The sequence below is a fragment of the Theropithecus gelada genome, chromosome 16 (assembly GCF_003255815.1).
Source record: "Theropithecus gelada isolate Dixy chromosome 16, Tgel_1.0, whole genome shotgun sequence".
Lineage (NCBI taxonomy): Eukaryota > Metazoa > Chordata > Mammalia > Primates > Cercopithecidae > Theropithecus > Theropithecus gelada.
In genome coordinates, this window is record NC_037684.1 from 38548819 (window position 1) to 38620907 (window position 72089).

At 42.2% G+C, this 72089-nt stretch overlaps 1 protein-coding gene and 1 pseudogene across 4 annotated transcripts; one reads left to right on the top strand and one right to left on the bottom strand.

Moving 5' to 3' along the window:
- Nucleotides 1-4547: 4547 nt before the first annotated feature.
- On the bottom strand, nucleotides 4548-53627 carry GNA13 (G protein subunit alpha 13). Of its 3 annotated transcripts, XM_025362392.1 has the most exons (5): nucleotides 53159-53342; nucleotides 53060-53083; nucleotides 50271-50497; nucleotides 14248-14298; nucleotides 9481-10053 (listed from the first exon to the last, which is right to left on the bottom strand). In XM_025362392.1, the coding sequence occupies exons 1-5, from the start codon at nucleotides 53340-53342 to the stop codon at nucleotides 9481-9483; spliced, it is 1059 nt and encodes a 352-aa protein (XP_025218177.1). The 3 variants fall into 3 exon arrangements, with proteins under 3 accessions (XP_025218176.1, XP_025218178.1, XP_025218177.1); XM_025362391.1 differs by having other exon boundaries at nucleotides 4548-10053; nucleotides 53060-53627; XM_025362393.1 differs by lacking the exons at nucleotides 53060-53083; nucleotides 53159-53342 and adding an exon at nucleotides 52342-52524 and having other exon boundaries at nucleotides 4548-10053.
- A 14807-nt stretch (nucleotides 53628-68434) lies between these two features.
- LOC112610323 lies at nucleotides 68435-70449 on the top strand (annotated as a pseudogene). Its single transcript, XR_003116310.1, has 2 exons — nucleotides 68435-68536; nucleotides 68663-70449. The product of XR_003116310.1 is annotated as a tropomyosin alpha-3 chain-like (transcript).
- The last annotated feature ends 1640 nt before the right edge of the window (nucleotides 70450-72089 follow it).

Genomic DNA, 72089 nt, shown 5'->3' on the forward strand with positions numbered 1-72089 from the left:
GGTGGCGCGTGCCTGTAATCCCAGCTACTGGGGAGGCTGAGGTGACAGAATCGCCTGAACCCAGGAGGCGGAGATTGCAGTGAGCCAAGACCGAGCCACTGCACTCCAGCCTAATGACAGAGTAAGACTCCGTCTCAAAAAAAAAAAAAAAAGAAAAGAAAAAGAAAGAAAGAAAAAGGTTGATGCTGGGTCCTGAATGCTGTGGATGCCATGCAGGGAGTTTGAACACTCTTCTGTCTCATGCACTACAGAAAAGAATAATGTCCGGTATTCCCCTGTTGGATTAACGCTTCTTATTTCCCTTAAGTTGGGCATCCAGCTCTTCATCTGGAATGTATTTCCTTTTTATATCGATGTGTGGCATCTTCCCCCAGACTATAACCTGCTACAAATGCAAGGGTTGCCCGCAGAAAATTAGCCTTCATCTATAATTTCATTAATAGAGCCAATCTGTGGGTGCTGTGAGGTTCATTTTTTCTTTCTTTCTTTCAAGATGGAGTCTTGCTCCATCGCCCAGGCTGGAGTGCAGTGGCGATCTCGGCTCACTGCAGCCTCCACCTCCCAGGCTCAAGCGATTCTCCTGCCTCAGCTTCCTGAGTAGCTGGGACTACAGGCACATGCCACCACGCCTAGCTAATTTTTGTGTTTTTAGTAGAGATGGTGTTTCACCATGTTGGCCAGGCTCGTCTCAAACCCTTGACTTCAGGTGATCCACCCGCCACGGCCTTCCAAAGTGCTGGGATTACAGGTGTGAGCTACCAGCGCCCAGGGAGGTTGATTCTTTCAGAATAAAATTTCAACTAAGTCTGATGGTAAAATCAGCTAGTTAATCCCACGAAACTTACAAGAACTGGGGATTTTCCACATAGAATAACAGGAAAGTAAAACGAAACAGCGACTTTTTCTCCCCTCAAGGTCAGCAGTGCTTGGCCTTCAGTTCATCTTATGTTCCTTCTCCCTTTCACGAGTTGGCAGGGGCAGAAAATCAAGCGTGTCTAAAGCTGCAGTGTAGGTCATTACGGCTAAAGCTGCAGTGTAGGTCATTACGGAAGAATCATCAACTTGATAGCTTCTGTTTTCCTACCACGAACCTTCATGGGGAAAAGAAAAATCAACATACTCCTCCACTCAGTATAAATGTTAATTCTGGACACAACTTCCCTCAGTATTCTTGTGGCAAACAGAGAAGCTGAACACAGCTTCCTTGAATGGCTAATTTGTATCACATACTTGTTTGAGCCTTTTGTTTTCTTGGTGTACTTCAAAGAAAAAGGAACACTGTGAAACATTCTGGCACAGCATTTGCATGGATACCCCTTACTCCAACCACAATACCGTATTTCAGAGGCCCCACTAATTTCTGAGGAAAAATTACAGTGTGTACTTTTATTTAATTAATTTATTTATTTAGAGCTGGAGTCTTGCTCTGTTGCCCAGGCTGGAGTGCAGTGGCACAATCTTGGCTCAATGCAACCTCCCCATCCCGGGTTAAAGTGATTCTCCTGCTTCAGCCTCCCGAGTTGCTGGGACTATAGGCGCGTGCCACCACACCCAGCTAATTTTTGTAGTTTTAGTAGAGATGGGGTTTCACTGTTAGCCAGGCTGGTCTCGAATTCCTGACATCAGGTGACCGCCTAGGCCTCCCAAAGTGCTGGGATTACAGGCGTGAGCCACCGCTCCTGGCCTTTAGTTTTAATTTTTTTTGAGATGGAGTTTTGCTTTGTCGCCCAGGCTGGAGTGCAGTAGCACGATCTTGGCTCATTGAAACCTCTGCTTCCCAGATACAAGCAATTCTCCTGCCTCAGCCTCCCAAGTAGCTGGCATTACAGGCACCCGCCACAGGTCCGGCTAATTTTTGTATTTTTAGTAGAGACATTGTTTTACCATGTTGGCTAGGCTGGTCTCAAACTCCTGACCTCAAGCGATCTGCCCACCTTAGCCTCCCAAAGTGCTGGGATTACAGGCGTGAACCACCACGCCTGGCCTATAGCGTGTATTTTAAAACACTGCCCTAGGCCATCTGTTTTTTGAGAATTTGCCAAATTTCCCAAGTCACCAAAACAGACCTCTGGCTTAACCTGTAAACCTTGAGTTTCCTACGTTCTCAGGACCGAAAAGTCTCCCTTTTCTTTTCTAACAACCCACTCTGTGGGCAATGAAACAGGTCATTCTGGGAGAGCATCCTGTACTGACACGACATCCCACGGTGCCAGTTAACCGGGATTGTGCCCACTTTGCTACACGAGTTTGTATTCTTTCTTTTTACACAGATAAATATCCCCTTGTTCCAACAATAGCATAAAAAAGGGTGTTTTTGTTTTTTAAATGACCTCTTGGTTTGTTTGGGGATTCAAATGCTCAAGTGAGTCTAGTTTCAATTTTTAAAGATCTTAAATCTCTCCCAGAAAGACTTCAATGACCTGTTTCCAAAGTCACAGATTTTTAGATATTAATAGTTAGACTCAAAGTCCAAATTTTCTATTCCAGTTTCTCTTGAGATCAACATAAATTTCATGTTAGAGGTGGGAACCTGGAAAATAATTTTTATTTGCCGGAGAGGTTGGAGCCAGAGCAGCCAGGAGTACAGTCATTAATTTCCTCACACCTGCTTTGCAACACCAAGAGAAAGCCCTTCATTCTGTTTAGGGGAAGAAAAGTACAAGCACAGCTTTATCTATCTGTCTGTCTGTCTACTTAGAGACAAAGTCTGGATCTATCACCCGGGCTGGAGTGCAGTGGCCCGATGTTGGGTCACTGCAACCTCCACAGCCTCCCGAGTAGCTGGGGGACTACAAGCTCATGCCACCATGCCCACCTAATTTTTGTAAAGACGGGATTTCACCATGTTGCCCAGGCTGGTCTCAAACTCGTGAGCTCAAGTGATCTACCAGCCTCGGCCTCCCAAAGTGCTGGGATTACAGGCGTGAGCCACCGAGCCCAGCCATAGCTTTCAATACACGCCAGTTAAGAAAAGGTGTAAACATGCCAAAAGTGATTTGACAACTGCTAACTTAGCAGAAAGTGTAGAGGGAAAAGATGAGTAGCAACCACAGAAGGTGCACTTGATACGATTTGATGAGAATACTTTTATCTCTGTGGCTCCCAAACCCACAACCCAGTCTTTTTTTTTTTTTTTTTTTTTTTTTGATACAGAGTCTTGCTCTGTCGCCCAGGCTGGAGTGCAGTGGCCGGATCTCAGCTCACTGCAAGCTCCGCCTCCTGGGTTTATGCCATTCTCCTGCCTCAGCCTCCCGAGTAGCTGGGACTACAGGCGCCCGCCACCGCGCCCAGCTAGTTTTTTGTATTTTTTAGTAGAGACGGGGTTTCACCATGTTAGTCAGGATGGTCTCGATCTCCTGACTTCGTGATCCGCCTGTCTCGGCCTCCCAAAGTGCCAGGATTACAGGCTTGAGCCACCACGCCTGGCCCAACCCAGTCTAATCAAGTGAAAAACGCCAAATTTCAACAGAGGGAGATTCTACAAAACACCTGACCAGTACTCCTAAAAACTGCCAAAGTCCTCACGCCTGTCATCTCAGCAATTTGGGAGACCGAGGCAGGCAAATCGCTTGAGCTCAGGAGTTCGAGACCAGCCTGGGCAACACGGCGAAACTCTGTCTCTACTAAAAACACAAAAAGTAGCTGGGTGTGGTGGCGTGCACCTGTAATCCCAGCTACTTGGGTGGCTGAGGCAAGAGAATCACTTGAACCTCGGAGGCAGAGGCGGCAGTGAGCTGAGATCGGGCCACTGCACTCCAGCCTGGGTGACAGAGGAGTGAGACCCTGTATCAAAAAGAAAAAACAAAAATAAAAAACACCTGCCAAAGTAATCAAAAACAGAAAGTCTGAGAAACAGGAGTCTGTTAATTACCAAGAAGAGCTGAAGGAGACATGACAAGTAAATGTAACGTCGTGTGCTGGATGGATCCTGGAATACAAGTAAGACATTAGGGGAAAACTAAGGAAATAAGAACAAAGTATGGGCTTCAGTTAATAATGTTATCAGTATTGGTTCATTAATTATAACAAATGTACCAAAGTAATGCAAGACGGTAACTACGGGAACTATTATAAGGGGTGTGGAGTATAGGGGAACTCTGCACTGTCTTCAAATTGTTCTGTAAATAATAATCTAATGTAAAGTTTATTTTTTAAAAAAAAGATGAGTGGTCAATGTTGGTTTGTCTCCAAACGTTAATTACAACAGACGTAACAGAATTATTAATACTGTCGCAGCTGGATGAACTGAGCTCAGGTACACCCTAATACAGTTTCAGCGGCCATAAGAGCAGAGAAAACAAGTGGTTTCTCTTCCCCTATTCCCTTGTCAAAATATATTAAGTGGCTGAGAACTTCCTTGGAAGAAGTCCACATCTCCATTTCTAGTAAGAAGTTTCTAGACTAATATTCAAGCCAAGTGGTGCTGGGATTCTGCTGAAGTAGATTTCTGTGCCGTAACTCGGTCTCTAGATGAAACTTTTGCTTTCAAACTTTTAGCATCTGCTTTACGCTTTACAATTACCAAACTGTTAAATAACATCATAGTATTGAATCATTTACAAATGTTTATTAAATGTAATTTTTACAAAGCAAATATTAATAGCAAGAGGCAAATGTTTTGCAAAATATGTACAAAAGTAAAAAGCTGTCATGAACTAGCAACTCATTTTATAAAATCAAACCATTCTTTCCACTTTTAGACCTCCTTTAGAAATAATTTATTGCCCATCCTGAACTAAAGCACTGACAAAAAAATTTACAATTATCAGATAATGTGCTTAGTTCCTGGAAAGTTATAAAAAGACATATGTTTAAAAAAAAAAAAACAAAACAAACCCCTAAGCCACAAGTATTTTATAGAGCTAATACAAATCATGTTTAGTTAGGTACAGTATCTATGGGGTTATTACAAAATATACTTTCTAAGGCTTCTTGTGGTCAATGAGCTCTCAGCAGAGTAGTTTAGAAAAGCCATTTCAAACATTTTGCGGTTCTGCCTTCAAGTAAGAGGTAAAAGGTAAATGGCACAGTTTGTTGCACTGTTGCATATACTTTGCAAGGATTAATCTCTACCCCTTTCTTTCCTAGTACCATCAAATAGGCATGATTAAGGACAAATTTATCATTTACTATGGTAAGAAATATTATAAACAAGCTTTCTTAATACAAACCAAAGTCACATACCAAGTAAGTAGTATATGACTTTCAGTAATATTCACTGACTGAAAATTCATGCACAGTGAGTCCCAGCACACGCTAATCCATCTGTAAACTTCCATCATCAACAGCAGATTTGAATAAGTCACAAAACTCTCCTTATCAAGCCACAAAATACTGCCGTATCATTCATGCTTTCAAAACAATGTTCCATATAAGCTCTCGCATTTGAAACCAGATGGTTAGACCTGAACGCTGCAAGAGTGAACATAACTTAAATGCTAACTATACATTCAAGTACAGACATAAAATGCTAGTGGTACAAACACTGTACTCCAAATAATGCTGTTAATCACCTACCAGCCTAAGGCTAGTATCTACTTGATGGAACCTGAAAAAGCCATAAAGTCCAACTTGTTTAAAATGTTCAGACTTAGACTTACACTTCAAACTCTAGTATACATTTACTAAGCCCTAACCTCGTACCATTAAAAAATGGGCATGTGCTATATTTGAGACATGCAGACACACCCGCACCCACCCAATCTCTCCCCTCCTGTTTACTAGACTGAAAAGCCACCCTGTATCCTATCCTCAAAAACAAACAAACAAACAAAATCAGTGCTTTTAGTCAAGCAGCACAACACAAGGATGGATCATCTGTGATTAACAGAAGTGAACACCTTGAAATGATGGCAGAGAGACAAACTAAGTACTAAGATTTCTAAGTGAAAAAGACATGAGCAAAACTTCTGGTCTTAATTCCTCAAATAAAACTAAAATAAATGAAATGGTAACAGAGTGACTTTCTCTAAATTTATTAGGGAGTTTGTTACAAACGTTTGGGCTTTACAGGCATGATTTCATGGATTCAAACAAGAAATTAACACTGATATTTAGCCTTCTCATGATATACACAGAAATAACATTGCTACAAACTGCAATGGAGAGAATCTTGTTTCAAATGGCTTGGTTTGGGGTTTTGTCTAAATGTATCATTATATAATGAAAGCACCAATTTGAGGGTTTCTCAAATAGTGATTTGAATTTTAGGACATAACAGTATAACATGGTAACTTTACTCTTCGTATATAAATAAGGCATAATCGGATGTGTAATAATGCTGAAAATACATTTTATCAAAAGCATAAATACAAGTATTTGGGTACACATTGAAAGTTAGGACTTACCAATTTCTTCTCACAAAAAACGATAAGGGCATATGGTATCTGTTGAATCTAAATCAGCACTTCTAATCATTTCTGGTATTAAGGTGATCTTATTTCCTTCTACTTTAAACCAACCACTGCCACCAATTGAATAAGGATTTCCCTAAACAGCCTCAATTTGAGAGACTAACCAGAAGACCTTCTCTATGCAAATTACATGCCAATACACCTTAAAATAAGACAAAGTGAATGATTTGTTTCATTCTACATTTGCTTTCTTTGGTTGCAGAGCAATCCAGTGCCCTTTCTAGATAATAAAACTGCAATGAAGATTTCAGTTTAATATTTGGCAGACAGCAACTATGGAGGTTATTAAAAATATTAAAGGGGCAGAGGCATGCTTTAAATTACTCACATTTTCAGAAAACATTTGACAAAACCCTTTATAAAAGTTATGGTCTAAATTTGTTTTATAAGGCAACTGTGTACACATTTCTTCAAGGTCAATGAAGACACTTGTGTGGTATTTCTTCAGAATTAAATGAGAAGGCATTCAGATTTAAGAACAGAATGTAATACAGGATTAGGCACATTTTATTCCAAATCATAACCATAAAGATTTAGAAAATCAAATACATCAAAGAACTTTATATCCAAATTACTTTTTTAGAGACTGGGGTAAGTTGGCATAGTGAAAATTATGAGCACCTTTTCAATTCTGTTCACTAAATTTCACCTCTCTCTCCCTATAGTGGTATTTCAAAAGGATTCTATTTTCATGATATAGGTATAAGACTCCTTTCAAATGGTTTGAAAATAAAACATATAAAAAAAATGTGGACTAAAGCCTTTAGATTGAACTTAAAGTTCTACTGACTGTCAAAACAAGCCCAAGTTGAATATAAGTAATTCACTGCCTCAAAATATAGTCTAGATTTTAAAAGAATGTTGATTCTGAGACATTACATGCAGCAGGGAAGAAAACTGCAAATGCCCAAAATAACACGCTATCTATTTGGTGTTTTAACACTTCTTGGTGGTAAGTCAAAAGGGGGAAACTTGGTGATTTCTGCTTTGTCTGGCAATATCTATGGTTCATATCACAGATCTTAATTATGACTTCAGTAAGATGAAGTGTCCTCTTTCTATAGGGATCTAACTTGAGCCCTCACCGGAGTCAAATGTTTTGGCCATTCAATTTGCTAAATGTATGGGTAAACTCTCCACTGAACAGTCCAAATGTTACTGTGCACACATTCCGATATTCATCAGCACTGCCGTTATGTTAACTTTGTGAATTTCAACAATGTATTCTTTTTGGCAAGAAGCACTAGATGTAGAACTATTCAAACATGCATGAATGATACCATGAACACCTGCATCACGGTGCCAGGCTACGTATGTGTAGCTCATGTATTACCATGGCATGAAAACACTGGAAGTTATATGGATACAATGATAGTGGAAGTTCAAATGTGAGAAAAGTCAGGTATGTCAAGAACAATCCCTGGTTAGTTTACTGAAGAGCCCCACTCTCGTATCAGACATCAAGACAGAACAGCCACTGACTTAGAAAGGCTGGGTGATCCATAACGACCAATCTTTCAAGGACCAATAAAATACCTGAGTACACAGTCAGCTATACAGTAAAACGACAGATATCACAGTCTTAAAATTTTCAGGAAAAGTAGAAAAGCTGTCAGACTTTTCAAGCTGTTGCCAGCCTTGGACTTCTGTTTCTCTGATCTAACTGTAACACTACATACAGCCTACAAGATAGTATTTCAGTACTGCAAAGCAGCCATTCTGATGAGTTCACTATGAATGTATCTGCAATCACAAAGCTACTTCATCGACACATTTTAATTTGGTAAGCAGTGGCGGGGGGGGGGGGGGTCAATGTAATCATCTTCAGGTGCGAACTAAAAAAATTCCTACTTATCCTTAGAAGCATCCTTAAAACATTTAAAATATACCTCAAAAAAGCTGGACTTTCATAAACAACAATTATACAAATGTATACATACTGTATCTTTTAGAGACACACCAAGAATGAACAGGAATCTCAAATAATGCCTTCTTGAATAGTTTGACAGAAAAATACTGCCCTTGGCAAGCTCCAAATAAACAAAACAATCCCACAAATGCCACAGTGTGGAGCTGATGGGACTGGACAGGACAGCAAAAGATAGATGTTTGTGATGATACACAATGATTTCCTACAGTAAGGACTGGTCTTTACTGACCAACTGAGATAGGGCTTAAAAGTCAACTATATGACATTCTGGAACAGGTTAAGTTTATTTAGAAAGTTCTGTTACCAAGTTGCTTGCAGTTTTTAGTTGCTGCTATGGCCAGAATGTTTCACATGTGGTACATTAAACTACATGATAATTAAATATGAGAAAGGCAAATTCTATTTCACTCATTACGTTTGACCAAAACACGGTAAATAGCATTTGCTTGCCTTTTGCTCTCTCGTACCACCTGTGAATTCTTCATCAGCATCAGACCAAAGACCTTATGTAAACTTGAAAACACGAAGAACATTACCTTCAGAAACACAGAAATCTAAAAGCAAAACAGCTGTTGTGTACACAAGCAATTAAAACATGAAGGCTAAACCTTCTATGAATCTACAGAATGCCATTTCTTAGACCAAACTTTTTTCTAATAGCCCTTACAAAATGGGAGGTCACCACAGAGTTAGGCAACAAGTGGCACTGCTGTGTGTAAGGCGGACAGAAGATACCTTACTTGCTTTGGAACTGAATATTCCTAACCTCATCCCTACAAGTATTTAAGGACACCTTTGATACTTGGCACTGCAGGAGAATTCAGTTTGAAAAGTAGAATAATTTAAAGCCTGAAATATGCCTAGTCTGAGGTCAGCTGGGAAGTTTTAACCGGACTTGAATAGAAGCCATGGTGAAACAGATCAAAGCCTGCATTACAGCAAATCTTGGCGATGTGTCACTCAACAGCTTTCAGCCACAAACCAAAGGCCGCAGAAAAAGTACTAAGATTTTCAAGAAGTTAAACATAGAATTAAGATTGTTCTAATTCTGGTTGTAAACTGCTATTTTAAAAAAACAAAACAAACAGAAAACATCAAAAACACAAAAAGATATTAAAACAGCAAGTCTTTTGTACATCACTGTAGCATAAGCTGCTTGAGGTTGTCATGCAGAATAGTATCCTTCACATCACGGAAAACAAGGCGGATGTTCTCCGTATTGATAGCAGTGGTGAAGTGGTGGTATAAGGGCTTCTGCTGCTGGTCCCGGCGTTTGTTCCGGAAACATTCCACCAGGAATTTTTGGACGTCTCTTAAGCAGTGGGGATCCCCTTCAAATTCTAGGAAATAGTCTTTGATGCTCACAATTTGCACCTTCTCCTCAAGCAAGTCTGTCTTGTTTAAGAACAGAATTATGGAGACATTGCTGAAAACCCGGTTATTGACGATTGTTTCAAAAATGTTCAGAGACTCTGTAAGGCGATTGGTCAGTCGATCTTCCATAAGCACCTGGTCAAATTCACTTGAGGAAACAAGGAAAAGTATTGATGTGACACTGTCGAAACACTCAAACCAACGTTTCCTTTCTGATCTCTGACCACCTACGTCAACCATTTTGAAAGGAACATTTTTAATTTCAAAGTCATATTCATGAATGCCTTTGGTGGGTCTTCTGGCAAGCAGAATATCTTGTTGTGATGGAATATAATCCTGGAAAAGGAAAAATTGTTTTATACTCAGCAATCCAGAAGTAATTCGAATTTTTAATGGACTACTAACTGGACTAGTGAATAGATATGCAACAAAATGACCTTTTAAATGACATTTTCAGATAGATTATGCTTACTATAAAATGTTAAGACTAGTCAGACATGGTGGCTCATGCCTATAATCCCAGCACTTTGGGAGGCTGAGGCAGGAGGACCACTTGAAGCCAGGAGTTTGAGAGTACACTGAGCAATAGAGCAAGACCCCATTTGTGCTCCCCGTAAAAAAGCCAAGATACATTAAAATGTTAGCAGGATGGGTTCAAAATTTACTACAAATGGCCAGAATCTACTTGTTTTCATCCTTGCAATACTACTCCAAATTTAAGCTGAAGTCTTATCAATTGTTCTCACTCGCCCTCACTGCTATACATCTACCTGCAATTTTACTCCCCACTATTAGCCACTCTTGGTTCTAGCCAGAGTGATCTTCCTGTCTGTATATCCACCTTCTCCACACTGCTCGTTGCTCATCTATTAAAAGCCATGGGGGTTGGGTTCGGTGGCTCACACCTGTAATCCCAGCACTTTGGGAGGCTGAGACAGGCGGATCACGAGGTCAGGAGATCGAGACTATCCTGGCTAACACAGTGAAACCCCGTCTCGACCAAAAATACAAAAAAAATTAACCAGGTGTGGTGGCGGGCACCTGTAGTCCCAGCTACTTGGGAGGCTGCGGCAGGAGAGTGGTGTGAACCCGGGAGGTGGAGCTTGCAGTGAGCCTGAGCTGAGATCACGCCACTGCACTCCAGCCTGAGTGACAGAGTGAGACTTCGTCTAAAAAAAAAAAAAAAAAAAAAAGCCATAGGATCTGATTCCAGTGCCAATTCACAAGGATCACTCCCTAGTTCCAAGTTCTGCCCACCTCTCTCTAACCTATTCTAAAAGTTCCTTTACTGTGCAACCCCACTCACGACTTAGAACTTCTATGTTTTCACTGCTGCTGTATTACGTGTGAAAAACCCTTTCTCGGCCGGGCGCGGTGGCTCAAGCCTGTAATCCCAGCACTTTGCGAGGCCGAGGCGGGTGGATCACGAGGTCAGGAGATCGAGACTATCCTGGCTAACATGGTGAAACCCCGTCTCTACTAAAAATACAAAAAATTAGCCGGGCACGGTGGCGGGCGCCTGTAGTCCCAGCTACCTGGGAGGCTGAGGCGGGAGAATGGCGTGAACCCGGGAGGCGGAGCTTGCAGTGAGCCGAGATCACGCCACTGCACTCCAGCCTGGGAGACACAGTGAGACTCCNTGCATATCCACCTTCTCCACACTGCTCCTTGCTCCTCTATTAAAAGCAATGAGATCTGAATCCAATGCCAATTCACAAGGATCACTTCCCAGTTCCAAGTTCTGCCCACCTCTCTCTAACCTATTCTAAAAGTTCCTTAACTGTGCAACCCCACTTATGACTTAGAACTTCTACATTTTCACTGCTGCTGTATTACGTGTGAAAAACCCTTTCTCTCCTATAATTAACTATGTTCCAGCTTTCTTACTTATTGACCCAAGAACTCAAACTAGTCACTTACTCTGAGTGCCAGCACCTCTGTCTGTGAAATGGAGGTGATCACACTTGGCCTGTCTACCTGGGAGGGAGGGCTGTTGCAAGGATCAAATGAGCTCTTCTCTACACTCTTGGTCAGTGAACTGTAAGACCCCGAACAAACAGAAGCTGCTGGTCACACAAGTCACCGGCTACTCTGTGATGGCACACTTCCTTATGCAATGTAACTGGTTCTTCCTTCTTAGTCTAGCAGTTTTCCAAAACTACAACACAGCTTTCTGGTAATACATGAGCAGGACAGCTAATATTTATCATCAAGGTCAAAATATTTTAAAAATCAAGGCAGGATTTAAAACAATGCTGACCGTTATTCACAATGCTGCATTTTATGCCTTTCTGAATAGTGTAATATGATTTTGAAATTTCATTACAACAAGAATACTCACTGTCTCAAAATACTGCAATGGAATTAAGAACATATATATACATACTTTTTTGAGATGGAGACTTGCTCTGTTGCCCAGGCTGGAGTGCAGCTCACTGCAACCTCCACCTCTTGGGTTCAAGCGATTCTCCTGCCTCAGCCTCCCGAGTAGCTGGGACTATAGGCGTGCACCACCACGGCCGGCTAATTTTTTGTATTTTTAGTAAAGATGGGGTTTTACCATTTTGGCCAGGCTGGTCTCGAACTCCTGACCTCAAGTGATTTGGGACGCCTTGGCCTCCCAAAGTGCTGGGATTACAGGCGTGAGCCACTGCGCCCAGCCAGAATCAAGAATTTTTAAAAAGTAGGCGGGTTCTTAGCTACTGGCAACCAACAGCCATTCATTAAATAACCCTAGGACTCAAGTGTTAGCTTTTCCATGTTTTCTTCTAGCTTTTGTTCACATACACGCCTACTTTACTTATAATCAGCATATGCACACAATGTTCAGCCTACCTCTACGTTTTTGCTTAATATTTTGTGAACTGCTCCATATGCTGATACAGTCATACCTCATTTTACAAGACAATCACATAGACCAAATGCATTCATGTGTTGTACTTCACATGAACATTCCCCTACTAGTGGTCATTAAGGTTGTTTCCAATTTTTAGCCATAATGAACAGAAATACTGCAATTAAAATACTCAAGCACATTCTTTTTTCTTTTTTTCTTTTTTTTTTTTTTTGAGACGGAGCCTCGCTCTGTCGCCCAGGCTGGAGCGCAGTGGTGATCTCGGCTCACTGCAAGCTCTGCCTCCAGGGTTCACACCATTCTCCTGCCTCAGCCTCCCGAATAGCCAGGACTACAGGCGCCTGCCACCACGCCCGGCTAATTTTTTGTATTTTTAGTAGAGATGGGGTTTCACCGTGTTAGCCAGGATAGTCTCGATCTCCTGACCTCATGATCCACCCGTCTCGGCCTCCCAAAGTGCTGGGATTACAGGCGTGAGCCACCACGCCCAGCCTATTTTTAATTTTGGACTATTTCCTAAGATTAAAATAATCAGGGATACGATTATAAGATTAAAGGTTACAAACATTTTAATGACTCTGGATACTTAACACCCAACTGCTTTCTAGAAGGCAATACCAATTTACAGCATACACCTACACCAGCTCCTTCAGAAACATGCTGGCCCTGAGCTTTGATAAAAATGTAATTCCATAAAAATAAAAAGTTCTCTATTATTGTCTCTATTAAAGCTAACAATCTAGTTGGCAATCTAAAGGCTGCTTCACATGAAGCACAGAACTTCATGTAATCAAGTGCTAAATAGTCTGGCAGAGCAGAGTATGTTGATGAGGACACACTCATACCAGCTGTGTGAAGAAGAAGACATTTGCCTTATGAGGAGGCAAATGAAGCTGCACTACATTTAGAGAGTAACAGATGACTCTAAGGCAATGATCTTCAAAATTTTCCTAAACAGCAGAAACCTTTCTCCCAGTGAACTCTTCTGTGTACGTCCAATACGGAGGTCAAACAAGCGGCGCTGCTCTGCCTGCAGTGGGCCCCGCTGGCCACAGCGCCAGCTTAGAGCTGCCGGCTCCGAGGAATATCTACAGGAAAATGACAAACTCTCTTTCCAAGGGCGACTCCTCCTACCTCGTGGAGTCTCTTCAGCAGGCCTTCAGAATCTAGCCCTCCTGCTCCCTAACTCAACACAAAGGGGGCATGAATTCGAAAATGTCATTTGTCAAAAGATTTGGAAATCAGTCAGCCCACTGTGTTCTATTTCTGTTTACAAACAAAACACCCAAAGACACTAAAGTATAATAGACAATGCACAATATCATTTTCAAACATAAACTTCTTTCTCTAAACAGTTTTAGTTCCAAGAAATAGCAGATAAAGCATTCCTCAAGAAAATGGTAGAGACCTGGACAGTTAGAGGGAGAAAAAAGTGTCATGATTAAACAATATAAATATTTTCATTTTGAAAAAATAAAAATCATTCAATTTTCTGAGCTACCAATCACTCTAAATAAAGCAGGGAAGAATGAGAATGCCATCACTTAAAAAAAAAAAAAAAGAGAGAGAGAGAGAGAAATAGTTTAATACATAATTTTTCTAAATTTCCTAACATCGATATCCTGACTTCTGCTTTCAAACGGCACTAAACATAAACATTCAGTTTAAACACTTACTGGTTCTCCAAGTTTATCCAAGTTATCCAGGAAATATTTTACAGATTCACCCTAAAAACAAGAAGAAAACAAATAGTTATTAGGGCTTAAAAATGGAAGATCTTGTTACAACAGTTTATATTATACTGTCTGGTTGTATACTTAACCCAAACAGACTTTGTTTAGTCACCAATTTCAGACAGCTAACCTTCCTAAAAACATATAAAACGTCTGTTCTGTCACAGAATGCTAAATCTGCAAAGGCAGGCTGATTTCACAAATGCTTTATAGCATCAATATCCCAAGTGATCATCTATTTGGACAGAATTACACGCATGCTTTTTGCTATAACTATGTATCCACAGCGAAGACATATAATTAGAAAACTGCTTTTGAGATAAAACATAAATTTAAAACTGAAATTTAAGTGACAGTCTTTTTGTCTACATTTTCTAGCTAAAGTGAGTAAGTTAGTAGTGATGGTAGTTATCTTCAGAGACAAACCAAATCAGAGATGAGGTGAGAATACTATACAAAATCCCCCAGTCACAGGCAGGGACAGAAGTGCCTTGCTCAGGAAGGTCCTGGATAGTGCTGCTGGCTTCACATCTCCAATACATCTTCTACCAAGTGGCCTATCCTCTCTGAGCCCAGTTTTCTCTACGAAACCTCCAAGCAATTTCAAACATCTAAACTATATGAGAATACATTCCTAACATGAAAACGCTTGACCAGAGGACACAGAAAACAGGGGAACTATTTTGGGAAAGAAGGGCTCTGTGTCCGAGTCTCCTAGTCCTCACCCGCTGCGTTTCCTTTCTCGCGGGATTCTACAGCTGCAGCATCGCCCCTGCCTGAAGCTACTTCCAAGTGTTCCTGAAAGCAGCACCTCATTTAGTATGCCTGGGAATCATAAGATCTCCTCACACTGCAGGCTCTGGTTTAGTAGGTCTAGGTGGGACCCCAGTTTCTGCGATTCGAGTGCTTTGGACCATACTTTTGAGTAACAAGACTTGAAAGTAGCAGTTATGTAATTTTTTGGTCTCAAGATCCCACAATATGATTCGGCAGTGTTCGGCAATGGCACTGCTAGGTATATACCCAAATGAAAGGAAATGAGGATATGGAGGAGAGAAATATCTGTACTCCCATGTTTACTGCAGCACTCTTCACAACAGCCACGATTTGGAAGCAGCCTAAGTGTCCATCAAAAGATGAATGGAATAAAGAAAATGTGATACATATACACAATGGAGTACTACTCAGCTATAAAAAAGAATGAGATTCAGTCATTTGCAACAACATGCATGGAACTGTAGGTCATTACGTTAAGTGAAGTAAGACAGGCACGGAAAGACAAACATTGCATGTTCTCACTTATTTGCGGGAGCTAAAAATCAAAGCAATTGAACCCATGGAGATAGAGAGAAGGACGGTTACCAAAGGCTGGGAAGGGCAGCAGGGGTTGGGGTGGCAGGAGGTGGGGACGGCTAATAGGTACAAAAGATAGTTAAAGTGAGTGAACATGGCCCAGTATTTGATAGTACAACAGGGTGACTATAGTCACTAATAATTTAAGTGTACATTTAGAAATAACTAAAAGAGTATAATTGGATTGTTGGTAACATAAAGAGTAAGTGCCTGAAGGGATAGATACCCTATACTTCCATGATGTGACTATTATGCATTGCATGCCTGTATCAAAACAGCTCATGTACGCCAGAAATACATGAATCTATTATGTGCCCACCAAAATTAAAAACAGAAAAATTTAAAAAATAAAAATGGAGGCCATGGAAACATGATGATGTCTCTGGATTCAGTGAGCTCAACAGCTTCTTATCACTTCTTTTTGTCTGTTTTGTGTCCTCATTCAAATTTTATACGAAGCTCAGTACTAGGCAACTAGTTTCCTCTCCTCCTACCTTCCTAAAGTGTCTGGCAGATAAAATATGAATTACTGGGAGAAAGTTACCCTTCAATAATTTTTTCCTAACAATTTCAGAAGTGATCAAAGTCTTCTTGTTGTCTAACATTAATGTTAAGGAAAAGATGTGAATTTCAGTCCTTTCTCTAACAAAGAGTGATCTGGCCACGTCTCTAAACTTCTTCAGGCCTCCGTTTCCCCCAGAGTTACATGAAGAAGTTCAGTGGTTCAATGGATAACCAACCACTTAAGTTCTGCCCTGTGCAACAATTTCAGTTAGTTCCACTGATTTAAAGTTAAGTTCTCCTTTCCTCATATGCCATGTGGCTGCTAATCCTAAATCTGCTTTTGTTGTGACTCATTCAAGTGATGTTGCTTCCACATTCTTTGCTAATAAGTAAACGATTTAAGGTAGTGGGCAAGAATATTATGGGTTTAAGACTCACTTTTCGCTGGTTATAACTTGAGACTTGAGACTTTTCCCAGTTCATTTTATGTTACTGAAGGGAATTTTTGTTTTTGTTTTTTATTTTGAGACAAGGTCTCAATCTGTTGCCCAGGCTGGGGTGCAATGGTACGATCTTGGCTCACTACAACCTCCGCCTCCCGGGTTCAAACCCTTCTCCTGCTTTAGCCTCTGGGGTAGCTGGGATTACAGGTGTGTGCCTCCACACCCAGCTAATTTGTTGGCCAGGTTGGTCTTGAACTCCTAACCTCAGGTGATCCACCCGTTTCGGCCTCCCAAAGTGCTGGGATTACAGGCATAAGCTACCATGAGTGGCCTGGGAATTTTAAAAATAAACTTTCAAAGAAATTTCATTTCACAGTTAACACTTTAAAAACTTAAGATGTTTTATTTTGCCTTTAGTTCTTTTTTCTCTGTTCAGCACACTACAGGTAACTTTCTAGGTTACTGCAGTAAGGCTGAAAAGTATAAAGTAGCATGGCACTCTGAAAAGTGTTCCAATATTTCTTTAGCCTTGTGGATATTTCAGCTCCATTTAAATGGCATAGCAGCCAGTGGACCTGGGTTCTAGCCACAAGATAGACTTTTTTATTGACAAAGTCAACGAACAATATTAGGTGAGCTTCAGTTACCCTTTGAGTATTAGAAGTCTATGAGGTTCCATGAACCATATTTCACGTAAGTTTTACAAAGTAGTGTCTAAGCTGGAATGGCCTCAATGTTGCCCCCACTTCACAAGAATAATTTGTTATAAACATTCTTTGCTTGTAAAGACAAAATGGGTCAGGAGTCCTAAGCCTGAAGGTAACAGAAAAGCTAAGAAAAAAAGTTAAAAATAATTTCTATTAAACAAATTCATAGTCATAGAGAGGCTTAGCAGCTTATCGACCCAGTTACGGAACAGGTGACATTTGTATTCAACGCTCTCTTCTGCACAGCTAAAATATATAAAGGAAAGGATTCAGAATGCACTTCTTTAAAAGGATATGGAATTTAAGCTGGATAGCCAAAAAACACACAAGAAGAACTGATCTCCTGTTTCAGAACATACTCTAAAACACCACTGGTTTTATGTCAATAAGAAAACAGCAACTCTGCTTATAGAAAATAGGTAAAGAGGAGAGTCTTAGCAAAGTCTGATCCATGCCTGAAGAATATAACAGGAAGTTTATAGAGACGGGTATCAAATATAGATTTTCTAATAAAAAGAAGGTAAACATACTCTAGAAAGCCATTTGGCAATATGTATTAAGATCTTCCAAATGATCCTCAACACAGCACCACTGAAAAAGTATACACAACTACAGCAGTGCTAGTGAAGTACTATTACGGCAGAAGGAAGAGCTGGTTGAGAGCAAATGGATTGCTCCTTGTATTTCTCTAGATTCTGGACCAGGGGTCTGTCCACAAACTATATAGCTGAAGGCCAAATCCAGCCCAATGCCTGTTTTTGTATGGCTCATTTTTAAATGGTTGGGGAAAAAAATTAAAAGACTATTTCATGACATGTAAAACTGATATGAAATTCAAACTTCAATATCCATAAATAAAAATGTATTGGAACACAGCCACGCTCACCTGTTGGTATATTGTCTATGGGAACTTCCAGGTTCCAACAGCAGAGGTGAGGGGTGGAGACTGAGGCAGTGTGGCGCTCTCATCACTTTGCACCACTGCTTGGTGCACCACAAACTGCACTGACAGTTAGAACTTGAAAATGTTGCAAGTGTCACCAGTATTGCCACACCATGACATTAAAAAAAAAATAGTAGTAAATACACATCCATCCAAATAAAAGGAAGGCCCTGAACACCACACTTTTAAGGCACACCGGGATGTAAATAATTTTGCTATCAAATTCCAAGGTAAAGCATTATTTATTATGCAATGACACCATAGCTATGCTAGAAGAATACAACGTATGCCAACATTTACAGACTAAGCTTTCTTCAATCCTCCTCATCCACAGAAAAGCAACGGTCATAAAACAAAAACAAAACACACACAAAATTTGAAAACAGAACAGCTTATTGTTGCAGAATTTCTTCACCAAAACAAAAAATGAAATGAGACTGCAACCAAAGTGTTTTCAAAGTTTTTGTTAGACAAGCAAGGAATGCCATTTGCCAAGTGAGTTAGTAACTCATGTTTGATTGTAACAGCTGAAGAAATATGGCCAGAGAAAATAATCTTGTTTAAGACTATTGGCCTTTCAGTGATATCAGCTGCTCAGAGTTGAGGACACTGGGAACAACCATCAATTGTCAATTAAGAAACATGGCAAATTAGTTCAGTGGTTTTCCTTGGCTTTTGCTGAGTTTATTACCACAATGCTCAGTTGTTGTTTACTTGGGGAAGCAATGCCAAGTTTGAAGTGACTGAAGAACCAGCCTGTATGAATAGACCATGCGGAAGAGCTACGTGTGAGAATATTTTCAGAGAAGCTGAGAAAACACTAAATGAGTACAACCTAAACTGGAATATGCTAGGCTGTGTTACAATTGACGGTGGTAAAAATGCGTGGAACAGAAAAGGGGTCAAACATACAAAATGTGTGTAAGGGTTATTCACTGCATTACTCATGAGCATGGACCCTGTGGGAAACACAGGAATCTATCATGTGTTCCTGAACGAGTAGTGTCAATGATGAATTTAACACGCTCCTGTGTACTTGACCATCATCAAGTCAGGAGTTTTTGTCAGAAACAAAAAGTGAAAATTCTGACAGTTTGATGTCTTAGCAGTGCTAAAGTTTTACTGACATTTTTCTGAGCACAGGCATGGAACTCATTTCTTTTCCTGAACAAGAACTACCCGTAACCACTACTGTTGAACACTGAATGGTTTCGGAAATTAGCCTGAGGGCAGACTTGATTTGATTTCTGAATGAATTCAGTCTAAAATTACAAAGCAAAACGGCATTGTTGGTGAAACTTACACTCTGGTAGTCATTTCGACAGCTAGCATAGTTTTAATCAAAACAATGTCAAACTGCTTTATATACTTCCTTTGCTGTCAAAAGTTAAAAACAAGAATTGAGACTTCCATTCCCATACAAATTCCCAGTGGACATAGTATTTCTAAACTCTAACTACAGTTCCAACAGCATCTTTCAGACCCCTATGTAAGTGCAAAGAAAATTTCCATATTTCAAAATCCATTTATGCAAATGAAGAGCTTCTACCTAACCTTCAAGTGGTTAATCTGCAATGTAATGACACGCTAAGAGGCAAACACTGAGAAGAATCTAACAGAATTCTGTAAGTATCTCTCAAGCAATGATTATGCTCAATAAAAATCATGCTATGGCTGGCACGGTGGCTCACACCTGTAATCCCAGCACTTTGGAAGACGGCCAAAGTGGGAGGATTGCTTGAGCCCAGGAGTTTAAAACTTGCCTAGGCAACATACTGAGACCTCATCTCTACAAAAAGTTAAAAAATTAGCTTGGTGTGGTGGCATGTGCCTGTAGTCCCAACTACTAGGGAGGCTGAGGTAGGAGGATCACCTGATCCCGGGGGTTGGAGCTGCAATGAGCTGTGATCCTGCCACTGCACTCCAGCCTGGGTGACAGAGCAAGACCTTCTCCAAAAAATTAAAAAAAAAAAAAAATCATATGCTCATTTGGCAGTATCTGTGTGAAAATATATTTTTGAGGATGAAATGTGTAAAATCTCATTACAGATCAGAATTGAGGAACATCTGCAACTGATTTTGACAAAAAAAAAAAAGCTAAAATGTTGAATCCCAATAAGCAAAATGTTATCCCTGCAAAAGAATCCAATTTTTTTTCACATTCCTAGCCACAAAACCTCACACACAAGTTTATATTTTTAATCTCATTGATAAAAATTGTTATATAAATACATACATAACGCCCTTGACTTCTTCCCTTGGCATGCAGTGCCTAAAATATTATACTATCTGACCCTTTATGCATTTCTAGACCAATGATTCTTAATCCTGGTAGTAGTCTATCAGAATTACCTAATGTGCTTATTAAAAATAGATTACCAGGTCTCCAAACAAATCCACCCAATCAAAATCTTAGCAAGTTTCAAGAGAATTGATTGTGACGCAGTCAGACCTAGCATTACTTCAAATCTGGATATATATTTTACTCAAAACTGGATTCCATATTAATTTCATCTTTTAGGATCAATTATACAAAATCTGTTTTTAAAGTCTTCTAAAAATGCCAAGGTAAGAAATTTAGCGTAGTTTTATCTTATTGTAAAAATAGGTTTGTTTTTTGTTTTCTTGAGACAGGGTCTCAACTTTGGTTATCCAGGTTGGAGTAGTGGCACAAATGTCAGCACAGCACACTATAGCCTTGACCCCTGGGCTCAGGTGATTCTCCCACCTCAGCCTCCAGCATAGCTGGGATTACAGGCACTCGCTACCATGCCTGGCTAATGGTTTGTATTTTTAGTTGAGATGGGGTTTCAGTATGTTGCCCAGGGTGGTCTCAAACTCCTGGACTCAAGCAACCCACCCACCTCAGCCTCCGAGAGTGCTAGGATTACAAGCAGGAACCACCGCACCCAGCCGTAAGAGTGAATTTCAGGCAGCATTTGCATTCTTCATAATTCACCATGTCTCACAAGAAAACATCAGGCCTTCTTTTGGGATATCTGAATCATAAACAATAAAATTAAGTCTACATATAGCTTCCTCTTTTAAAAAAACTTAGACAATTCTGACAAATTTTACTTCCTACTGCACTATAGCTCTAGCTGCCTACCTGTCTATACCCCTGGAGCCTATTTTCAAATGTTCACCATAGTCCACAGCTTTCAAGCTAACTCAGACTTTGTGGTTAAAAATTAATGGACCTGATACTCCAGATTAACATTACTGAACGTGCTAAGAAGTGCAAATGGGAAAAATTATCGTAAGTGCTACTTATATTTTAGCAATAGGACCCTAAGGAACCTGAAACCTCACTTAAACTTACAAAATTAATTTGCTTCTATAATAGACACTTACACATTGCATGATAGGTAAATAAGCAATTAAAAATGCTTAATAAGCAGCACTCCCTGGCCAGGTTCCGTGGCTCAATGCCTGTAATCCCAGCACTTTGGGAGGCTAAGGTGGGAGGATGGCCTGAGCCCAGGAGTTCGAGACCCAGCCTAGGAAACAGAGAGAGATCTCATCTCTACAAAAAAATAAAATTAGCCAGGTGTGGTGGTGCACGCCTGTGGTCCCAGCTATTTGGGAGGCTGAGGTGGGAGGATTACTTGAGCCTAGGAGTTCAAGACTACAGTGAGCCATAACTAAAAAGCAGCACTCTCCATCTTTTTATGTGGTAAACAGGTAAAAAACTGCACTATGATGAAAACAGCAGATAAGACACAACAAATAAAAATTATAAGTAATGTGTAAGGTTTTAATTTTCAGAGTTAAAATGAGAGGCCTACCCTGCCAAACATAATTATCATTTTATATATTTGTTAATCGTCACTAAAAACCCCAAAACTATACGATTTTCTATATTTTATACTCCCAAAATAAGACCAAATCACTACTCTCCGCCAAAATAAAAAAAACCCCGTAAGATAAAACAAAAATCACATCCAACCCTTAAACCTCAAATCCTTCAAATCAAGACTACACTATCCCTGAGTCAAGTCAGAGTTCCAATACCAACATAATTGACAAATACAATCTATCACTTTACCATCTGATCCCCAAAGGGGATCTATAAATACTTATAGTGATGATCTATAAATACTTATCAGTATCAGGAAGCCATGACTAGAAAATACTCTATGGCTTAGACGTAAGACTTTCCATTAAAAACAAAAACAAAACAGTACTCATTTTCACAAATCATAAGCCAAGTTTATATGGACTATAAAACAAAGCCACTTCCAAAGTAAGTATAATTTAAAAAATACGAAGCAGAGGAGGTTCATTAAAACACAGAACTTCTAGATTATACAAGATCTAACATAGTATGAACCCCCTTTTAAGAAAACTGCACAGAAAATGAGATTATAAGGAAACTCATCAAAATGTAACAGTGGTTATAAAGACATACACATGAACCTTTTCCTAGCATATTCTTTTTTTTTTTTTTTTTTAAAAAGAGATGGGTTTTCGCTTTGTATCCCAGGCTGGTCTCAAATTCCTGGGTTCAAGCAGTCCTCCCGCCTCAGCCTTCCGAGTAGCTGGGACTACAGGCGGACCACCACATCCAGCCACTGGGGACCCTTTAAAAAACTAAGAAAATCTTTTGCTTAAATTTCCATGGCGGTTTTATCAGTACCTCCTATGGCATGAGTCAGTTTCTACCTCATCGCGATCATCTGTGTACTTGTTTTATTTCCTTTTCTACGAAGGATTGTTCCTGAGGATGGTTTTTGCCTTATTAGTCATTGTATCCCTCGTATTATTTGCATATAGCGTTAAATAATATATACGTTTGAAAAAAATGAGTATCACAGAATTGGACTCTTCTTGAAACTAGGAACACTGACATGCTAATTTCTCCTTTACAACAAAAGGCTTTCCTAAGAATGATGGGAGAGGCAAAAACAAAACCAAATATTCAAAATTTCTATCATTTAAGAAAACAATGCTGGGCGTGGTGGTTCATGCCCATAATCCCAGTACTTTGAGAGGCCAAGGTGGGCAGATCACTTGAGGCCAGGAGTTTGAGACCACGCTGGCCAGCATGGTAAAATCCCATCTACTAAAAGTACAAACATTAGGCGGGCATGGTGATGGGCACCTGGAGTCTCAGATACTTGGGAGGCTGAGGTAGGATAATTGCTTGACCCAGGAGGCAGAGGTTGCAGTGAGTTGAGATCACGCCACTGCACTCTAGCCTGATAGAGTGAGACTGTCTCAAAAAAGACAAAGAAAAAGAAAAAAGAATACCGCCTACCACATAAGGAAGAAAGTGGGGGGGGGGGAATAACACTTCACAGGTGATTCTTTTTTTTTTTGAAACGGAGTCTCGCTCTGTCGCCCACGCTGGAGTGCTGTGGCCGGAACTCAGCTCACTGCAAGCTCCGCCTCCCGGGTTCACGCCATTCTCCGGCCTCAGCCTCCCGAGTAGCTGGGACTACAGGCGCCCGCCACCTCGCCCGGCTAGTTTTTTGTATTTCTTAATAGAGACGGGGTTTCACCGTGTTAGCCAGGATGGTCTCGATCTCCTGACCTCGTGATCCGCCCGTCTCGGCCTCCCAAAGTGCTGGGATTACAGGCTTGAGCCACTGCGCCCGGCCCACAGGTGATTCTTAAGGTTGCTCATCATCTACTTGCAAGAACCACTGTAATTAGAATTTTCCTAAATGGTAGCAGTTGCCTCTTGAAGTAATTAGCTCACTGGTACTTAGGGCATTTCATGAAATACTTGAGCCTAAAAAGAAGACTATTTCATATATCATGAAAGGTATGACTCTAGATCACTTGCCTTGCTTCAACACTAGGATGATAGCGCCACAACCTTAAGCAACTTTCAGGTCACCAAGAAAGATGAAAGTCAAGGAAAACAGATCAAACTATCTCTAATTCCTGCCTCCCTACTTCACTCTTCAGTTCCACAACACCTTCTTCTTCCAATCTGCAGCCCCCTTTTCCCCTACATACACACTTTCCAGAGAGCTACAGCCTCTGCATGCAGTCTCTAGAATCTAGCCTTCCCCAACTAGGTGACAGTTTCCTTAAAGAGGAATACTACAGATTTTGTTTCTTAAAAAGGAGGTAAAAACAAAAAGAAAGAAAGAAAGAAAGAAAGAAAAAAAAAAGAGGCAGTTACTGATATAATACTGAGAAGTTCACCTGAATGAGAAACGTTAAAGATGTTGGGAGAAACTTGGTGAACACTGAAGGATCAAGGATACTGTTGGGTTGTGCTGCTGAGTCAAAAAGTATTTACCAAGAACTACCTAAAATAGGAGAAAGATAATAGTATCTGATAAAATGCTGAATTAGTTATGCAGTTAGCACGTCATGTTTGAATTCTCCAGCTAGTCCCAACTGACTATCTCCAACATTATCTCCTACTTTTCCCTATGAAACAAGCTCCATGCTCATCTCCTCATGCTTCTGGAAAATTCTGTGCATATTCCTACCTCCTCTACCTAACACCATTTCCCCCATACGCCTCTGCCTCCACCTCCCCTTCTCCTTTTCTGGGGTTCTTACTATTATACAGGGAACAAAGACAAATTTTAAGTTGAAAGACAGCTTGGAGAACAAGTAACCTTATGCTCCATTTTACAGATGAGAAGCCTAAAGGTCAGGGAAGTTAGGTGGCTTAGCCAACAAAACTGTTTTAGTGGCAGAACCAAGAATTTAATATATCCTGATTCTTATTTTTCCCCTACCTCCACTGCAACTTCCCAACTCTCGGTAATCAGACACTTCACTATCTTTTTCACTTATAGTTTATACCACTTATGGCACTTCTTTATTTGTATATGTAGTCCTATATGTCAAATTTAGACTCCAAATCTCTTTGCTACACCTCCCTGTATCCTAGGATAGCAATTTTACCCTGTACATAGCAATAGCTACATAAACATCTGCTTAATTTTTTGTATTATAACTTCCCCTTTATGACATCCTGTTTCCATCTTACTATTTCTACAAATGTCAGAGTTGTTACAAGCATAATACATTGAACGGGAAGGTTTTTTTTTTTAAAGGCAACCTTCTGCCACTAAATTCCACTTGTTTATAAATGTAAATGCTAAAGACAGAAAAAGAGATCAACTCAAATGTACATCGCAAAGATCTTCAGTGGCATAAAGTGCATGACTCTTTTCAAAGAAAGTCTGAATGCTTTGAAGAGCACCGTAGGCAGAGGTTCGGGAAGATGCTAAGACAAAATGGGAAGCTCCTACTCCATGTAAGTAACCATTCAGTGTTAACATCAATCAAAAAGACATCCTATAAAAGAGAAATAAAGTATCCTGGTAGTTCAAAGAAAATAATATAAAGATAGAATTTGGAAGGGGCAAAGACGATGACAAATCTTCCTAACTGCTTTTTCTCTGAGCAGATTTAGAAACTTTCAGAATATTTTAAAACCTGAAGTTTTAGCAGATCCAAATTCAAAGTAATGACCAAGCAGGGCTATTAACTACTCCAAGATTATATCTCCAGATGCTAGTGAAGAATCACAGATTATGCAGAATTTGAAAGGTTTTGGTTTTGTCATAGACAGTATATATTCTAATGATTAATACTGGGAATTTGACAAAGGTCAAATTCTGACAATGAGAATATTAGGTAATAATATGCAACACACATGTAATTAACTTCATTTTACTGGATTTTATAGACTATAATGAAGGTCACATTATAATGAAGGTCACAATGAAGTAGGCTATTCAAAAGTTTGTTTGCTACTAAAATAAAACATCATTGCTTAGTCTTGTAAAATGTCCAGAATTTAATTGCAGGCCAATTACGTATGTACGTAAATGGCAGAAATTTCACTTTGAAAAAAACACAGCAATTATAAAGAACTAAATAAAGTGAACTAAAAAGTATCCAATTTTGGCTGGGTGTGGTGGCTCATGCCTGTAATCTCAGCACTTTGGGAGGCCGAGGTGGGAGGACTGTTTGAGCCCAGGAGTTCAAGACCATCCTGGGCAACATAGCGAGACCCCATCTCAATTTTTTAAAAAAGTATCCAATTTTTATGTGTTGAGATCTCTTTAGTTATGAGGCTAACATCACCTATATGCGTCTTTTAAAAGCAAACAGCTCGCCGGGCGCGGTGGCTCACGCCTGTAATCCCAGCACTTTGGGAGGCCGAGGCGGGCGGATCACAAGGTCAGGAGATCGAGACTACGGTGAAACCCCGTCTCTACTAAAAATACAAAAAATTAGCTGGGCGCGGTGGCGGGCGCCTGTAGTCCCAGCTACTCAGGAGGCTGAGGCAGGAGAATGGCGTGAACCCGGGAGACGGAGCTTGCAGTGAGCCGAGATCGCGCCACTGCACTCCAGCCTGGGCGACAGCGTGAGACTCCGTCTCAAAAACAAAAAAACAAAAACAAAAAAACAAAAAAAAAAGCAAACAGCTCAAAAAATATTGAAAGTAAAACAATCTTTCTAAGAAGAAACAATCTTATTACCAAGATAATTAAGTAGAGTTTCTTCTGAAACCGAAGTATACAAGTGATTCCAAAAATGAAGGTATAATTCAAAGTTAATATCCAGTTTTTCTTTATAGAGAACCAACCAAGTGCCATAAAGAGCAGGACAGCTAAATTAAGTACTAGTACACACAGCCTACTACAGACCTAGGCTATATGATATGGCCTATTGCTTCTAGGCACAAACCTGTATAGCATGTTACTGTACTGAATAGGGCAGGCAACGGTATCACAATGGTAAGTATTAGTGTATCTAAACATAGAAAAGTTTCAGTAAAGATATAGTATGAAAGATTTTTAAATGCTACACCTGTATAGGGCAGCGCCCTTATAATCTTATGGGGCCACCATCTTATATGCAGTCAGTCATTGACCAAAACATCTTCCTGGCACACGACTGTAAATGTCTGTGTTCTAAAATAGCTAAGCCCAATGGTTTAAAATGGTTTACACACTTCCCATGCATATGTTAAGTCCTTTGTTTTGCAAGTTTGGAACATTTCAAAGAGGAAAAAGAATCAAATGATATGAGAGAAAACTGGAAATCTAAGTGTATTCATACTTAATCACAACTGTGAGGACCTTTATTAGCATAAGGTTTTTATAGACCTATAATATGCCTTTAATTTCCATCAGAGTTATAATCCCAAAACAAATCCAGGTCAAAATGTTTTCTAAATATTCATTAGGCAGGACTCATTAAGCATATGCTTGGGGAAAGCTATTCAATAGCAAAGTTATTGCCTTGGTTTTAAAAAAGACCTAAGAGTTGGGCATGGCCGTGCATGCCTGTAATTCCAGCTACTCAGTAAGCTGAGGCAGAGGGATCTATTGAGCCCAGGAGTTCTACACCAACCTGGGCAACATAGACCGTGTGTGTGTGTGTGTGTGTGTGTGTGTGTGCGCGTGTATAAGAGAGACCTAGATATAGGCTTTTATCAATAATTCACATACGTATACAGTAATAACTTCAGTCCAGGTTCAATACAAGAGTAAGCTTATAATGGAGTCTATTCAGAAGACTTTCCATCTAGCATGTACTTACATAAAGTTTTCAGCAAGAATTAAATGTCAAACATAAATAGATACAAAATGGAAAACTCTGGGGTTAAGGCTGGTTAATCAACCAAGACTTTTCGATTCAATCCGAGGATATAGCTAGTAAAAAGACAGAAGGTAATATTTGTTACTACTTACACTCAATTTCCCATCCTATCTGTTCTTTCTCTACTGTCTCTCCACATATTAACATAAAAATATGAAATATACCATGATATTGTTCTGTCTAGACTATTTATCTGAAGTCTATTACATGCAATTCCTTAAAGACAGTAAATACAAAACCAGGCCTGGTTATATTTTAAGTTTATTCACAGCTTTGAAAATGATTTTAAAGTTAAAAAATCTTGGAACCATCTTATTTCAAACATTTGAAATATACTACCTCGAAGGCCTTCCCAGTCCAGAGGCTGGCTTACATACAGCGTACAAAACTCTCCTCCTGGTTCTCAGAGCTTACCATGGACCAGTTTCACTTCTTTTACTTAATGCCTTTCCAACATTCTCATTTTGCCTGGTTGTCACAAGGGACCTATTCTATTGGTCTTTATGTTGATATTGCCTTTTTTGCCCCATGGCTTTTTCTACGACTTCATTTTTCTCTGGGAAAAAAACACAGTACTAGGCTGGGCACAGCAGTTCATGTCTGTAATCCCAGCATTTTGGGAGGCTGAGGCGGGTGGATCACCTGAGGTCAGGAGTTCCACACTAGCCTGGCCAACTTGGTGAAACCCCATCTCTACTCAAAATGCAAAAATTAGCCGGGCGTGGTAGCTGGCGCCTGTAATCCCAGCTACTCAGGAGGCTGAGGCAGGAGAATTGCTTGAAACCAGGAGGCAGAGGTTGCAGTGAGCCAAGATCGTGCCACTGCACTCCAGCCTGGGCAACAGAGCGAGACTCCATCTTAAAAAACAAAACAAAACAAAACAAAATCCACAGTACTTGATGTGATGCATAGCGTATGTTTTCAACAAGGGTAATACTGTCATCGTTATCAGTAGAGCATAGTTAGGCTGGGCACACTGGCTGACATCCGTAATCCCAATGCTTTGGGAGGCCAAGGTGGGAGGATCACTTGAACGCAGGAGTTCGAGATCAGCCTGAGCAAAAGAGCAAGACACCATCTCTAAATAAAGAGAAGAAATCAGCTGGGTGTGGGTGTGTGGTAGACCTGTAGTCCAGCTACTAGGAGGCTGAAGCAGAAGGATTACTTGAGCCCAGATGTGCAAGGCCATAGTGAGCTATGATTGCACCACTGCACTCCAGCCTAGGTGACAAAATGAGACCCTGCCTTTAAAAATAATTTTTAAAAATTACAGCATACTTAAAGTACCACCCGTCATGCCTTTCTGTTTAGTTCAGGAGGAGTAAAATGTTTAGTTCATGAGGAACAAAACTTATAGCCAACAAGCCATTTTCCTTTGCTGTGTAGATATATAAAAATTAAGCAGACTCCAAGTGAATACACAGTTCCAAATTTCTTGCCAGCAATTTCTATGTTTATCAGTTAAAATTTCCAAAAGAGGCTGGGCTTGGTGGCTCATGCCTGTAATCCCAACACTTTGGGAGGCCAGGGTAGGTGGGTCACAAGGTCAGGAGTTTGAGACCAGCCTGGGCCATATGGTGAAACCCTGTCTCTACTAAAAATACAAAAATTAGCTGGGCGTGGTGGCGAGTGCATGTAGTCCCAGCTACTTGGGAGACTGAGGCAGGAGAATCACTTGAACCCCAGAAGTGGAGGTTGCAGTGAGCCAGATCGCCCCGCTGCACACCAGCCTGGGCCACAGAGCAGGACTCCGTCTCAAAAAAAAAAAAAAAATTCCAAAAGAACTAAAATTAGTTATATCATAAACCATCCCAATATTTGAAAATTTCTTTTTCAAATTAAGTATCTTTTCAGACCAATGTAAGACAGTCTACAATAGCATGAGTAGAACACTACCTTCATCTCATTAAGTTATTTCAATGTTTTCTAGCATATAAGCTACAAAAATAAATTACTGCACATGAAATAAGTGTTTTTTTTGGAAAGAACTTATTACTTTATTCTAGAAATTGCCTTTTTCTTGTTGCTGCTCACAAATTAATAATTTCCTCTTTATATCAAGTTGCTGTGTTGGCTTTATCACCAAAATAATTTAAGGCTAATAATCTTTTTTTTTTTTTTTTTTTTTTCTTTTGCGATGGAGTCTCACTGTGTTGCCCAGGCTGGAGTGCAGTGATGCTATCTCGGCTCATCACAAGCTCCGCCTCCCAGGTTCATGCCATTCTCCTGCCTCAGCCTGTGGAGTAGCTGGGACTACAGACGCCTGCCACCACGCCCGGCTGATTTTTTGTATTTTTAGTAGAGATGGGGTTTCACTGTGTTAGCCAAGGATGGTCTCGATCTCCTGACCTTGTGGTCCTCCCGTCTCAGGCTCCCAAAGTGCTGGAATTACAGGTGTGAGCCACCGCACCCGGCCCAAGGCTAATAATCTTAATGATCCAAGTGTTCTAGGAGTATTTCCACACTCCTATCAAATGTTAACACAAAATGTACAATGCAGTTTAGTAATTCTCCTACTATAGAAGTCACAAAAAAAGGACCTTACTAAAATGCTTCATCGTGGAGAAACAGAGAAAAAGGTTTTAGTTGTATGTTTAGTATTTGTTTTATTTTTTTGAGACGGAGTTTTGCTCTTGTTGCCCAGGCTGGAGTACAATGACACGATCTTGGCTCACTGCAACCTCCACCTCCCTGGTTCTAGTGATTCTCCTGCCTCAGCCTCCTGAGCACCTGGGATTACAGGCATGCACCACCACGCCCAGCTAATTTTATATTTTTAGTAGAGATGGGGTTTCCCCATGTTTGTCAGGCTGGTCTCCAACTCCCGACCTCAGACGATCAGCCCGCCTTGGCCTCCCAAAGTGCTGGGATTACAGGCATGAGCCATGGTACTTAACAAAATTAAGTACAAATTGTAAATGTGAGAAAGGAGTTTAACACTGCACAAATGGGTCAGCTCTGACATTATATATATTGCTGATCAATCAGGTAGCAACATGGTCATATTAAAACCATATTTGCTCCATGTTACCATTTAGCACCACTATCTTCTGTTGGCTAAAAAAATACATATATACAGGGAAGAATTTTCCATTTAAATAAGAAATCCACATCTATTTCTAAAAAATGCCTTGCTGTTCCTCTGAGAAAATCACCTCCTCCAGGAAATGCTAATGTTGCAACATTAAATTAACAGGATATAAAGTTGTACAGAAAGTACAAACAAGCTTATCTCAACAACCAATATTGTATTCAAATACTGAAAGGAAATACACCAAAATGTCAGCGGAGATGTCCTGAGGTGGTAGGATAGTGGCTAACTGGATATTTTACAAGAAACCATGTAGTTTTAAAATTTTAAACTTAAAAAAAAAAAAAAGCTAATTTAGGTTCTGGAGCCTGTAAGTCATTCCCTCAGAACAGACAAACCACTTTCCTACTCTTGAGTTTTCACATAATGATAACAAAGCTTCAGAGTTCTGAGCCTTGAAAAATCCCTCAAGGTTAAAATACTTTTTTGAAAAGGGCCAATCATATATAATCCCATCAGCATAGCAAGAAATATTTAGCTCTGTCAGAACTAGAACCCTTCACTGTAAAAAAAATTTTTTTTGATTCCCAAAAAGAAATGACTTCAATTATTAAAAAGAAAAAAAGAATATGCTGCTTTCCAACACAGGACATACTTCCCAAATGCAGTTTCAATTCCCCTAGTATCTAAACAGAAGGGCCTATAAGAGTGCTTCATAATACCCCAAGTCCTCGTGAATGTACTCCAGATGGAAAATTCTGCTCTGTGATGGTGTGCTAAAAAATACCCTACAAGTCAAACATTACACAATAATCAACATTAATTAAGTAATTCTACGCACATGATCACAAAACAGGTGAAAGGAAAACCCAAATGACTTTATTCCCAGTTTAGAGTTCAATCATTATCCCAACCAAACTCTCCAGTAGAAAATTTCCACACAGCCTGTAAGGAGCACTAAATACCTTCCCATCTTTATCCTTCAACCAGTCAGGCAGCAAAGCAGGCCAACCTCTAAATATTTTCAAAAGCTGATGAATGTGAAAATTAGCCCAACATGTATAATGGCACATCAGCTCCTGTTTCTAAGTCCCATCTGGTTAATTTTGTTACTAAGGAAGCAATAAAGCAAGGCAGCGGAGTACCAGGCTTGACCTTTGGAATCCTACAACCCGGAGTCTGATTCTTGGCTCTATCACTAAAACTAGCTGGGCCAGGCACGGTGGCTCATGCCTGTAATCCCAGCACTTTGGGAGACCAAGGCAGGTGGACTGTTGGAGGCCAGGAGTTCGAGACCAGCCTGGCCAACATGGCAAAACCCCGTCTCTATTAAAACTACAAAAATTAGGTGGGTGTTGTGGTGCATGCCTGTAGTCCCAGCTACTCAGGAAGCTGAGGCATAAGAATCACTTAAATCTGGCAGACAGAGGTTGGAGTGAGCGTACATCATGCCACTGCACTCCAGCCTGGGTGAAAGAGTGGGACTCTGTCCCAAATAAATAAATAAATATATAAATAAATAAAACTAGCTGTGACCTTAACCTCTATGTGTCCTTCACCTCTGTGGCCCTATGCTCTATATATAACATGAACAGAACTCGACTACATGCTCTCTTAGGTCTTTTTTAGGTTAATAAAGAGTAATTCTGCACACTCTTGGCAAAACAGCTGCAAAAGTGCAGTATATGATCGCACTGATCATTTCATTTGCTCCCCACTAGATTGGGAGCCCCCATTAAGGCAGCCAGATAGGCAGTTCACTTGGGTTGCTAGGGCCTAGTCTGGGCCAAGAACATACCAGGGGCAGGTATTCAGCATGTTTGCTGAAGAATGAATGAGTGCCATGTATATAACTGATCAGGTTATTACCCTAACTAAATTGGAAATGATCATAAATAAAATAATCAAGTAAAAAGTGAAAAACTCTTCTGTATTCGCCTGACCTAACAGATTAACAATCTTATGAATATTTAATACTTCTGAGATTGTAATTCAAATAAACTGGTTAATATAAATACAATGTCCTCTCAAACTTTAAAAAGATCAGAAGTAGTACCATAAAAACCCTAGAAGAAAACCTAGGTAATACCATTCAGGACATAGGCATGGGCAAGGACTTCATGTCTAAAACACCAAAAGCAACGGCAACAAAAGCCAAAATTGACAAATGGGATCTAACTAAATTAAAGAGCTTCTGCACAGCAAAATAAACTACCATCAGAGTGAACAGGCAACCTACAGAATGGGAGAAAATTTTTGCAATCTACTCATCTGACAAAGGACTAATACCCAGAACCTACAAAGAACTCAAACAAATTTACAAGAAAACAAACAAACAACCCCATCAAAAAGTGGGCAAAGGATATGAACAGACACTTCTCAAAAGAAGACATTCATACAGCCAACAGACACATGAAAAAATGCTCATCATCACTGGCCATCAGAGAAATGCAAATCAAAACCACAATGAGATACCATCTCACACCAGTTAGAATGGCAATCATTAAAAAGTCAGGAAACAACAGATGCTGGAGAGGATGTGGAGAAATAGGAACACTTTTACACTGTTGGTGGGATTGTAAACTAGTTCAACCATTATGGAAACAGTATGGCGATTCCTCAAGGATCTAGAACTAGAAGTACCATATGACCCAGCCATCCCATTACTGGGTATATACCCAAAGGATATAAATCATGCTGCTATAAAGACACATGCACACGTATGTTTACTGCGGCACTATTCACAATAGCAAAGACTTGGAATCAACCCAAATGTCCATCAGTGACAGACTGGATTAAGAAAATGTGGCACATATACACCATGGAATACTATGCAGCCATAAAAAAGGATGAGTTTGTGTCCTTTGTAGGGACATGGATGCAGCTGGAAACCATCATTCTCAGCAAACTATCGCAAGAACAGAAAACCAAACACCGCATGTTCTCACTCATAGGTGGGAACTGAACGATGAGATCACTTGGACTTGGGAAGGGGAACATCACACACCAGGGCCTATCATGGGGAGGGGGGAGGGGGTGGGATTGCACTGGGAGTTATACCTGATGTAAATGACGAGTTGATGGGTGCTGACGAGTTGATGGGTGCAGCACGCCAACATGGCACAAGTATACATATGTAACAAACCTGCACGTTATGCACATGTACCCTAGAACTTAAAGTATAATAATAAAAAATAAAAAATAAAAAAATCAGAAAAACCACAACTTACTAAGCCAGAGGGTTGAAAGTACCGTAAAAGGGACAAGAGAACAGTCGGCTTGACTTCAATTGAATCTTCTCCACTTCCTTGCCTCTCTCTCCTTTTAAGTCCTTCTAGGCTGGCATCTCCCTCAGCAGGGCACTTGCTGCCAGTCAGCATATGCAACTTTCCTGTGCCAAACATCAATGCACATGTCATTCTTCCTAGACCTCTCACCGGCACAGGACACTGCTGACTACTTTTTTCTTCTTGAAACACTTTCCTGGCTTCCATGACATGACATGTTCCTAAATTTCTCCTACCTTTCTGGCCATTTCTGCTAGGATCTCCCCCTCTGAACATTCTCAAAAGATGTGGAGGTTTCTCAAGATTCTACTGTCAGACTGAGTACAGTGGCTCAAGCTTGTAATCCCAACACATTGAGAGGCCAAGACAGGCAGACTGCTTGAGCCCAGGAGTTCAAGATCAGCCTAGGCAACATGGCGAGACCCAGCCTCTACAAAAATGAAAAAAAGACTCTACCATGAGCCCTCATCTCTTTTTACACCCTTTCCCTGAGTAATCATATCAGAAACATTATACTCAGTAATTGTTTCACAGACTTTAAATATCTCCTAGATACAAACACCTCCTGAATTTCTATCTCTAGCCCCAAACTGTTCTGGATTCAAGACTCATGTATCAAGCTGTCTACCTGGTATCTCCACCCAGACATCTCACAGAGATCTCAACCTAGTACTTAAGCTCATTGACTTCTGATGGGGTTATGCCCCAACAAACCCAGCACTTAAGATGAAAATATCGTAAGTCAAAAACACATTTATGGCTGGGTGCAGTGGCTCATGCCTGTAATCACTTTGGGAGGCTGAGGCGGACAGATCACAAGGTCAGGAGTTCGAGACCAGCCTGGCCAATATGGGAAAACCCCGTCTCTACCAAAAATACAAAAATTCACTGGGCCTGGTGGCACGCACCTGTAATCTCAGCTACTTAGGAGGCTGAGGTAGGAGAATCGTTTGAAGCAGGTAGGCAGAGGTTGCAGTGAGCCGAGATTGCGCCACTGCACTCCAGCCTAGGTGACAGAGCGAGACACCATCTCAAAAAAAAAGAAAAAGAAAAAGAAAAAAAACCATTTATTTTTAGAGACAGGGTCTCGCTTTGTCACCCAGGCTTGAGTCACAGTGGCATAATTATGGCTCACTGCAGCCTCAACCTCCTGGGCTCAAGGGATCCTCCCACCTCAGCTCTGAGTAGCTGGGGCCACAGGCATACACCACCATATACCCAACTATTTTTTTGTATTTTTAGTAGAGATGGGGTCGGGCGGGGGCGGTTCTCACCATGTTGGTGAGGCTGGTCTTGAGTTCTTGGGTTCAAGCAATCTGCCCACCTCGGCCTCCCAATGTGTTGGGATTACAGGTGTGAGCCACCGTGCCTGGCCCAAAAATACATTTAATACATCTAACCCACCAAGCATCACAGCTTAGCCTAGCCTCCCTTAAACATGCTCGGAACACTCATATTAGCTGATGGCTAGGCAAAATCATCTAGCACAAAGCTTATTTTATACTAAAGTGTTGAATATCTCACAACGTTTACTGAATACTATACTGAAAGTGAAAAACATAATGGTTGTATGGGTACCTGAAGTACAGTTTATACTAAATGTGTGTTGCATTTGCACCACCATAAAGTAAAAAAAAATCGTAAGTCAAACCACAGTAAATCAGGGACTGCCTGTAGCCCAAACTAAACTCTTAATCATCCCCCTCAGATATCATTCTCCCATGAATCTGTGATTTGAGTAAACAGCACCAATATCCACCTAGTTGATAAAGCCAGAAACTTGAGTCACTCTTAATATATGCCTTTCTCCCCTACCCCACATTCAATCTATCAGATTCCAATGATTTTCCCTACAAAGTATATCCTGAATCCATTTTCTTCTCTTATCTCTATGGCCACCACCTGACAACAAGCTGCTTGCTCTGCAATAGTCTCCTAACTCTGGAACTGGTTAGGACCAAAAACAGTACCTGGTGCAAAGGCTCTCCCTCACTCCCCTCTAATTTCCACACAGCAGCCTGAGTGATCCTGCTTAAAATCCTTTGGTGGCTTCCTAAGGCAGAGAAACCTCAAACTCCTCAACATGGGCTACAAGGCCTGGCAGTCACAGGCTGCTGCCTGCCTCCTCCACCTCAGTTCTCCCTCACTTGCTCCTCCCTCCTGGCCTGGATCACGTTTTCTGACCGGCAGTAAGTTTTTTTCCAACTGTGCAGATGGTGCTCATTCTGCCTGGAGCATTCTTCCCCCTCCTTTCCTGGAGGACTTTCTCATCCATGGGATCTTAACCTAAATGTTGCCTCCTCAGACCATCCTCCTGGTCTCTCATTGTTTCTTTTCCTTCAGAGCATTTACCACGTGTGTCAGTCATTACATATTTGTGTGCATATTTCATTACTCTGACTAGCATCTAAGATCAACGCAGAGATTACTTTCATTTGGTTCATTACCAAACACCTAGCCCACAAAAAGGTAACTGACTCATTTATAGGTGTTCAGTAACATGTGACTGCATGGCTGCTGAAAGCTACCAGTGAACTGTTACCAGACCTGTTTCAGAATAACACATTTCCTGTAATTCACTACCTAGGGCTTTCTTGTCCTCATCACTTTTTACATTCGCTATTTACTTTCCATATAGAATAAAATATAATTACATACAAAAATATCACATGAATGTATTCTTATCAGAAAAAGTATTTTTACAAAATGAAGCTTTTTAATAAAATACTCTTTTTCAAAAAAAAAAAAAAGATACAGTTAAGGCCAACTGTGCAAAATACTATACAACAAGGGGAACCTTGGTTCTCTTACTAAACGATTAAACTATAGCACCAACTTTAAAATCGGTTGCAACATTTAATCATAACATACCATAATTGGAGTCAAGACAAAATGGAAGCAAGTATAATTCTCCTTGTTCTAGTCTAGAGTTGAAATGTATATTATCTTTATGGCAACAGTTTAAAGTCCCTACCATGTTTGAAACTGTGGCAAATAGTTTAACAGTAAATGTGGCAAGCTGGAAACAGTTAAAAATAGCAAATTATTTGTATTACAATATTTTTAACTGAATTGGAGAAATCATATTTTCTTTTTAAAATCTGCAATTAGGATAAACAGTATTTGCAACTTTGTGAACATACAGTATCATTCAGGGTTTGTTTGTTTTTTTTGAGAAGGAGTCTCGCTCTGTCACCAGGCTAGAGTGCCGTGGCGCGACCTCCGCTCACTGCAACCTCCGACTCCCTGGTTCAAGCCTCAGCCTCCCTGAGCTGGGATTACAAGGCACACGCCACCATGCCCAGCTAATTTTTGTATTTTTAGTACAGACAGGTTTCACCCTGTTGGCCAGGATGGTCTCGCTCTCCTGACATTGTGATCTGCCTGCCTTGGCCTCCCAAAGTGCTGGGATTACAGGCATGAGCCACCCCACCCAGCCAATAATTTAGGTTTTTTAAAACCCATTAAAAATTTAGAGACCATCTTATAGTTGAATAGCAACTTTATCTTTCTAAAGTATACTCCTGTACATTCTCTCATGTGTTAGGCTTACTGTAGCAGAGCTGGCCAAGCAATAACTTGTGAGCAACTCTCTGGCAACATGGAAATTCTGTGGCAGCTGCTCATTGCTAGTAGCTTCCATATATGTTTATTTAATATCAATGAAAAGACACAACAACATTTCACATCATGATGCTTAAATAAAAATCACAAGATGATATATCTGATTTTCTATATAATTTCTGAGCCAATTCATCCTATTTAGCAGAAAAAATTTTTTAAAGTTACCCAGAGACTAAGAAAACAGTAACCAAGATGTTGAAAAGGAAAGTGAAAGTCTCTCACCCCAATTATTCATTATTCCAGCTCTTTTTCTTTAACCTTTCCAGAAGGGTTTAAAGGGAAAAGAAATGGCCTATTTACAAGCTAAATATAGCTGCCTTGGCTCAAATAACTCAATGGCATTGTTTTATGATTTTTGGGGAGAGGGAGGTAGTATAGAAGAGTTTTGTTTTTACATTTTTTTCTTTGAGGAGCAAATTTGAAATTTGCTAATTTTGTTCTCTGAGAAAAAGTAGATATCCTCCGGATTAACTTTTTAGTTGGTTTTTACACAAAACAGAAGTCCTGAGATCTCACAAAAAACATGGAATCTAAAAAAAAAAAAAAAAAAAATTCTGTATTTTGTGAACATATGAATTTTTTTACCTTGGAAATGAAGCTCTAACACCCTCTTTAACTAGTACTCTCAACGCCTCTGCCAAGTCACAGGGCAGAGAAATGACAGAAAGGGAAAGAGTATGTCCGTGTGTGCATGTGGAAGGGGTGTGGGGAGCACCTCAGAGACAACGGTGAAGGAAGAGGGGACGAAAGCAGCACATTCAGTGGGAGTGGTGAACACTCTGCACCTGAGCCACTGCTTATCTCCCCATGCCTCCAGCAGGAAGATAAATGACTTGTCTCACTCTGGTACGTCTGAGGCATTTCAGGAGCACATTCTCCAAACAATCAAATAATTCTGGCTACAAATCTCATCGTGATAATGAGAAGGACCAATACTGGTTAGTTTCACCAACCATCTATACAACAGTCTATTATTTTCAAATGACATTTGATTCTTTAGAGTTTTATGTTTTTACATTTACAAAGACACACTAGGACTAGCCATAAAAATATAGACCTATTGTTTGTAAAACGTTTTCACTTGTTTAAAAAGGCACTGTGAAAAAATGAAGAACCAGCCAGCCGTGGTGGCTCACGCCTGTAATCCCCTCACTTAGGGAGGCCAAAGCGGGTAGGTAACCTGAGGTCAGGAATTCAAGACCAGCATGACCAAAATGGAGAAACCCTGTCTCTACTAAAAATACAAAATTAGCCAGGCATGGTGGCACATGCCGTAATCCCAGCTACTCGGAAGCCTGAGGCAGGAGAATTGCTTGAACCCGGGAGGCAGAGGTTGCTGTGAGCCAAGATCGCGCCACTACACTCCAGCCTGGGTAACAAGAGTGAAACTCCACCTCAAAAAAAAAAAAAAAATGAAGAACCACATCATAAGTTTTTGATCTAAAAATCAAGCACAGCGGTATCACTAGGCAACAAGAACTAACATAACAAGGTGGCCGGGCGCAGTAAAGCCTATAATCCCAACACTTTGGGAGGCCGAGGTGGGCAGATCAATTGAGGTCAGGAGTTCCAGACCAGCATGGCCAACACAGTGAAACCCCATCTCTACTAAAAATACAAAAATTAGCCAGGCATGGTGGCGCGGGCCTGTAGTCCTAGCTACTTGGGAGGCCAAGGCAGGAGAATCAGTTGAACCTGGGAGAGGGAGGTTGCAGTGAGCCAAGACTGCACCACTCCAGCCTGGGCAACAGAGCGAGACTCCATCTCAAAAAAAAGAACAAATATAACAAGGAAAACCTCAAATCTCTCTTCAACTTGTGGTCCTACAGACAACATACAATTTAATAAGAAAACACAAGTAATATATTCTACATTATTCAGAATTTTTTATATTGGTAATCAGGTTTAGAGAGTAAATCAAATCAAAGTTTACAGTGCTTTATTTTTCTATGACGCTATTTAGGTGCATAAAGACCATTAGGAATATTAATAATGTTAATAATATGGTTAATACAAGTCAGGTCTGGGGCTTTACATGGGTGATCTCATGTCCTCGTCACAACAATAATAGTAGGCCCCTAATAATAGATCATCCTCATTTTACAGTTGCAGAATTAGAAATTCAGAGAGGCCAAGGGACTTGCCTGAGCTCACACAGTGAGTGGCAGGCAGAGCAGGAACTCTGGCCGCTGCCTTACTCCACGTTATCCCACAGCACGGCACAAAGCCAAATCCAATCTTAAGGCCATCACATGAAACCAAATGTAAAAATGTTTTGCAATATACAAAATCATTAAGTTTGAACATGTTTATTAATTTTTTTTTTTTTTTTTTTTTGAGACAAGGTCTTGCTGTGTCTCCCAGGCTGGAGTGCAGCGGTGCAAATCTTAGGCCACTGCAACTCTGCCTCCCAGGCTCAAGCGGTCCTCTTGTTTCAGACCCCCGGGTAGCTGGGACCACAGGTGTGCGCCACTATGCTGGATTAATTTTTGCGTATTTTGTAGAGACAGGGTTTTGGCATGTTGCCCAGGCTGGTCTCAAACTTCTGGACTCAAGCAATCTGCTACCTCAGCCTCCCAAAGTGCTGAGATTACAGATGTGAGTCACTACACTTCGACAAAATATGGTTATTTTTTAATTTGTATGGAAGATAAAAGCTTTTAAAAAGTCACAGCACAACCAAGCACACAGATTTTACTACTTAGATTAAAAAACAAAAATATCTGTAGGCCAGGATTGATAAAAAATGAAAACAAGAACAAAAAACAAACAAACAAAAATCAACAAAGACTTCCACTGAAGTATTTTGGATCTACTGCAGAGTAGATGGGGATGAAAAAGTTTACCCACTGAATGGATTTAAAAATCCTTCTGAGGCTGGGCACAGTGGCTCACGCCTGAAATCCCCCCACTTCAGGAGGCCAAGACGGGAGGATCATTTGAGGCCAGGGGAAAGGCCACCCTGGTCAACATAGTGACCTTGTTTCTGAAAATAACAAAAAAACTAGCCGGGTGTGGTAGTATGTGCTGGTAATCTCAACTACTCAGGAGACTGAGGTGGGAAGATTGCTTGAGCTGGGGAGGTCAAGGCTACATACAGTAAGCCATGGCTGTGCCACTGCACACAGCCCTGGGGAACACAGCAAGACCCTGTGTCAAAAAGTAGAAAAAGAAAAACTACTTTCAACTCATTTTGCCAAAAGAAGAGTGATTACATTTGGAAGATTAAGATAAACAGCTACCACCAACGCAACAGATCAGTACTTTGGCCAAGTGCACTAAAGTTCAGTTTTCAAAACAAAACTATTTTCTTGATCCATATCAGCTCATTCTATGCTCTGCTAATGTGGCTATAACAAGTTCTTTTGAATAAAAGGCATCTTGCAAACAAGATAGGTTCACAATATAGACAAAGGTGAATAGTATATAGCTAGGGAAAAACGAAACACTTTCAAGCAGGGAAATAAAAATCACTTCTAATTTCCAGAAATACACACTTAAAAAAAAATTAGGTCACTTTTAACTGGAACAAAAATTTGTGACAAGCCAGGCATGGTGGTGACTCACGCCTGTAGTCCCAGCACTTTGGGAGGCCGAGGTGGGAGAATTAATTGAACCCAGGAATTCAAGACCAGCCTGGGCAACCTGGCAAAACCCCATCTCTTAAAAAAACGAAAAAGAAGAAAAAACTGTGACAAACTGCAGTCTCAAGTGCTCATAGGCAGTATGAAAACTGTGACATGATTACACGGGAAGCATTTCAAAGGAGTTCACAAAAAGTTAACAATAGGCTGGGCGTAGTGGCTCACGCCTGTAATCCCAACACTTTGGGAGGCTAAGGCGGGCAGATCACTTGAGGTCAGGAGTTCGAGACCAGCCTGGCCAACATGGTGAAACCCTATCTCTACTAAAAATACAAAAAATAGCCAGGTATGGTGGCCCACACCTGTAATCCCAGCTACTCGGGAGGCTGAGGCAGGAGAATTGCTTGAGCCTGGTAGGTGGAGGTTTCAGTGAGTCAAGTTCACGCCACTGCACTCCAATGCGGGCAACAAAGTGAGACTCCATCTCAAAAAAAAAAAAAAAAAAAAAAAAAAGTTCTGGTGTCCTCTTTTCTAAAACAAACTCAAATCTGACCAACTACATATAAGACAGGCACTAATTTCCAAATGGCACTATCCTAGAAAAATGCTGGCAATCTCTTTCAGCTAACTGGTTGCCACTAAACTTCTATTTTTCAGAATACATTAAAAACTGTGTTCAGACAGGCACGGTGGCTCACGCCTGTAATCTCAGCACTTTGGGAGGCTGAGACATGCAGATCACCTGAGGTCAGGAATTCGAGACCAACCTGGCCAACATGGTGAAACCCCATCTCTACTAAAAATACAAAAATTAGCTGGGTGTGGTGGTACACACCTGTAGTCCCAATTAATCGAAGCTGGGTCAGGGCTTAAACCTGGGAATTGGAAGATGCAATGAGCTGGGATCATGCCACTGCACTCTAGCCTGGGCAACACAGCAAGGCTCTGTCTGAAAAAAAAACAAAAACAAAAACAAAAACAAAAAAACCTGGGTCCACTGATGAAATATCAGTTGAGAATCACTATTACAGTTAGTTTTCAAGGAGGTAAAGATTCAAACTGAACCTTTACCAAGCTGAATAGTGATTAGGATAAAATGTACCATTCAGAGTTAGTAAATTTACTATTAAACATTGCTTAAGATTACTTATATCATTACTATAATAAAGAAGAAATGATACAAAGATATTAGGAAAGTTCAGGATATAAAAATAACTATGTGACTATGAGCGTAACACAAAACACTCTTAAATAAAACCTTACATGCACTTAAAATAATGTGCTAGAACTTAATAGGGAAGTGTTAATTATTTGTATGTATGGGTGGTGGTCAGAAGTTGGGAATGAAAGACAAGAAGAATGCTCCACAGACGCCATGTCTGAGTGCCAGTAAAATGGTTTGGTGGCCAGAGCTGTGGACTAGGAGTCAGCAGATTGGGACTACATTGTCTAATCTATTATTATTTACTAGGTCTGTGAATTGAAGCATCTCAAGGAATCTTTCTGAGTCTCCTTTTTTTAATCTGTGAAATGGGCATAACAGTATATCTTGTTTTGCTCTTTTTTTGGGGGACCTGACACTTCAGGATTCTGTCTCCTTTTTAAATATAGGACTATATGATCATGAATGTGATAGGGCTTTGAAAAGTACGAAGCAAATGTTATAAAACATAAAGCATTAAACAGTTATTATATTAAACAATTATTATAATTATCAGTACTATGAATTTTATTTTTATTTATTTTTGAGACAGGATCTCACTGTCGGCCAGGCTGGAGTGCAGTGGTGCAATCATAGCTCACTGCAACCTCAAATTCCTGGGCTCAAGCGATCTCCTTCTCTCAACCTCCTAAGTAGGTGGGACTACAGGCACGTGCCACTGCGCCTGCCTAATTTTTAAAATTATTTGTAGAGACAGGATCTTGCTATGTTGGCCAGGCCGTTCTGGCATTCTTGGCCTCAAGCAATTCTCAGCCTGAATTAATTTTCTGAAGAAAGAAACTGGCACCTGTTTTGGGCTAACAGGACTGGATACCCCAACTTGGTTGGCTGCTGCATATCTGTGAAAGATGATAGGGAACATTCAATCCAAGGAGTCCTTTGGCCATTATGCTTTTCTTTAAAGTAAGCTCACAAACCTTTTTCCTGGGTTAGGTTCATACTCTAGGCAGAGAGTTCTGAAACTAAAGTCTACTTTTCATAACAAAACTATTTACTTGTTCTACCTCTTAGTTGTTTAATAACCATTTTCAGAGAATCATAAATTATTGTGCCACTAGCTTTGTTTAGCAATAAAAGGTAATATAGAGAGCAGCAAGTATTTTCCAATTCCCCTTTACAAGAACCCAGACATCCTACAGCCTGACAAGTTTTCACCCAAAAAAATGCAAACATGAAAATTTCAACATAATAGAATATATCAAATGATATCACCTATGTATGCATGCACACACACCTCACAAAGTTGTATTAAAACTATAAGTGTAAACTTAAAGGAACTGACGGAAATTTAAAAAAAGAAATTAAAAAGAAAAAAAAACCTTTGTGTTTAATGTAAATAAACATAAAGCTCTGGGTTTACAAGATTTGGATAAAATGTAACCACTCTGACATCTGATCAATTTCATCACAAGGAAATTAAACTCAATTTTAAAATCTCTACTATCTCTGGCTGGGTGAGGTGGCTCACTACTGTAATCCCAGCACTTTAGGAGGCTGAGACAGGAGGAACACCTGAGTTCCAAGGTTACAGGGAACTATGATCACACCACTTGCACTTCAGCCTGTTTAACAGAGTGAGACTCTGTCTCTAAAAACTATTAATAAAGTAAGATAAAAACCTCTACTACCTCTAATGTTATATATAATCTTTATTTTATATGGGATGAAGTATTTAACACTAACCCTAGAACCAAAAGATACCCAATAGGTTTTTAGCAACTCAAAGTCCTTGCTTGACTATACTTATAGAGAAAATGGACCAGTCATCCAAAAGAAACATAGTATTTTACAACTGAAAGTAGCAATTCTTTACTATTTAAAGCAAATCCAAATTTGCGTTAATTTATAAATAAATGACTCTGATTCTTTTTTTTTTAAGCGGGGGCTGTCCTCACTATGTTGCCCACATTGGACTTGAATTCTTGAGCTCAAGCAATCCTCCTGCCTCCCCAGTAGCTGGGACTACAGGAGCTTCAAATGACTCTTGATTGTATTTTATTTCAAATACGTGCTGCAGTGCAAATAAATTTTTTAAAAAATTAGCTGAAACTGAAGTTTCTAGAATACTTAGTTGGACCTCAGCTTTTTACACGCCAGTCATGGAGCTAAATGGTTACCTTGTTACACAGATTGAGGGAGTAAATCTCTGTGTTAATGAATACACTACCTTATGGGCTTCAAGAAGAATAACATCAGGCACAAAAAGAAGAGAATTAAGTCTAACTGAAGGTACCATGATTAGCAAAAAACAGTTTGGTTTCAGGAATTGCAAAGACAGACTGGCCATTACAGGAAGCTGTATTAATGCTGACAATGTTAAACTGTTTACAGAAAGTAGGAAGCTGTGGGATGTTCCTCCCACTGTCACACACGCTGTCCTGTCCTACGTAACCAGTGTTGCTTATACTTCTCAATAAGCGAATACAAATTAAACAAAAAAATTAGTTGGAAATGACTCCTAGCCATTTTGTTAGCTTTCATCCATATCTCCAATTGTATCATCCAGCCAACCCCTGACTCCCATCTCTTTATTCATCTGAGTTACCAAATTATCTAGTTATTGTCACATGAGAAGGTTTTCTAAAACAGGGTAACTCAGAAGTGCAGTGGCAGGCATACTGAACGTACAGCCAAAGTAGAGTATTTTAAATATTTAATTCAGTACTAAAAGAGGCCACTTCTTATAATATATTATCCTCAATGTGCTGATTTATAATAACTAGAAAGGTACCTTAAGTTATAACAAGAATGTGAATCTTGTATTTTTCTTTTCCACAGTAAGCTATTTAGCTGACCCATAATGGAACTAACCAAAAAAGGAAATGTTTGCCTTTGGGAACTTAGAAAGAAAAACATTCATGTTTACACCCGAAGTTATTACTAACAAATGAGTAGCCTGCTAAAAACCTAAGCTGTGTTATCAATACCCTATCCCTTGTCCCGAAAATTGATTAAAGAGCAGTTGTTCATCTTAAGCAAAATGTTAAGTCATGTAGAGCCTTAAAACCTGTCAGTTTTTAATTTTCATTAATAAGTTTAATAATCAAATCATTAGTTGAAATGAAAAGGTTAATTTTAATTTTAGTTACTTTATCTGCTAACCTCTCCTATTTCTTCTGATGTTTACTTTTCCTAACCAAAATTCAAAAATATGTTGCTAAACATAACAAAAACACATTCCAAACCCCCCCAAATAAAAATTATAATTATACAAGAACCTTCCACTTCCTAGAAAATTAGGAAATGGTTACAGAAATAATCTATATTTCTCAGAAGGGCAGAATTAAATTATATTATCTTTACATTTTTATTTTTTTGAGACAGGGTCTCACTCTGACGCTCAAGTTGGAGTGCTTAACATGATCCCCAACACTGCAACCTCCACCTCCTGAGTTCAAGCAATTCTTGCGCCTCAGCCTCCTGAGTAGCTAGGACTACAGGTACATGCCACCATGCCTGGCTAATTTTTGTTTTTGTTTTTGTTTTTTTTTTGGTAGAAATGGAGTTTTAACATGTCAGTCAGGCTGGTTTCCAACTCCTGACCTCAAGTGATCTGCCTGCCTCAGCCTCCCAAAGAGCTGGGATTACAGATATTTTACTTTTTTAGAAGACCTCTGTAATTAAGAATGTCTGAAAAATGAGGAAACAAAAGTGTCAGGCACTATGCTAGTGGGAGAGAAAAAGACAAACAAGGCATACCAAAGGACGTCTACATGACTGACAGCTACACATGAAAGTTGTAACTCTAACACACATAATGGGTACCGTGAGGAGTGACAGAAGTAAGCATGCTAGGGAAAGCAAAGGACACAGAGATCTCCATTCTAGCCAGGAAGACTGGAGATGTTTCAAAGAAGGAGACATAGCCCCTAATACACTGGTCCTGGGGAAAGGGAGGCATGGGGCAAATTCATCCAAATCACCTATGGCTATTTGCTAAAAATACACATCACTGGGTCCCATCCCAGAATCCAGAATCAGATCCTCAGGTATGAAGTCTGAGCATCTACTTGTTTGTTTTAACAAGCATTCCAGTCCATGGGGTCCGTGGGCCACAATGAGTGTGATTATCACTGCATTAAGTGAAGGGCAAGACCTAATAACAGACAGGGTAAAGAATAATTCTGGCAGAGGGACTACGCATGACGACAGCTATAGAAGCAAAAAATTAGGGTATGTGGGAATCAAGAGATTACAGAGTATGTCCAGTGGCCTAATGAAATATATTGGAATCACAGGTAAGCTAGCTAGAGTCTTGACTCACACAAAGAAGCTGAACTCCGTTCTGGAGGCAACGGCAAGCCACCAAAGCTTTCTGAGCAAAGCAATGCTGTGTTTGAACAAGACTGCCTTGGAGTCCAAGCAAGAGGAAGCAGGACAATAACATGAAGGGAATGAATACAAGACATGTTACAGAGGTAGAAAAATCAGAACGTGGGGAGCTGCTGCATGTAGATGAGTAGATGGAACTGATGACTTTGAGGAAAATTTTAAGTAAGCCAGTGCCTTCTCAGTGCCTGACACTATGCCAAGCACCACAGCACATCCAAGAGTTTAAGAGCCATTAAGTCAACATAATAATGGAGCATCTATATGTGTCAGGTACTATTAACAATGCTGAAGCCATGCATAGTGGCTCACGCCTGTAATCGCAACATTTTGGGAAGCCAAGGCAGGAGGACTGCTTGAGGTCAGGAGTTCAAGACCAGCACAGGTAACATAGCAAGACCCCACCTCTACAAAAAGTTTTTAAAAAATTAGCTGGGTGTGGTGGCACACACCTGTAGTCCGAGCTACTTGGGAGACTGAAGCTGGAGAACCACTTGAGCCCAGGAGTTGAGTCTACAGCGAGCTATGATCACAACGGGGCATTCCAGCCTAGGCAACAGTGAGACCTTGTCTCTTAAAACACAAAAGCAAAGAAACAAAAAACAATGCTGAGCATAGACTCAGGAAAAAAGAATCTCTGTCCTCCAGAAGTTTAAAATTAGATCTTGCTCTGTTCCTCTTTTCTTGTCTCTACTTTTCATCATGGAAAAAAGTATTTCTGGAACTTATCTCTCCTCATCTTTGAGGACTTCTTTACTCCTTAAGCATCAAGTGGCTCAAGTCAACAACAAGCAGGTCCTCATCCTGAGTGGTTTTACCTATTCGTTCTTAATCACAAAGATATACTTAGGGATGCTTTCTCAACGATGATGACATGACAGTCCTGATGTGAGACAGTTAGACCTAAGCTTCCAAATTAAAAAACTGTCCATGAAAACCAATTTTAATTAAACGGACTTAGGGCAAATATGGAACTTGCCCACAGAGAACTTTCAGGTATGCAGTTCTTCATTTATTCATTTAACCCATATGCACTGTACGCTTATTACAGATGAATGTTTCTTCTCTGACCTGGAAGGATGAATAGAGCCTGAGAAAATTGAGTTGAAAGCGTGTGGTTTGTTGAGAAAATGAACTAAGAAGAAAGGAGAATAAGCAGCACTTAAAAACAGGAGGTAGATGGCCAGGCGCAGTGGCTCACACCTGTAATCTCAACACTTTGGGAGGGCGAGGCAGGCGGATCACCTAAGGTCAGGAGATTGAGACCAGCTTGACCAACATGGAGAAACACTATCTCTACCAAAAATATAAAATTAGCGAGGTGTGGTGGCGCATGCTTGTAATCTCAGCTACTCAGGAGGCTGAAGCAGGAGAATCGCTTGAACCTGGGAGGCGGAGATGAGCCAAGATTGCGCCACTGCACTCCAGCCTGGGCAACAAAAGCAAAACTCTGTCTCAAAAAAACACAAAAGAACAAAAAAACGAAAACCAGGAGGTAGGGTGATGGGCGATGGAAAGGGGTATATGGAAGAACTCATGCAAGCAAGTCTACCAAAAATAAAGTAAGAAACATTCATCAAAGGACAAAACTAACCAGAAATCTGGGAATTGGATGGAGGTCATTTGTCAAGTTAAATTCATCATTTTCAACATGCAATACTGGCAGCTATTCATTTTAACAACAACGTGAGACAGAAATAAACGCATTACTTGAAAAGACAAGATACAAACATGATAGAAGAGAACTATACAAGACGGTAAATAATCCAATGCTAGTTGAATGACAGATATAAAAGCTATAATTCAGATATAGTCAAAATTGAGGTGTCAGTTTTATAAAAAGCTATCAGGAACACTTTCCTAGAACTTTTAAAAGGCAAGACTGCTTCTAAGTACAAATAATAACAGCAAGGATGGCTGGTTGTACATCACCTTGTAGCCACACCCATTAATGTGGATTAATGTTGGTGACATCATCAAACAACTTCCTAAGCAGTTTATTTATTTACTTTTTTGGAGACGGAGTTTTGCTCTTGTTGCCCAGGCTGGAGTGCAGTGGAGCAAACTCGGCTTACCGCAACCTCCGCTTCCTGGGTTCAAGCGAGTCTCCTGCCTCAGCCTCCTGAGTAGCTGGGATTACAGGTGCCTGCCACCACGCCTGGCTAATTTTTGTATTTTTTAGTAGAGATGATGTTTCCCCATGTTGGCCAGGCTGGTCTCCAACTTCTGACATCAGGCAGGTGATCCACCCGCCTCAGACTCCCAAAGTGCTGGGATTACAGGCATGAGCCACCGCACCCACCCAGCAGTTTTACTTTTAACTGTGACTCCATTTTAATCATATTAGAGTAAAACACTTCAGATCTGAATTACTTCCAAATGGCATACAGTCTAGATTTCTATCACTGCTGGAATCTTTCTGGCCTTTGGCAAATAAAACCCAATCACAGCATTCACAGTTAAAGTACCAAACACTTGATTAAAAATCTGTTTCAACTGTATTCTGTATTTTTAACCTGGACTGGATACTTTTTTTCCAAACCTGTCTTCAATGTTGTGTAACAGCTACAAAGTATTTTACGGGTAGTCTCCTTTAAGGAAAAAGGGGAAAAATGCCTGGCGCAATGCCAGCAATTTAGGAGGTCAAAGTGGGTGGATCACTTGAGGTCAGGAGTTCCAGATCAGCCTAGCTAACATGGTGAAACTGCCTCTACTAAAAAGACAAAAATTAGCCAGGTGTGGTGGCACGTGCCTGTAGACCCAGCTACACAGGAGGCTGAGGCACGAGAGTTGCTTGAACCCTGGAGGCAGAGGTTGCAGTGGGCCAAGATTACGCCACTGCACTGTAGCCTGGGCAACACAGTGAGACTCCATGTCAAAACAAACCCCAAAAAAACAAATTTCTGAGGCTACAATTTTGGATAGATACATTATATTATGGAAGTCAGTGAAAAAGGTGTGCTAAAATCAGATACCGGTTGAGCATCCCTTATCTGAATGCCTGGGACCAGAAGTGTCTTGGATTTGTAATTTTTTCAGATTTTTGAAATATCTGCATACACATGAGATATGTTGGGAGTGGGACTCAAGTCTAAACTAGAAATTCATTTATGTTTCATCTATACCTTAAGACATGTAGCCTAAAGGTAATTTTATGCACTATTTTTACAAGTAGTCATTACAGACTAGGACACATTAGGTCTACCCCTTAGCCTCTCAGTCTGTTCCTCCAACTCAAATACTTTGAGATTTGAGAGCATTTCGAATTTTTGCATTAGGGATGTGCAACCTGTATTACTAAACGTCGTTAAAATAAAACCACACGTTTTAAAAGAGCAAATCTCTTACCAGCTGAAATTCTCGACGCCGGTCATAGGCATTCTGTATGCCGCTGTCTGCCCATAATGCTCTTATAGCAGGAAGATATTGTAAGAAAACCCTTGTTTCCACCATTCCTTGGGCTGCCATGGGGGCCCGGGTATCAAACGACATCATCTTATCTCCATGTTGTTGGTTTGAATTATCTCCCCAGGGAATATGAAGCTTCTCTCGAGCATCAACCAGCACCCTCATACCTTTGTTCAAAAAGAAAAAAAAATGTATGGAGAGGAGTCATTACATATTATCATAAGCTTTTATTTCAGTATTATTTCCTTACATTTCTGAATTATCCCAGACAAATCTTCAAAAATGAAGACCAACATTAAAAACAAATATAACTTCTCAGAGGTTAAAAAAAAATAACAGTTGCTCACTGTCTTAAAATTAGAGCCTTGAAAAGCAAATACTATTAGCACAATTCCTCTTTCTGAAGGATTTTTAACATGTTCCAATTTATAAAATAACTTCTGGGGTAGAAGGTAGTCAAAAAAGAACCCAACTCAAGAAGGAAAAAGAACTTATGTTGCACAGACCAATGTCCAAGCTCACAAGAAAACGGACACAACCAAGATTTTACGAGCCTAAAAGATGTTCATTTATGACACACTAAGAACCAACTATTACATTATAGCTCCATGTTCTGTTTGTTCCTTCGGCACCGTAACCCAACATTGAGTCTTCTAGGAACACATTCAAAATTTAAAAACTTCTTCCAGCCTAAGTTTCAATCCAGTTTAAGTCACAGGACGGCCTTCAATTTCCCTAAAAGGGAGGAAGAGCAACTGCAAAATAATACAAAATCGGACTCCAGCTCACAGAGGTTAGTTCAAACTCATTTTTCATATCACTGATTTACTACTTGCATTACCTTTGATCAATCTGAACAGTCACTTGGCTATTAGGAAGTCATCTGTTTGAATAACTGAAAAACTGGTGTTTTTTGGGTTTTTTGTTTTTTTTTTTTAATAGAGACGAGGTCTGGCTATGTTGCCCAGCTGGTCTGGAACTCCTGGGCTCAAGCCATCCTCCCACTGTGGCCTCCCAAAGTGCTGGGATTGCAGGAGTGAGCCACCACGCCCAGCCTGAAAAACTGTTCTACTGTCAAATTTCATGTCAACTCAGAAAAACTAGATTCCTGACGACTTACATCATCTCGCAATCAACGCTCAAGTAGATCACACTTACAACTCAGTGTACATTAAGAAGAGGTGTTTACCTGGCTCACAATCAGTTAACATACTGATGCTATTCATTAACATAATTCCTTAAGTTCAGCTGCATCAGGTTACAAAGGTTCCTTCAATTAAGGACTGTCAAGGCAGAGTCTGCAGCCTTGAAAGAGACCTTAATTAGTTTTGTGCTAAACATTACAGCAGGATAAATACAACTGTTCTTTATAGTTTAACTGCAGAGGCACTAGGGCTACAGCGGGCTGTGGTCTAGTGATTCTCTCTAGTTCATTACTCCACAATGCCTGGCTCTTCAGGCAGTTTTTCCTTTACCCAAACGCTGGAAGGTGGGGGAGCAGGGGTGACATTCAGAAGTCCCTTATGTACTTCCTGACCAAAAAATCCCACTTAAAAGGACCTGCAATCTGTAGCAAACTCCTAAACTGCTCCCCAGATAAAATAAAATCCAGATGCACCTGAGGTACCAGGCTCTGCACCTAAATTCTGCCAAAATGTCTTTTCTATAGAACACACCTGACACACAGAAACACGAGTGTTAATTATCTTTCAAATGACAAAAACCGTCTTTTTTATTTCTTTGAATGCCCAGAAATAAACAACTTGTTTTTAACTTAAGAACAAAGTTTAATTTTAAAACTACTGTCAATAAAGGGCAGAACCAATTATCTAACTCAACACTCATTCATTGTTTCCATCTGTACAGCATCCACATGACTTTTAGGCCCGTCTTCTTACCACTACATTTCATCTAAACAGAAGTAGTGGTACTCCCTTCCCGCCAGCTCCCAGTTACTTAGCGAAAAGGAGAGTGGAACGTGTTGCACAGAAATTACACGTAAACATCCTACCTGACCGTGACACTGGGGCGAAAAAGCACAGAGGCTACTTTTTCAGACTAACTGTACGGGTCCATTCTCTTCTGATTCCAGTACGGTCAACCTGACACTCTCTCAAGTTTCATATCCTTGCTTAAAAGGAGGCTGTCACCCTACGCCCTTGACAAGAAGTATCGGGGAAAAAGTTCCCTTATTGCGACGGTTCCAGAACTCGCTTGCTTAGGAGACTGCCAAGGAAACAGGGAGTTGGGAGCGCATGCGACCCCATGTGACTGGGGTCACCCAGCGGGGTAACGAGGTTCGGCCCACATCGCCCGAGCAGGGGATGGGGGTGAAGCGGCTGGGGCTGCTGTTGGGTCTTCCTGCCTCATCCGCAGCGGGGAGGACAGAAGAGGTCTCCCCACACCCCGAGGCAGCACCCAGCTCGCCCCACTTCCCTCTCGTAGGGGGCGAGACCAGGACGCGGTGGGGGGTGGGGGAATGGCCGTGACGCCCACCGGGGAGACAAGGGGGAGAGCAGGGCGACCGCGAGCATCCTCTTGCCTGGGGGGCGAGGGCACCCCGGGCGGGCAGGGTCGGTTCCCGGGGCGCGCCCCCTTCCCGCCAGCCCGCCCACCGGGCCCGGTCCTCCGCCAGCGACAGAGCGGACGAGGGCGGTGCCCGGCCCCGCGCCCGCCGCCGCCCCAGCCCCCTGGCCCCTAACCCCCGGACCCCGTTCCCGGCCCGGCACCTTTGATCACGTTGCTGTAGATGGTGGGGCGGAACTCCTCGCGCGCGCGCTGGTCGAAATCCTGCCCGTGGATGATCCGCATCTGCTTCAGGAAGGTGGACTTGCCGCTCTCGCCTGCGCCCAGCAGCAGGATCTTCACCAGCCGCTTCACGTAAGTCTTTTCCCGAGACAGGCATTTGTCGATCTCCTTGGACTTGCGTTGCTGCTCGGCCTCGCCGCTCGTCAGCAAGCAGCCGGGAAAGCACACGGACAGCACGGACCGCGACGGCAGGAAGTCCGCCATCTTGCCGCCGCCGCCGCCGCCTCGGCGGGCCCCTCCGGCTCCCTCCACCTCCTCCTCCGGCGGCGGGCGGCTCCGGCACCGCGGCTCGAGGGCGGGGTGCGCGGTGGCGGCCCGAGCGCGCCCAGGGAGGGAGGGAACCAGCGAACTGACTCGCAGGGCGGGCCGAGCAGGGCGGGCCAGGAGAGCGGGGGAGGGAGGGAAGGAGGGCGGGCCCGGCCCGGGAGGGGCGGTGGCCCCGGAGCGTGCGCGTTCCCGCTGCCTCCCGGGGGCGCGCGCGCACGCCGTGGCCGCTCCCCCGCCTCCCGCCTTGGGCGGCGAGTCACGCGCTCGATGTGTCGCTCGGGTGCCCACGGGGAGGGATGAGGAACCGCGGTCACGTGGGCCGGGCTAGGGAGCACAACTTTCTGTTTCCCTTTCATGGTCTGAACCTACTTGTGGGCAGAAGGGCTTGCCCGAGGCCTGGAGGCCGGAGACCAGGTCCCGGACGCGGCTCTTTGGGCTCCCACTTAGCCGCCCTTTCTCCCGCGTTGCGCGCCCGCTGCCCGCTGTTACCGCCCGTTCGACCCATTTCGAGGCCACGAACTCGAAAGTTATTTGAACAGAACAGCAGGCGTGAGCCTGGCAGGCCTTTGGTGCATTTTCTTTATTTTATTTTATTTTATTTTATTTTTTATTTTTTGAGACGGAATCTCACCCTGTCGCCCAGGCTGGAGTGCAGTGGTGCGATCTCGGCTCACGCAACCTCCGCCCCCCAGGTTCAAGCCATCCTCCCGTCTCAGCCTCCCGAGTAGCTGGGATTACAGGCGAGTGCCATCACACCCGGCTAATTTTTTGTATTTATTTTTAGATACAGGGGTCTTCCCCTATGTTGTCCAGGCTGGTCTCGAACTCCTGAGCTCAAGCAATCCTCTAGCCTTGGCCTCCCACAGTGCGGGGATTCCAGACAGAGCCAGCGGGCCCTGGCCTGATGTGTTTTCTTAAGGTGATTCCCTTGACCTTCTCTAGTCTTCAAATCCCAGAACGGTAACCAGACGTCATCCACCCCCACTTCCAGCTCTTTCTGGCATTTTCAGACCCCTACCAGGGCCATCTATGAGGGAAAAGAACTGAAGTTGATGTTCACCTGAGACGTGCTACGAGGGACTGTTAATGGCTCACTCGTGCATTCCACCTGGGCTGTGATGTGACTTCGGGGACGCTTGGCCGAGCTGGAATTAGTGAGTGGCAGCAGGAGGGTGAGGTCATGGTGAAAATCCCCTACACCGGACACTGTGATGCAGGCTCTTCCCAACAAGGAAGCAAATACACAAACACAACGAGGAATGGGAGCACGCACATTTTAGCTTTCCTGCCAGATTACAGAGGATATGACCCGTCAGGGGACTTTTTTTCTTTCCTAATGGCAGATTCAGGCCAGGACATCTGAAAGGAGGCCAGGAGACAAGCCTCAAGGGACTGCTGTGGGTTGGCAGAGAAACTGCTTAACCGGGACCCCCTAAAACCGACCTCTTCATTCTTAGTATTTAGTTTCAAGTGGAAAAAGCCACTTTGGTCTGTCCTTGTTTTTGGCAATGCAACATAGCTTTGGGCTTCTGTGGCTCAGAAACTTCCTATGTGTGAGGGAGCTGAGGTAAGAGGTCAGCATGCCAAGAAACTCCTGAACAGATTTAAATTTTAAAATCGGTACTAGTCAGTTACTGTCTGGGGTTGGGTTAATGACTGAGAAGCCTCAACTCAGTAGATTGGCTGCAGTGAACAATGCCTGTAGTAGGATTATCTCCTGTGGCTCTGGCAAGCCTGGAGGTTGGACAACATACGGTATATAAGTACAGTAGGCTCACCTCCGATATCTGTGGCTTGATAGAGTCAGAATCACTGAGCAGTGTTGTCAGGCAAAATATATGGTAAAAGCCTGCCCTGGATGGAGAATTTCTCCATCATCCCATCTAGTGTTTGGGAGGCCCTGTTCTCAGCATGCAAGGACTCGCCTCTCCTAGGATTGGGGCATAGAACCTGTCCCCAAGCACTGTTTTTGCATTGACCCCAGGTGCTAATCTGAACTCCAACAAAGACAGGGGAGAGAAACTTGTAAGTTGGTAGTTAACATCTTTTTTCAGAAGTGTGTGTAACATAATGGAAAACCAAGAATGCCTAGGAGGCAGGAAGGTATTCCTGCCCAGCCAGTTCATGTTGTGACATGCAGAGCAGCAGAGAAAGCTATTCAAAGTCCTGCGTGTAAGCTTGCCTTGGAACAAACTTGGCTCACATCGAGTCTGGCTCTTCTACTCAGTGTAGTTTTTTAAAAGAGACCTCTTTGACCTGAAAGTCAAATGAAGGAAGAAGAAGAAGGAGGAAGGAAGAAAGAAAGAAAAAGAGGGCCAGGCACAGTAGCTCATGCCTGTAATCCCAGCACTTTGGGAGGCTGAGGCGGACAGGTCACTTGAGGCCAGGAGTTTGAGACCAGCCTGGCCAACATGGTGAAACCTCATCTCTACTAAAAATACAAAAATTAGTGGGGCTTGGTGGTGGGTGCCTGTAGTCCCAGCTACTCGGGAGGCTGAGGCAGGAGAATTGCTTGAACCCAAGAGGTGGAGGTTGCAGTAAGCTGAGATCACGCCACTGTACTCCAGCATGGGTGACAGAGTGAGACTCTCTGTCTCAAAAAAAAAAAAAAGAGGAATGAATGAATGAAAGAAAGAAAAAGAGACCTCTTTGGGTCCAACCTGGGGTTTGGCTGCAGCTGTCCAGTTTCTCCTAACTGGTGATCAAGACACCTTGTAAATTGTAAACATAGAAATGAGTTAGAGACTTGGTGGTTTCTCAGAGTTGAACATAAAATTGCCATGTGACCCAGTAATTTTGTCCTGGGTATGTCCCCCAAAATACTAAAAAGAATTGAAAACAATGTTCAAACAATAACTTGTGTACCCACATTCATGTCAGCACCATTTATAGTAGCCAAAAGATTAGCTGGCCGCAGTGGTTCACGCCTATAATCCAAACACTTAAGCCAGGAGTTCAAGAGCAGCCTGGGCGACATGGTGGAACCCTGTCTCTACAAAAAAAAATATAAAAATTAGCTGAAAGTGATGTGTGCCTGTGGTCCTAGCTACTCAGAAGGCTGAGGTGGGAAAATTACTTGAGCCCAGAAGGCGGAGGCTGCAGTGAGCCGAGATTGCACCACTGCACTTCAGCCTAGGGAACAGAGCCAGACCCTGTCTCAGAAAAAAAAAAAAAAAAAGCCAGATGTGGTGACACCTGTAGTCCCAGCTACTCGGGAGGCTGAGGCAGGAAGATTGCTTGAATCCAGGAGCTCAAGGCTACAGTGAGCTATGATCATGCCACTGAACTCTAGTCTGTGTGACAGAGCGAGATCCTGTCTCTAAAAAACAAGACACAAAGAGGGGAACAACAGACACTGGGACCTATTTGAGGGCGGAAGGTAGGAGGAGGGAGAGGATTAAAAAAAAATACCTGGCCGGGCCCGGTGGTTCACACCTGTAATCCCAGCACTTTGGGAGGCCAAGGCGGGCGGATCACCTGAGGTCAGGAGTTCGAGACCAGCCTGGCCAATATGGCGAAACCCTGTGTCTACTAAAAATACCAAAAATTAGCTGAGCATGGTGGCGCATGCCTGTAATCCCAGCTACTCAGGAGGCTGAGACAGGAGAATTGCTTGAACCTGGTAGGCTGAGGTTGCAGCGAGCCCAGATCACGCCTTTGCACTCCACCCTGAGCAACAAGAGTGAAACTCTGTCTCAAAAAACAAAACAAAACAAAACCTATCGCATACTATACTTATTACCTGAGTGACTAAATAATCTGTACACCAAACTTGAGATGAGCAGTTTACCTACATAACAAACTTGCATGTGTACTCCTAAACCTAAAATAAGAGTTTAAAAAACCCCACAACAACAAAAAGGGAATAACCAAAAGATGTCCACATGTCCATCAATGAATGAATGGATAAACAAAAGGTCATATATCTGCATTGCAATTATTCTGCCATAAAAAGGAATGAGGTGCTGACACATGCTACCATATGAATGAACTTTGAAAATAGTAGGCTAAGTGAAACAAAAGGCCACATATTATAAGGTTCCACTTACGTGAAATGTCCAGAATAGGCAAATCCATAAAACAGACAGCAGATGAGGTGAGGGAAGATGTGGGGAGACTGCTTAATGGTGCCGAGTTTCGTTTTGGGATGATGAAACTGTTTTTGGAAATAGATAGTGATAATGGTTGTAGAACATTGTGAATGTACTAAATGCCACTGAATTCTACACGGTAAAATCGTCACATGATGAATTTTATGTTATGTGAATTTTGCCACAATAAAACAAATGAATTGGGGAAAAAATAAATATATATTATATATTTATAATATATATACTATAAATATTTATTTTATTTTATTTTATTTTATTTTTCCAAGACAGAGTCTTGCTCTGTCACCTAGAGCTAGGGTGCAGTGGCATGATCTCGGCTCACTGCAACCTCTGCCTTCCGGGTTCAAGCAATTCTCTTGCCTCAGCCTCCTGAGTAGCTGGGATTACAGGCGCTGCCACCATGCCCTGCTAATTTTTGTATTTTTAGTCTGCCTTCCGGGTTCAAGCAATTATCCTGCCTCAGCTTCCTGAGTAGCTGGGATTACAGGCGCCGCCACCATGGCCGGCTAATTTTTGTACTTTTAGTAGAGACAGGGTTTTACCATGTTGGCCGGACTGGTCTCGAACTCCTGACCTCGTTATTCGCCCAAAGTGCTGGGATCACAGGCATGAGCCACCGTGCCCAGCCAGAAAAATATTTTCTGTAAAAAGTCATTGGCATTTAAGGTTGAAGTGCTCACAGTGTGCAACATTCAAAGAATGAAAGTGCCATTGTGTTTATTTCAAAATAATACAACTGAAATTCTTTGCAACAGAAGGAAATCTAGCAGTTGCTTCAAGTTACATTGTAATCATAATAATGATATTTTAATTTTCAGGTATATTGTTTTGTAACTTTAAAAAAATCCAAACTTTTTAAGGGAGTATAAAGTCTGCTAGTTAGAATTGAATCTGCTGGATGCTGTATTTCCAACGGACCCAGATGTGAACTCATTGGAAGCATCTGTTTTGTTGCTAGCCCGTTAATCCATATGCAAATGGATTCAGATGCCCTGTGGAGCTGTGATAAAATAGTGGCAGCAGTTGATTAGTTGCAATGTTCGTTTCTTTCTGGAAACTCAGTTTAGTGTCAGTCTTGCAAGATAAATAATTAAAGGTGTGACTGAAAAGGAAATACATTTCCAAAGAGCTTTTCTCCTCTTGTCACCCTAGAAAGAAACAAGCTCTTTCCAACAATACTGCCAGTCTTGAAATCTATTTCTAACTCTTCTGGAAAGATAGGCTTCTTATAGTTACAGTTTATTTTCAATTAAAAAAAAAAAAAGGTCTTACTTTGTGCCAAATAACTTTGGGCTGTTTACAAAAATCAGAATCATCCACAAAGGACAAAAAATGTGTCACCCTCAGACATATTCAGAAGAATGTGCCAAAGGCTGTAGGAACAGTTCCAAAAGAGGAGTTAAAAAAATTTTTTTTGATGGGAAATATAATTTAAATAAGTGTTTCCCCTGCCAAGGTGACTACTCACTACTCAGGATGGGACAACGACCATTTACATATGTTTATTTAAAAATCCGTCACATTACTTGATGGTTAAACCTTGTGTTAATCCAACCTTCTTATTATGAAACTCTCTTTTGTTTCACCATCAGTACAAAATAGGTGGATTCTAACCCTTCCTTACAGATAAAACAGGCGTAGACTTTTCTTACTTTCCATAGGGAAAGGAAGGGAATTCCCAAGCCCTCCCAAAATACAAATCCCTTGCATTTGTGTCATGTTTTAAATGCCTCAAAGCACTTTGACCTACTTTATCTCATTCTCTACTCACAGTAACCTGACTAGGAACACCCAACATTAACCTCGCTCCCATTGAGCAAATGACTCTCTGAAAGCCTCATTCGCTGTGGCCAGTTGCAGAGCTGGAACTGGAAGCTGCTTAGTCCAGTGGTTTTTTTTTTTTTTTTTTTTTTTTTGGTAAGAGATAAGATCTTACTCTGTTACCCAGGCTGCAGTGCAGTGGCACTATCATAGCTCACTGTAGCCTCGATCCTCCCACCTCAGCCTTCTAAGTAGCTAGGACTACAGCTGTGCCCTACCAGGCCTGGCAAATTTTTTAAGTTTTAGTATGTTGCCCTGGTTGATTTTGAACTCCTAGGCTCAAGTGATCCTCTTGCCTTGGCCTCCCGCAGTGCTGAGATTATAGACATGAATGACTGTACTCTGCCCCAATGTTCTTGACTTTCTCTGTTGTTTTTTAAGAGACAGGCTTTCACTATGTTGTTCAGGCTGGTCTTGAACTCCTGACCACAAGCGATCCCCCCACCTTGGCCTCCCAAAGTGCTGAGATTACAGGCATGAGCCACTATGCCTGGCCCTCCGTGCTCTTTTTGATGTACCAAAATTGCCGTAGTGCCCTGAATGCTCAACTGTATGAATTTCAAACCTGAGACAAGTAGCTAACTGGACTTAACCTCCAGGCACCATAGAGTTCAGTACTTTCTTTATTATTTTTCCAGCCTCTTTCAGGCTGACTGCCATCTTGAAGTTCCCCAGCTCAGATGGATCCTGGTAAGATGTTCTGTACTTTTAACTCAGGCTCTGGTTTGTAAAATATTCCAGGTGGCTGATGGAGAAATAAGAAAAGAAGAGCCAAACTTGTTTGTTTGTTTATTTGTATGATGCACAAGCCCCACACATTGTTCACTTACCATGAGGTAGATTTAAAAAGAAAACCGTGTGTGTGTGTGTGTGTGTGTGTAATGAAATTTGGTGTTGCCTTTACCAGAATAAGCCTCTCATGTGGAAAATTTTGTATGAAACTACACATGTGGAATCAAATTGTTGGTGGTTTTGTTTGTTGTTGTTAATAACGGAAAACATGACTTTCATTATTGGTTTTATTTTTCTCAGCCTCCAAAAGAGACCTATGGGCTGCTGTTGACCAGCTGAGACCTCAGCTCCCCCAAGGTCAGAAGCTGGTACTGTCTTAAAGGCACACTGGCACTCACAAAATCCTTCCACCTTGCTCACTGCGTGAGATAGGTTTAAGGGCAATCTCTTTATGTAACACTAATCACAAGGCTTTGCCCGTAAATCTGAGATTCGGAAAAACTCAAAACATCATGCTTACCCCCTCTCCTTTATTTTTACTTACAGCTTTTAAAGCAGAGGGATACGTTTTTAGTATTTTATTGCCTGTCAGTGCGCTGCCCCTTGCCAGAAATGGGTAACGATACTTTTAAATTATTTACGTATTTATTTTTATGAGACAGAGTCTCACTCTGTCACCCAGACTAGAGTGCAGTGGCATGATCATAGCTACTGCAGCCTCCAACTCCTAGGCTCAAGGGGCCCTCCTACCTCAGCCTCCCAAGTTGCTGGGACCACAGGCCACCACATCCAACTAATTATTTTATTTTTTGTAGAGACAGGTTCTCACTTTGTTGTCCAGGCTGGTCTTGAGCTCCCGGCCTCAAATGATTCTCCCACCTCGGCCTCAAAAAGTGCTACGACTACAGAGGAGAGCCACTGTGCCTGGCCTAAGGACACTTGAACGTAAATTCTGTTTCTCCAGTGAAGTTCAAGTTGGCAGTCTCAATTCATTCCTCCACGTGAAGATCTTCTGCTCGCAACCCGGCAGTAGGCACCAGTTTTCTTTCCCGAACACTGGATTAGCAAGCTTGGACCTGCCCCTTCCCGCAACCACACTTCTGGCTAGCTTGCTCTGCCTACAGGTAGCATCACATGTCATGGCCTGTAGACCTGGCCTTTGCCTCAGTGCAGAATGCCAGGGCATGTCCGCTGGTTGAGTTTATCATTGAGCACAAAGGGCTCACAGAGTGCTGAGATATAGTCCATGCAGCCTTTGTCAGACCATAACATGTGGCCTCCCAGTGCAAACAATATCATAAGTTTTCTTTAAACTCCTGTGTCAGCTGCTACAGAAAGGAAAGGCCTGCTCACGATAGGAGTCAGGGAAAGGTAGCAACTGCTGAGTCAGAATGACAGACTTAAAGGGCTTAGCAGATGAGGCACTGTAGCTGAGGTCCCTCATTTACTTTATTTATTTAGAAACAGGGTCTTGCTCTGTCACCAGGCTGGAATGTAGTGGTGCGGTCACTGCTCACTGCAGCCTTGACCTCCTGGGCTCAAACGATCCTCCTTCCTCAGCCTCCCAAGTAGCTGTGACCACAGTCACGTGCCACCATGCTCTGCTAATTTTTAATTTTTTTGTAGGGATGGGGTCTCACTATGTTGCCCAGGCTGGTCTTGAACTCCTGGGCTCGAGCAGTTTGCCCACCTCAGTCTCCCAAAGTGCTGGGATTACAGGCGTGAACCACTGCAGCTGGCCCTCATATACTTTAGTTATTAGCTTTCTCCTGGTTGTGGAAAAGTTATGCCAGGCCCAAGGAGGAGAAGAGGAGAAAATAAAAACAAAGGAAGGTGCTGGGTGTGTGGCAAGCAATTGTGTATTTGTGATTGTTTCCCCTTTCTTTGCTAACAAGCAGAACTATAATAGGAAAAACTCCCTTAAGATAGTGAGATACTGGGTGTGGTGGCTTATGCCTGTAATTCCAGCGTTTTGGGAGGACAGGGTGGGAGGATTGCTAGAACCCAGGAGTTTGAGACCAGCCTGGGCAACATGGCAAGGTCACATCTCTGTATCAAATATATATATATGTGTATGTGTGTGTATATATATGTATAAACACACACACATATGTACATATATACACATACACACACACACACACATATATATATACACTTTTAAGATAGCGAGGGAGTTGACTTCTGTGGAAACCAGTATGGATCATATCAGATTTTTTTTTTTTTTTTGAGGTGGAATCTCACTCTGTCACCCAGACTGGAGTGCAATGGTGCGATCTCGGTTCACTGCAACCTCCGCCTCCCGAGTTCAAGTGATTCTCCTGCCTCAGCTTCCTGAGTAGCTAAGATTATAGGCGCGCGCCACCATGCCTGGCTAATCTTTGTATTTTTAGTAGAGACGGGGTTTCACCATGTTGGTCAGGCTGGTCTGAAACTCCTGACCTCGTGATCCGCCCGCCTCGGCCTCCCAAAGTGCTGGGATTACAGGTTTGAGCCACCGCGCCCGGCCCATATCAGATTGTTTGCTATTCTTTTGGTTTTCCAGAGAAGAATGCAGTACAGTGGGGAGAACCCCAGGGAGAACTCAGTTAATAGAAGAGAGCCTTGCCTTTCTTATCTGTAAACTGGGAGTTATACACACAGATTTATTGTAGGATTAGATTACAGAACCCCCAGACTCAGTGTTTGTCCATAAATGGGAGGTTTAGTTTTAGATTTTTTGAGGAAGGAACAACAAAATTTCTTTAAAAGCCCTTTGAAGGTTTAGCAATGTTGTTATTGTCAGAATGCTCTTGCTGTATCTTTACAAAGCTCTTCCTTCTGTGGTTTAAACATAGTTGCTCCCTTTCTCATGCTCAGGCTCACTCACAGCCACAGGTGTGTCCCCAAACAGGATCTGTTTCTGGTGGAAAGGGCCTGATGCAGCAATAAGAAAAAAAAAAAACATGACCGGGCACGGTGGCTCAAGCCTGTAATCCCAGCACTTTGGGAGGCCGAGATGGGCGGATCACGAGGTCAGGAGATCAAGACCATCCTGGCTAACACGTTGAAACCCCGTCTCTACTAAAAAAAAGAAAACAAACAAAAAAAAAACTAGCCAGGTGACGTGGCAGGCGCCTATAGTCCCAGCTACTCGGGAGGCTGAGGCAGGAGAATGGCGTGAACCTGGGAGGCGGAGCTTGCAGTGAGCTGAGATCCGGCCACTGCACTCCAGCCTGGGCGACAGAGCCAGACTCCGTCTCAAAAAAAAAGAAAAAAAAAACATGCCTATTTAGGGTTATATCCAGAATCTCAACTCTGAAGAGAGGAAGGATTTATTAACTCCTACGAGCCTAAGGAATTACTTCTTCAGCCAGAAAGCAGAGGTTCGAGTAGGGATGCTGGCACTGTACAGTAAGAGCAAGAGCTTTTATCTGAAGGGGTGGGGGGCTTGTGCAAAAGGGGGGAAAAAAAGGAGCGCATTTTATATTCTTTTTTTTTTTTTTTTTTTGAGACGGAGTCTCACTCTGTTGCCCAGCCTGGAGTGTAGTGGCATGACCTCGGCTCACTGCAATCTCTGCCTCCCAGGTTCAAGCAATTCTCCTGCCTCGGCCTCCCTAGTAGCTAGGATCACAGGTGTGTGCCACCATGCCTGGCTAATTTTTTTGTATTTTTAGTAGAGACAGGGTTTCACCATGTTAGCCAGGCTGGTCTCGAACTTCTGACCTCAAATGATCTGCCCGCCTCAGCCTCCTGAAGTGTTGGGATTACAGACATGAGCCACTGCACCCGGTCTGGGCTTAGTATTCTAATCTGGAAACTGGACATTATAATTTCAGAGGGTTTCGTAGGGGTTATATAAAAGAGCAGGCTATCCATGTTACCACATTTTCTTTTTTTTTTTTTTTTTTTTTTTTTTTTTTTTTTTTTGAGACGGAGTCTCGCTCTGTCGCCCAGGCTGGAGTGCAGTGGCCGGATCTCAGCTCACTGCAAGCTCCGCCTCCTGGGTTCACGCCATTCTCCCGCCTCAGCCTCCCGAGTAGCTGGGACCACAGGCGCCCGCCACCTCGCCCGGCTAATTTTTTGTATTTTTTAGTAGAGACGGGGTTTCACCGTGTTAGCCAGCATGGTCTCGATCTTCTGACCTCGTGATCCGCCCGTCTCGGCCTCCCAAAGTGCTGGGATTACAGGCTTGAGCCACCGCGCCCGGCCACCACATTTTCTTCTATCAAAGTGCTCATTGTCCAGTTGATGGACTGGTATCTATGCCATCAAGGTCAGGGGCAATGGGGGGTGCCTCATGGGCATGAATGTGGATGAGTCAGCCCGCACGCCCATGCTCTGTGCACTCCTTCACCCCCAGCAGCTGCCACTGGACAGCCCTCAGGCCTAGGATGGGCACATCAGTGTTGCAGTCCTCCCTCAGCACAGCCCTACACCCAGACCTTGGCCTGCTTGAATGAAGAGCCTTGGAGTTCCCCGTACCCAGGGTTTGGTCTGAGGGGAAGTACAGGATCTGGTAAGTCCCTTGGCCTTGCTTCATGCGTAGGGGTAGCACCAGGTGAGGGCCAGAGCAGGATCCTCTAAAGCACAGGCGGGCAGGGGCCTCTGTTGCCTGGAGTTAAGAGTGGTACTGGCTGGGAAGACATAATGCAATAGCATCTAAATTGCCCCTGTTTGACAGGGGCTGAACTAGACCTCCAAGTTCCTAGACTCTGAAAGTGGATCCCAATGGGGACACTGAATGTTCAGCTGAAACACTGCCTTGAATTTATGCAGTAGCCAGAGTTTGGCAGGGGACTGTCTGTGCCCTTCCCGTGGGAGCCTGCTGAGGCTCCTGTGGTCACTCCCCTTCCCAAGGCTACCCAGGGCAAGAACCCAAAGGGCACTTTATAGAACAGCAGATATAAAATGCATTTTGGACTATCCCTCAGTTATTCTGTGACCCTGGATTTCTGCTAAGGGAAGAGAGTTATCCTCAAGGAGTTAAACACACTTCAAGAGGAGGTGAGAGTTCTGCCCTGAGGCAGGGTGTGAAGCCCCTAAGCCCCTTCCTCCATGATTAATGAGCTAAGCGTAGGCATTCAGAAGAGTGGAAGGTGCAAGGTGCTCAGATTTATAAAGATTAACACCTACAGGCCGGGCGTGGGCGCGGTGGTTCATGCCTGTAATCCCAGCACTTTGGGAGGCTGAGGAGGGTGGATCATCCAAAGTCAGGAGTTCAAAACCAGCCTGGTCAACGTGGTAAAACCCCATCTCTGCTAAAAATACAAAAATTAGCCGGGCGTGGTGGTGCGTGCTTGTAGTCCCAGCTACTTGGGAGGCTGAGGCAGGAGAATCGCTTGAACCTGGGAGGGGAGGTTGCAGAGAGCAGCCTGGGGAACAGAGCAAAGCTCCATCTCAAAAAAAAAAAAAAGAAAAGAAAAAGAAAAGAAAAAATTAACACCTACTGTCTTAGATGGTTTTCTAAGGATCACAGATCCACAGAGACTGGGGGCAAATTTGTTACAACAATTAAGGAATTGGGAAAAGGAATGCTATTTAATTCCTCTTGGGACAAACAGTCTTCACCCAATAGACTCACCAAGGACAGCAACATGAGTTCTGATGGAAAATCTAAACAAACTACATACTTAACAATTTTATGTCTTGTTTCCTGATAGATTTGACCCTCAATGGTCCTATTCTTAATTACTTAATCCTTGACATAAAAGAGGGAACAAATAATGGTAGTGATCACTTTATCAATAGGCAGAAACTATGAAGTATTTCTACAACACCTTTCCTTCCATCCCTCAACCTAGTCTTCTCTTAAAATAACATTTTCCCTTTCCTTCCTCCTTCCCACCCTCCCTTCCTCTCTCTTCTCTCTCTCTCTCTTTCTCCCCTCCCTCCCTCCCTCCCTCCCTCCCTCCCTCCCTCCCTTCCTTCCTTCCTTCCTTCCTTCCTTCTGCAGTGGCATGATCTTGGCTCACTGCAACCTCCACCTCCCGGGTTCAAGTGATTCTTATGCCTCAGCCTCAGGGATTACAGGCACCCACCACCACGCCTGGCTAATATTTTTAGTAGAGATGGGGTTTCACCATGTTGGCCAGGATGGTCAGAATAACAACATTTTCTTAGGAAGTTTTTTTTTTTTTTTTGACAAATTCCTATCTTGGTTAATTTTATGTCCATTTAGTGCCAGCCATTTTTCGAGTTTCACCAGCAGTGGTAGAAAACACACAAAGCTCTCCTTGTTTTTGGTTTCCAGTCCATCTTGCCCCCTTTCCCATCCTTTCCTTCCCACCGCACCCCTCCCCCCAGCTCTTCCTTCGCTAGTCTCCTTTCCCAGGCTGCTCAAAGTACCTTGCCTCTGAGGTTCTATGGCATCCTCGCTTCTTTCCATCACAGCTCTTGTCACCCTAGATTGTAATTATCCCCTTCCTTGCCTACCACACCGGAATAGGGGTTCAAGTAAGGGACACAGCTAACTTATTCTGTATCTTCAGCACCTAGCATGACATATAATAAAGCCCAATAGTGTTTTTTAAAATTTTTTACTTTTTTAGAGACGGCATTTCGTTCTGTCACCCAGGCTGGAGTGCAGCAGCACAATCACAGTTCACTGTAGCCTTGAGCTCCTGGGCTCAAGTGATCCTCCTGCCTCAGCCTCTCAAGTAGCTGGAATTACAGTTGTGCACTACCATACCTGGCTAAGTTTTAAATTTTTTGTAGCAATGAGGTCTTGCTGTGTTGCCTAAGCTTGAGTGCAGTGGTATGATCACAGCCAACTACTTAAAAAAATTTTTTTTTAGATGGAGTCTCGCTCTGTTGCCCAGGCTGGAGTGCAGTGGCATGATCTGCAAGCTCCGCCTCCTGGGTTCACGCCATTCTCCTGCCTCGGCCTCCCTAGTAGCTGGGGTTGCAGGCACCTGCCACCACGCCTGGCTAATTTTTTTTGTATGTTTAGTAGAGACTGGGTTTCACCATCTCGTCCTAGCCAGGATGGTCTCGATTTCCTGACCTTGTGATCCGCCCGCCTCAGCCTTCCAAAGTGCTGGGATTACAGGCATGAGCCACCGCACCTGGCTAAAACATTTTTTTTTAGAGATGGGGTCTTACTGTGTTGCCCAGGCTCAGCTTGAACTCCTGGCCTCAAACGACTTACCTACCTCAGTCTTCCAAAGCACTGGGATTACAGACATGAGCCACTACACCTGGCCAAGATGCAATAACTGAACATAATTTAAATGAGTATGCACCATCTCCAGGCAGCCACCCTTCTTCCTACATTTCTGAGGGTTGGGAGCTGGATTCTCTGTCCACCAGAACTATAGGGAACTATGCAATGACTAGAAAAGAGACTTTTGGCTCATCTCTACTGGTTAGAACCAGAGTCCTGGGTCTTACTGCACACTATGCTACCTAAAAATGGGTAAATAGGCCGGGTGCGGTGGCTCACTCCTGTAATCCTAGCACTTTGGAGGCCAAGGAGGGCAGATCACGAGATCAAGAGATCGAGACCATCCTGGCCAACATGGTGAAACCCTGTCTACTAAAAATACAAAAATTAGCTGGGCGTGGTAGCGCATGCCTGTAGTCCCAGCTACTTGGGAGACTGAGGCAGGAGAATTGCTTGAACCCAGGAGGCGGAGGTTGCAGTGAGCTGAGATCCTCTGAGATCTCACTGCACTCCAGCCTGGTGACAGAGCGAGACTCCATCTCAAAAAAAAAAAAGGGTCGGGGGGTAAATAATACCACATTGTGGGCTATGAAGTGGATCTATTTAAGGATGTGTGTATGTTGGGGTGGGGGTGGAAGATTGGGGCACAACAGCATACAACAGACATCAGTCTCGTAGCCCGCTCACAGACGGGCGAGCGGGACAGTCACGTTTCCCTGTGTGGGCCAGGGTAAACCAGAACTTCAGCCATCAATATCAACAGCAGATACTTCATGGATGCCCTCCTGTCAGATGTGAGCTGGGGTCAGAAAGAAGTCAGCAGGCATTTTTAAATCCCAGCTCTGGCACCTCATGCATCTATTGGTTCCTGGTCATGACCCACCTAAGTTCTTTGAGCATCAATTACCTTATCTGAAAAATGGAGCTAATTATGCCCACACCTCAGGGTTGCTGAAAGGGGTAAGTATGATAACATATGTAAAGCACCTGGCGAAGTGCCTGTCCCATAACAGGAGTCCAGAAATAGTAGCCTTTGCTGCTAGGTAATGGAGATAAAAAATGGTAACAATGAGTTCATAATATACATACGAAGATTTAAAAAACCAACACAAAGTTTGCATATGCTGAGTTTTAAAGAAGGTGTGCTGATCATTGCTTCAGGAATGCAGCGACCGGAGCACGGTTAATATAAATACAATGTGAGTCACTGTGTGGGCACCATGGCTGGGATCACCACCATCCAGGCGGTGAAGCGCAAGATTCAGGTTCTGCAGCAGCAGGCAGATGATGCAGAGGAGCGAGCTGAGCGCCTCCAGCGAGAAGTTGAGGGAGAAAGGCGTGCCCGGGATCAGGAAGAGGCTGAGGTGGTCTCCTTGAACCGTAGGATCCAGCTGGTTGAAGAGGAGCTGGACCATGCTCAGGAGCGCCTGGCCACTGCCTTGCAAAAGCTGGAAGAATTGGAAAAAGCTGCTGATGAGAGTGAGTGAGGTATGAAGGTTATTGAAAACCGGGCCTTAAAAGATGAAGAAAAGATGGAACTCCAGGAAATCCAACTCAAAGAAGCTAAGCACATTGCAGAAGAGGCAGATAGGAAGTATGAAGAGGTGGCCTATAAGTTACTGATCATTGAAGGAGACTTGGAATGCACAGAGGAATGAGCTGAGCTGGCAGAGTCCCGTTGCCGAGAGATGGATGAGCAAATTAGACTGATGGACCAGAACCTGAAGTGTCTGAGTGCTGCTGAAGAAAAATACTCTCAAAAAGAAGACAAATATAAGGAAGAGATCAAGATTCTTAGTGATAAACTCAAGGAGGCAGAGACCTGTGCTGAGTTTGCAGAGAGATCGGTAGCCAAGCTATAAAAGACAATTGATGACTTGGAAGATAAACTGAAATGCACCAAAGAGGAACACCTCTGTACACAAAGGATGCTGGACCAGACTCTGCTTGACCTGAATGAGATGTAGAACACCCCAGTCCCACCCTGCTGCTGCTCCTCCCTCTGACCCAGACTCTGCCTGAGGCCAGCCTGCCTGAAGCTGCCCTTTAACTGAGGCCTGATCTTTAACTGGAAGGCTGCTTTCTCCTTTTGCCTCCCCCTCCTTCCCTGTGTCTTTTTCGCCAAACTGTCTCTGCCTCTTCCCGGAGATTCCAGCTGGGCTAGAGGCTGAGCACCTTTGGAAACAACATTTAAGGGAATGTGAGCACAATGCATAATGTCTTTAAAAAGCAGGTGGTGATGTACACATTTTGTCATTACCTTTTTTGTGGTTTTGTAGCAACATTTGTAAAACATTCCAAATAATTCCACAGCCCTGAAGCAGCAATCGAATCCCTTTCTCACTTTTGGAAGGTGACTTTTCACCTTAGCGCATGCATATTCCCCTCTCCATAGAGGAGAGGAAAAGGTATAGGCCTGCCTTACTGAGAGCCAAACAGAGCCCGGGGAGACTCCCCTGTGGGAAGCCTCATTGCTCTGTACAAAGTACTAGCCAAACCAGAAAGGTGATTCCAGGAGGAGTTAGTCAAACAACAACAAGAACAAAAAATGTGCTGTTCACGTTTTCAGCTTTAAGATATCGTTGGATAATGTTATTTCTATTTTTTATTTTTTTCATTAGAAGTGACCAAATTAAGATGGTAAGACCTCTGAGACCAAAATTTTGTCCCATCTTTACCCCCTCTCAACTGCTTACAGAATGGATCTTGTCTCCCTTATGTTGAGGTGACCACGTAATTGCTTTCCTGCCTCCTTGAAAGAAAGAGATTGTGTTTTTGCCACTGATTTAAACCATGTGAAACTCATTACCCTTTTCTGGGTTTGAAGCTGCTGTCTCTAGAAGTGCCATCTCATTGTGCTTTGTGTCAGTCAGTGCTGGAGAAATCTTGAATAGCTTATGTACAAAACTTAAAATTTCATATTATTTTGAAACTTTGCTTCTTTGGGTTTGTGGCAGCCTGGCCACCCCATCTGGCTGTGACAGCCTTGGCAGTCCGTGGGCTGGCAGTTTGTTGATCTTTTAAAATTTCTTTCCCTACCCAGTCCCCATTTTCTAGTAAGGTTTCTAGGAGGTCTGTTGGGTGTACATCCTGCAGCTTATTGGCTTAAAATGTACTCTCCTTTCATGTGGTCTCTTTGGGGTCGATTGGGAGAAAGAGAAATCAATAGTGCGACTGTTTTAATACTGAATATTGATAAGTGACTTTTTGAAATAAAGAACCAGTCCCTCCAAAATATACACACACACACACACACAAAATGCAAGCCCACCTAGATAATTTTAAATATTCTGGTAGCCACATTAGAAAGGTTAAAAGTCCAGGTGAGGTTTCTTAAAAATTAAAATTGTATAAATAAAAATATTAAAAGAAAGTGAAATTGATTTTGATAATATTTTATCAAGTCCAATATCTCTAAGGTATTATTTCAACATGTAATCAATATAAAGATCACTTAAGAGATACAAGACTAAGTCTTCAAAATCCAGTGTGTCTGGCCAGGCGAGGTGGCTCGTGCCTGTAATCCCAGCACTTTGGGAGGCTGAGGCAGGCAGATCACCTGAGATCAGGAGTTCAAAAGCAGCCTGGCCAACATGGTGAAACCCCGTCCCTACTGAAAAATACAAAAATTGATTGGTGTGTTCCTGTGGTCCCAGCTACTCCGGAGGCTGACCCAGAAGAATCATTTGAACCTGGGAAGTGGAGATTGCAGTGAGCCAAGGTCGCACCACTGCACTCCAGCCTAGGTGACGGAGTGAGACTTCATTTCAAAAAATTGAAAAAACAACAACAACCACCACCAAAAAAAACCAGTGTGTCTGGAGAAAGAATTGTTTCTGAAAAAATGAAAGGGAAAGAAAGAAAAGAAAAGAAGAAAAGAAAATCCAGTGTGTTTGTTTTACATTTGCAGCAATCTGAGTTCAGATGTGAAATTTTCATCAGAGATACTTCATCTGTATTTGGATTTCATAAAATTTGCAGTAGAAAAAGTAGATTCACAAAACCAAGCTGCTCCAAATGTGGTCACACAATTTCTAGTCAGAGTTAAGGATCAGTCTGAAAGTTAATTAAAATTAAATAAAATAAATTCCAAATCGTGACACTACCCACATTTCAAGTGTTCAGTAGTTACCTGGAACTAGCCGTTATTTCCTGGGCTAGTCCTTGGCAAGTGGGCAGGAGCCTTGAATGATTGGATATGAGGAAAGGAGTAGGGAAAGGCAGGTGGAATAGCCAGAGAGCTGGCATGCAGCTGGCGTGAGCCTGGGACAATGTGGAAGCCAGTTTGATTATCGGACCAACAAGCTGAGGCTGATGAGTCAGGGTAGAGTCAAATCGGGAAGGGTTTGGACCTCAGGTTATGAGGTTAGCATTTTATTCTGTCGTTAAACAGTAACCACTGGAGTATTTCTTTTCTCTCTCTCTCTCTCTTTTTTTTCTTTTTCTTTCTTTCTTTTTTTTTTTTTTAAGATAGAGATCTGTCACCCAGGCTGGAGGGCAGTGGTGCCATCTTGGCTCACTGCAACCTCTGTCTCCTGGGTTCAAGCGATTCTCCTGCCTCAGCTTCCCGAGTAGCTGGGATACAGGCATGTGCCACCACGCCTGGCTAATTTTCGTATTTTTAGTAGAGACAGGGTTTCCCCATGTTGGCCAGGCTAGTCTCAAACTCCTGACCTCAAGTGATCTGCCTGCCTCAGCCTCCCAAAGTGCTGGGATTACAGGCATGAGCCGCCACGCCCAGCCAACTGGAATATTTCTGAGCAAGGGGCAGGCAATGTGAGCACTGTTTTAGGTTAACTGTCTGGCACCAGTGCCTGTGAGGGCATGGAGAAAAAAGAGACACCATCCAGTGAGAGCAGGTTGGAGATGGCTGCA

What these genes read in the sequence shown, in the direction of transcription:
- GNA13 (XM_025362391.1), bottom strand. Translation starts at nt 53,342, where the DNA reads ATGGCGGACTTCCTGCCGTCGCGGTCCGTGCTGTCCGTGTGCTTTCCC. An exon ending in CTACAGCAACGTGATCAAAG is followed by an intron (nt 50,498 to 53,059) that starts GTGCCGGGCCGG and finishes TTTTGAACAAAG; the next exon opens with GTATGAGGGTGCTGGTTGAT. An exon ending in TGGATAAACTTGGAGAACCA is followed by an intron (nt 10,054 to 14,247) that starts GTAAGTGTTTAA and finishes TTCCTTTTCCAG; the next exon opens with GATTATATTCCATCACAACA.